Source organism: Carlito syrichta, unplaced genomic scaffold, assembly GCF_000164805.1.
Source record: "Carlito syrichta isolate Samal-C Ts95f unplaced genomic scaffold, Tarsius_syrichta-2.0.1 Scaffold111522, whole genome shotgun sequence".
Lineage (NCBI taxonomy): Eukaryota > Metazoa > Chordata > Mammalia > Primates > Tarsiidae > Carlito > Carlito syrichta.
In genome coordinates, this window is record NW_007055618.1 from 254,028 (window position 1) to 320,492 (window position 66,465).

Consider the following 66,465-nt stretch of genomic DNA (forward strand, 5'->3'; position numbering starts at 1 on the left):
TATAAAAATAAGTCTGAGTAGTTGGCTAGCACTTGAAGAAATGTAAGTTATCTTGTGTTGTAGTTTAAAAGTAAGAAAAATGATGTTTTCATGTAATTAATCGAATTAATATATAACATTACAAGTAACTTGGAGATTTCAACTATTTCCTAATATACATGCAAGAAGGTTCACAAGTGAAGCTGGAATATGGAAACAGTCTTTCACTGAGTAATAATTTTCTATCACTTCTGCATGTAAAGCAAAAGAAAAATGAGTAAGAAACAGACAAGTAAAATTAGTACCCATATAATGTAATATAAAGTTTTCTAATCTATAGGAATTTATTAGGAAAACTAGGCTCACACAATTCTAATACAAGTCTTACATAGGCCATCTGCAGGCTGAACAATAGGAAAAGCCAGTAGCGTGGCTCAGTTCAAGTCCAAAAGCCTTACTACCAGGGAAGCTGACAGTGCAGCCCTCTGTCTGAGGCCAAAGACCCAAGAGCCCCCAGGAAGCTGCTGGTGCGAATCCCAGAGTCTAAAGGTTGAAGAATCTAGAGTCTGGTGTCCAGGGGCAGGAGGAGAGGAAACCAAGAGTCCTGGCAGGGAAGGAAGAGGGAGGGTGGAGGAAACTCAGCAAGCTGCTTATTTCCCTTCTTCTACCTGCCTTGCGGTAGCCGAGCTGGCAGCAAATTATATGGGGCCCACCCACATTGAGGGGGTTCTTCCTGTCACACCCCATAGTCCACTGACTCACATGTCAGTCTCCTGGAAATACCCTCACAGACAAACCCTGAAATGCTTCACCAGCCATGTAGGTAATGCTCACGTAGTCAAGTTGACACCTAATTTTTTTTTTTTTTTTTGAGTTGGCATCTCACTCCGTTGCCAGACTGGAGTGCAGTGGCCCCTATCGGCCACCGCAGCCTCGCCTGCTGGGCTCCGGAGACACCTAATATTAACCATCACAGTGCTGATTGACTTTTGATGTTTAAGATTCGACAATTTTAAGTTTTCATTTTATTACTAAAAACCAACAGCATCCAGCAACTTTTGAAACTACTTTGAGATAGGCAGGAGGAATTTTTTATTTTCAATCTTCATAAACAATTCCTCAGTTTAAAGAAAGAAACTGAGGGTAGTCTCTTCTGAGTTTTCTTTTGAGGTGTTCCCTGCATTACATTTACCTTCTCTAAAAGAAGGGCTTTGAAGGTGAACAACCACACAGTGAGGCCTTATCCTGGTCCTTCTTTCCTGTTTCTTGCAAAGTCACTTATTCTGAGTTTTCTTTTGAGGTGTTCCCTGCATTACATTTACCTTCTCTAAAAGAAGGGCTTTGAAGGTGAACAACCACACAGTGAGGCCTTATCCTGGTCCTTCTTTCCTGTTTCTTGCAAAGTCACTTAAGAAAGAGATGGCGGAAACAATAGAAGAGAAATACTGGTTGATTGCCTTCAAAATTTAAGAACTGCCTCTTCTGGAAACAGACAAAAGATTAGATTCATGGCAAAATGTCTGTTCCTCTGCTTTGTTAGTTTACATAATTCTAACATATAACATTTAAACAAGTTTGAAGACAGCTTAAGTGTGTGTGCATGTATGCATACATACAAATAAAATATTGTTATATAGTTTTACAAAAATCCAATTGTTCCAGTACCAATAGATGAAATAACTATTCATTCCTTCTTTCCTCCATTGAATAACACTATTCCCTTTCTCAAGGATCATTTTACCATATATTTGTGGGTCTATTTTTAGAGTCTCCGAATCTTTGCTCAGGTGTATATCTTTACACCAACACCACACTGTCTTGATTAGTGTAGCTTTATAGAAAGTCTTGAAATCATTAAGGCAAGACTTCCAACCTTGTTTTTCTTATTCAAAATTGTTTTAGCTCTCCTAGGTCCTTTGCTTTTTCATATAGATTTTTGTATCAGCATGTTAATTTATACAGGAAAAAAATCTTGCAGGGATTTTGGTTGGGATTACTTTGAATCTATAGATTGATTTGGAGAGAATTGAGATGTAAATAATGTTGAGACTTCTAATCCACGATCATGGCATATCTCCTCTCCATTTATCTAGGTCTTTGATAACTTTCAGACCCATTTTGTAGTCTTCAATGTATAAATGACACACATAGTATGTTAAGTTTATTTCTAAATATCTCATGTTTTAGAGGCTACCATATATGGTAGTTTAAATTTTTTTAATTTCTAATTTTTGTTGCTATTAAATAGAACTATAAGTAATTTTTATATGTGGGTCTTGTGTCCTGTGACCTTACTAAATTTATTTATTCATTCTAGTAACATTTCTTTTATTTTCCTCAGAATCTTTTTTTTTTTTTTCTAATTCAAGGGGTACATGTGCTTTGAGCTTCTGTTGAATCTGTCACCCAAATAGTGAACATGGCACCAACAGGTAGTTTTTCAATCCTTATCTCCATCTGTCCTCTTCTCTTTTAAAAGTCCCCAGTGTCTGTTGTTCTCATCCTTATGTCCATGTGTACCCAAGGTTTAACTCTCACTTACAAGTGAGAATGTGCAGTATTTGGGATTCTGTTTCTGGATTAATTTGCTTAGGATAATGGCTTCTAGCTGCATCCATGTTGCTGCAAAAGATGATTTCATTATTTTTTATGTTTGCATAATATTACATTGGGTGTGTGTGTGTGTTTTCTGTATCACATTAACTGTTAATGGGCATCTAGGTTAGTTCTATGTCTTTGCTATTGTGAATAGTGCTGCAGTAAACATATTAGTGTAGGTATCTTTTTGGTAGAACCAGTAATAGTTTTGCTGGGTCCAGTGGAAATTCTATTTCTTTCTTTCTTTTTTTTTTTTTAAGCTCTTTGAGAAATCTCCAAATTGTTTTCCATGGGTGCTGAATTAGTTAGTTTGTATTCCCACCAACCTTGTGTAAGTGTACCCTTTTCTCTGCAACCTTGCCAACATGTGTTGCTTTTTGACTTATAATAATACCCATTGGTGTGAGATAGTATCTTACTATGGGGTATTTTTTTTTTTTTTGTACTTCTCTGAAGATTAGTAATGTGGACCATTTTTTTCATGTGTTTGTTGGCTACTTGTATGCCTTCTTTTGAGAAATGTTTTTTCATGCCATTTGTCCACTTTTTGATGGGGCTGTAGTTTCTTTATTCTTGTCAATTTAAGTTCCTTATACATTTTAAAGATTAGGCTTTCGTTGGATGCAAATATTTTTTCCCATTCTGTAGGTTGTCAGTTTACTCTGTTGACAGTTTAATTTTGCTGTGTAGAAGCTTTTTAATAAGTCCCAATTGTGAATTTTGTTTTTGCTGTGCTTGCTTTTGAGGACTTAGTCATAAACTTGTCTCCTAAGCAAATGTCCAGAAGAGTGGTTCCTAGGTTTTCTTCTAGGATTTTTATAGTTTGAAGTCTTACATCTTTAATCCAGCTGGGCGTGGTGTCTCACACTTGTAATTCCAGCACTTTGGAAGGCCAAGGCAGGAGGATTGCTTGAGCCCAGGAGTTCAAGACTGGCCTAGGCAACATAGCAAGACCTTGTCTCTACAAAAAGTCAAAAAATTAGCCAGGGGTGGCGGTACCCATCTGTAGTTCCAGCTACTTGGAAGGCTGAGGAGTGAGGACTGCCTGAGCCCAGGAGGTCAAGGCTGCCATGAGCTGTGATTGTGCCACTGCACTCCAGCCTGAGTGAGAAAGCGAGACTCTGACTCAAACAAATGAACAAAAAAATTAAGTATTTAATCTACCTTGAGTTAATTTTCATATATGGTAAGAATTAGGGGGATCAGTTTCATTCTTCTACATTTGGTTAGTTTTTGCAGCACCATTTATTGACTAGGGTTTCCTTTCTTCATTGTTTATTTTTGTCAACTTTGTTGAAAATCAGTTGGTTGTAATAAGCAGCTATATTTCTGGGTTCTTTATTCTGTTCCATTGGTCTATGTATCTGTTTTTGTACAAGTACCATGCTGCTTTGGTTATTGTAGCCTTGTAGTAAAGCTGAAGTCCAGTAATGTGATGCCTCAGGCTTTGCTCTTTTTGCTTAGGATTGCTTTGGCTATGCAGGGGGGTTTTTTGGGGTTCCAAATGAATTTTAGAATTGTGTTTTCTAGTTCTGTGAAAAATGACACTAGTCATTTGATAGGAATTTTGTTGAATTTATAAATTGTTTTGGGCAGTATGAACATGTTAATGATATTGATTCTTCCAGTTCATGAGCATGGAATGCTTTTCTATTTGTTTGTATAATATTTTATTTCTTTTGGCAGTGTTTTGTATTTCTCATTGTAGAGATCTTTCACCTTTTGGGTTAGATATATTCCCCGGTATTTTATTTCTTTGTGTGTGGCTCATGTAAATTGGATTGTGTTCTTGATTTGGTTCTAAGTTTGAGCATGGTTGGTATATAGAAATGCTATTAAGTTTTGAATGTTGACTTTATATGCTGAACTTTACTAAAGTTCATTATCAGGTCTAGGAGTCTTTTGGTACAATCTTTAAGATTTTCCATATAAAGAGATATGTCAAAAGAGATTATTTGACTTCCTACTTTCCTATTTGGAGGACTTTCATTTCTTTCTCTTGACTGGTTGCTCTGTCTAGGACTTCCAATGTTATGCTAAATAGGAGTGGTGAGAATGAACATCCTTGTCTTATTCCAGTTTTTAGGAAGAATGCTTCTAATTTTTGCTCATTCAGTATAGTGTTGGCTGTGGGATTGCCATAAGTGTTTCATTTTTATTTTGAAGTATGTTCCTTCAATGCCTAGTTAGTTGAGGATTTTTATCATGAAGCGATGTTAGATTTTATCAAGTGTTTTTTCACTTGATGTTGAGATAAGCATATGGTTTTTGTTTTTAATTCTGTTCATGTGGTAGATCACATTTATTGATTTGCACGTGTTGAACCAACCTTGTATTCAAGGAATAAAAACCACTTGATTGTGGTGCATGATCTTTTTGATACGCTGTTGAATATGGTTTGCTAGTATTTTGTGGAGAGTTTTTGCATCTATGCTTATCACGGATATAAACCTGTAGTTTTCTTTTTTTTGTATCAAGAAGATACCAAATCTGGCAAAGACACAACCCAATTTATAGACTGTCAGGGAGTGCCTCTTCCTTGAATTTTTGGGAATAGTTTCAATAGGATTGGTACCAGTTCTTCAAATTCTGGTAGAATTTGACTGTGAATCTGTCTTTTCCAGTATTTTTTTTTTTCTTTTTGGTTGGTAGGCTTTTTATTACTGATTAATTTTGTGACTCATTATTGGCCTGTTCAGGGTTCAACGTCATCCTGTTTTAATCTTGGGAAATTTGGTTTCCAGGAATTTGTCCATTTCCTCTAGCTTTTCTAGCATACACACATAAAGTTGTTCATATTAGTGTCTGAGGATCTTTTGTATTTCTGTGGGATCAGTTGTAATGACTCCTTTGTCGCTTATCATTGTTCTAATTTGGATCCTCCCTCTCTTCCCTTCTCTCTCCCCTCCCTTTTTTCCTCTGTCTCTCTCAACTAATCTATTCAGAAGTCTATCAATCTTGTTTATCCTTTCCAAGAACCAAATTTTTACTTCATTAATCCTTTGAATGATTTATTTTCTGGCCTCAACTTTCTTCTGTTCTGATTTTGGTTATTTCTGTTCTTCTGCTAGCTTTGGATTCAGTTTGTTCCTATTTTTTCTAGTTCCTTAAGCTGTGATGTTTGTTGTTTTTTTGTTTTTGTTTTTATTTGAGATCTTTCTAACATGTTGATGTGGGCACTTAGCTCTATAAACTTTTAACATTGCTTTTGCAGTGTTACAGGGGTTTTGGTATGTTGTATCTCTTTTCATTTGTTTAAAAAAATTTTTTTTAAAGTTCTGTCTTCATTTTGTTGTTTACCCAAAAGTAATTCAAAAGCAAGTTGTTCTGTTTCCATGTATTTGTGTTTTTTTCAAGTTTGATATTAACTGTATTCTATTTTCTGTATAACTTTAAGTACATAAAGGTTTATTTCCACAAGCCTCAGGAAATGGGTAGAAGTCACAGGACAATCTCTCTTCCCACCCCCCAAAAAGTTGCATATTTTGGTGTTTGTCCTAGAGGGGAAAAAAACTGGAATTCATATTAGCAATGCTGTGCAAGGTTCTTACATAAATCAAGATCAAAAACCAGCCTGCAGTTGAGGTTTTCATCCTCTGTTCAGGTGTCTGAACAGAAGCCATAAGCTGTTAAGCATGACAGGGACAAGGAGGCAGTGAAGATGGATGACAGTCTCCTAGTAGGGAAGGAGGAAGGAATGCCAGACTACTTGGAATGGTGTGTTGTTTATCTTTATCTTTTTTTTTTTTCTTTTAAAACTATCTCTGTAGGAAGGTGCTAGGCAGGGATCCCAGAGAAAGAAAGGGTCCAAAACTCCTTTAACTGCCCTGGATGAAGGGCACTGTTACTGCATCTGGTACTGGAGAACCTCCTATCTCATGGTGGAAGCAGACCCAGGATGGGATGCAGAATAAAAGGAATGCTTATGGGAAACAACTTTGCTTGCAATGCTAGATGACAAAGCCTCAGCCTTTGGTCCAGTGCAACCCTCACCTTGCTTATCAACACTGAAAAATCAGTTTGGTTAGAAGAACCATCTGAAATCACACCAGCTTCTGCTACCTTTATGCTCACTGTTAGAAAAAGATTGGTGTGAACACTCTGATCAGTTAATTCCTGGGACTGATTTAGTCTTCCAAAGAACAGTTGGGTAGAATTACTCCCCAAAGCTAAAATGTAGCAGTCCTAGTCGCAGTTCCTTGAGAATGAGCTGGCAGAGTGGTTGAGCTGATGTGGAAAAGCTGCACATTCCTAAAGAAGATCAGCTGACCTGCTGTCCCATCCCAAATCTTGGTAGATGAAATATAGAAAAGAACCGTCTTGATACAGATTTATCCCATAGTATGAAGGGGGAGCAAAGAACCCAGTCACACTTCACTTATCCAGCAACTTCTGTCACTGTAGTGACCAATTTTTATGCATTCTATAGGGTCTTGAACTGCTCTGGGACTGGAAACTCATTAAAGTTACCACCTTGTGTAGGAATGAGGCTGTTCATCTCAGAAGATTTGGCACTATTTCATAAACCAGGGAATTCTTACTCAAGTAAGCATGGCAACCATCTGTTTTGTTGATAGAATTATCTGAGCTTTGACAAGCCAACTATTGATTATCTCCACAACCCACCACATTATCAAATACCAGACCAAATTTCTTATAGTCGTCTAATGTAGTGGAGTTAATTTGCTCATGATCTGCAACACTGTGTTGACATACTTGTATATGGAAGCCACATGTTTCAGCTCTGTATCATCAATTACCAGGTTGAAAACATTCTCCCGATTTTCCACTCTCCACTTCTTGCCCTCCAGTTCAAGTAGAGCCGGCTCCTTCTTTGTAGCTGGTTTGGGGGATGGGCTGGCTTCGGGTTTTGTTGCAGAGAATGGCTTGGGGCCACTATGTACTGGACCACTCTGAGCCTTTAGGGCAGAGTACTTGGGAGTCTTCATGTTATCAGATACATGCTTCAGGGCATATGTGGTGCTCACCCCCTGATTAATCTGTGCAATGCTGAGCAGGGAGCAAAGTCATCAGAGCCTGAATTGGTGGGGACTGGGGAAGGAGGTGAGCATGGGTGAGGAAAGGAGGACCTTATTTAGCAGAGGGTTCATTTAGCAATCCACTCAGTTCTTTTGCCACAGGTCGCATTTTGTCCCAGGCCAGTCTGATGGTATGGCATTCCTTAATGTAAGCCTGCAGCTCTGTCCATATACTTAAGTTTTGACCCAGTATATATCCTTCTTATCCACATCTTTGTACTCCTTGAGGACTTTATTTGTATAAAATATGGCAGCATTTATTTATTTATTTATTTATTTTTCTTCACATAGAGGTCTGGCTTGGGAGCCATAGCCACCCAGCCCAGGGCCTGGATACTTTTGCTCACAGCTGACAGGTGATTGAACAACTTGCTGCCTCAGTTTTTCTCCCAAAAGGTTATCTCTTCTTGGACCTGCTCTGAGATGGGTGCCAATAAATCAGAAAGCTTATAGCCTGCTGGCTGCTGGCACTGAGAGGCTGTAACCAAGAGAGCTCACTCTAACTTCAAACCTGTTTGGACCATCTCTGCATGTCTCTGAACATCTCCCTCAATCTCTTTACTGAGCTTCAAGTACCCTGCCATAGGAGGGTACTTGCACATATGGAGCAGCTCCTGCTTTTGAAGGACTGTCTCCACACTCATGGTACATGTTAGAGGTATTGGATACTGCCTCCAGGCAACTCACTGCCCTCTCTAATCTTTCTACCAGATTTTGATGTCAGCCATAATGTACAACCTTGGGACTGCGAACAGTCGCTCTCCACTTCTGGCAATAACCACTTCTGGCAATTACCTCTTGAGAGTTACTCTTGGTACTGATTTCTATTTTTATTCTGCTGTGGTCCAAGAAGATGCCTGGTATGCTTCTGACTTTTTGGAATTTACTGACTTGCTTTTGACCAAGCATGTGGTCAATCTTAGAATATGTTCCATGTGCAGATGAGAAGAATGTATATTCTGTGGTTGTTGGGTGAGTATTCCATAGATGTTTATTTGGTCCAATTGGTGGCTGGCAGCTTTACTGAAGTACCCTACTATTATTTTGAGGCTAAGTCTCAAGTCTAGTAGTAATTGTTTTATAAATCTGTTACAACTTTGGAGACACACACACACAAAATAGTTCAGTCTTATTAGATTGAACCCTTTGTCATTATGTAATGCTTTTCATTGTCCTTTTCTACTGTTGTTGGTTTAAAATCTGTTTTATCTGATACAAGAATAGTGACTCCTACTTTTTTGTTTTGTTTTGTTTTCCATTTGTATGGTAGATCTTTCTCCCTCCCTGGCATTACTTTTCTTTACTCATGCTAAAAGTGGACCTCCATTCTCTTCTGACTTGGAAGGTTTCTGCTGAGAGGTATGCTGTTATTCTGATGAGTCTCCCTTGATAGTCTGTCCCCGCTCTCTAGCTACCTTTAAGACTTTTTCTTTCGTGTTGAACTTGGGTAGTCTGATGACTATTGCATCTTGCGTGAGTTCTCTGAATTTCTTGAACCTGCATGCTTGACCTCTCTAGCAAGATAGGAAATATTTTATTGGATTATGTCTTCAAAACTTTTTTCCAGATTACTTCCATTTTCTATTTCTCTCTTAGGAATGCCAAACAGACATAGGTTTGGTCTCTTTACAAAAGCTCATACTTCTCAAAGGCTTTGTTCATGTTTAAAAAATTTTGTCTTTATTTTTGTCTGACTGGGTTGATTCAAAGGAGCAGTCTTCAAGCTCTGAAGTTCCTTCTTCTGCTTGGTCTAATCTGTTAAGGCTTGCAACTGTATTATGAAATACTGTGAATTACTAAATTCCAAAAATTATTAAATTCCAAAAATTCAGTGTGGTTCTTCCCCAGGATGGCTATGTCATCTTTCAATTTTTGGATCATTTTCCTGGCTTCATTTTGGATTTCAACTTTCTCTTAGATCTCATTGAATTTCTTTGCCATTCACATTCTAAATTCTATATCTGTCGTTTCAGACAACTCATTCTGGTTATGCTCCATTGCTCTAGAGCTGGCACAATCCTTTGAAGGTGACAAAACACTCTGGCTTTTTGTATTGCTGGGGTTCTTGCATTGGGTGCTTTCCCATCTGAGGGAACTGATGCTTCTTTTATTTGAATTTGCTATTATTGGTGTGGGGTTTTTTGATTATTTTCTTTTTTTCCTTGTGAGTAGGGCTGTAGTGTATACTCTGTATGGTCAATTTACTGTTTCTGGATACTTTCAGAGGGCCTCTCTTCTGCATGAGTTCCTTGGTTGCAGAGAGAATCAGGTGGTGGTTGTCTCAGATGATGCTTGTTGTAGTGGTGTATTTTTGTTTGGTGAAGTAATTAAGGCTGCATACCAGTCAATGGTACTTAAGAGTAAGAGCGCGGCAATGGCAGCAGTGGTTGCTAAGGGCTTGTCAGCAACCTCTGGGAGTTGAACTCTCAGAGGAATGCCAGGCATGGCTGAAGTATTCAGGCAGGAGTGGGGTAATTGCATTGTGGACCTGAAGCTGCCTAGCCTTTCTGGTGAGGAGTAGCAGAGATGGAGGTCACTGACTTCCCACTGCTCCTCCATACCACCATTGCAGAAACTGCACTGGGAGAATGCAAAAATTCCCAATCTCTCTGCTCTCTCCTTGGTCCAAAGGTGGTAGGGGTGGGGCAGCAGTGCCTGCAGAGGGCTTGTGAGCAACCTGAGAGCTCTCAGTGGGTGCCAGGACTTGTCTGCAGTGTACAGGTCGGGGCAGAGTGATTGCACTGGGGACCTGAAGTAAGAAAGCCCCATTTGGGAGGAAGCAGTGAGGTTGAGGGGTTGTGGGGTGGCAGACTGCTTTTGGTCTTACAATCTGTGACTAAGGGATCTGGACTGGGATGCCTGCAAGTGCTCAGCATCTCCATTCCTTCCATGGCCTAGGGGAAGCTGTGGTTGTGGTAGTGGCACCAGCTGCAAAAGTCTTGCTGATGACTGCTGGGAGTTGAGCTCTTAGAGGAACAACTGACCTTCCTCCTTGGTGGGGCGGTGGCAGCTCGTGTCAAGCTGACCAGGGATCAAAGGCCTGTGGGGTTTTTGTACAGTCTCCAGGAGGCTTTCTGTGTTGGTCTGGGTGCCTGGGGTGGGGGTGGAGCTCAGGGGCTCTTCTGTGACTAGAATTATAGGGCTCTGTGGCAAGAGTGTGGATTCTTGGTGGTCTCTCACTCATTCACCCCTTCTCTTTGTTGGGGAGCCTCTCAGGGTTCTATACCGGTCCAGCTCAGCAAGCTGCCTGACTTTGCACTTCTCTGCTTTCCATAGGTCCTGTCACTTATCTGGTAAATCCTAGTGTATCTTCTTAGACAATATACTTCAAGTGTTAATATTTTGGTTCCTCTCCACAAGAGAGGCACACATTAGCTGCTTCTAGTGAGCCATCTTTAACTGGAACTTCTAGTAACATTTCTGAAGACTATAAACATACACTCATGTCACCAGTGAGTAAAGGTAGCTTTCTTTTCAAACCATATGCTTTTCTTTTTTTTTTTCTTGCCTTATTGCACTAGCTAGGATCCCCAGTACAATGGTAAAGAGATTAGGTGAAAAGGAATATCCTTGTCTTGTCCATATCTTAAAAAGGAAAACATTCAGTCTTTTACCATTATGATGTTACCTCTAGAATTTCCATAGAACCCTTTTATCAGATTAAGGAAATTTCCTTCTATTGCTTGTTTGTTGAGCATGTTTATCATGAACAGATGTCAAATCTGTTGTAATGTGATTGATTTTGGTTTCAGGGCAGTGCTAGTCTCATAGCATGAGTTGGAGAGTGTTCTGTCCTCCTTTAGTTTCTAAAACAGTTTGTCTGGCATTGGTACTATTTTTTTCAGTACTGGACAGGATTGATTGTTGAAGCTACCTGGATCTAGAATTTTTTTGTGGGAAGATTTCAAGTTACAAATTCTCTGTTTAATTGATACAGGGATATTTAGGTATTCTGTTCCTTTTCTGAGTCAGTTTGATAACTTGTATCCTTCAAAGATTTTTGCCTCTTTCATCTAGGTCAGGGATTGTCAAACTGTTGCCCACAGGTCAAAACTGCCCCATTTCAGGTCAAAGCTAGTCACAATCATTTGTGTATTGTCTATGTTGCACTGTAAGAACAGAGCTGAGTAGTTGCAACAGAGACCATAGGATCCACAAGCTGAAAATATTCAGTAATAGTAGTTTCCTTTATCCATGGTTTTACTTTCCAAGATTTTAGTTATCTGAAGTCAAAACAGTCTCAAAATATTAAATGGAAAATTCTAGAAATAAACAATGTATAACTTTAAAATTATATACTGTTCTGAGTAGCTTGATGAAATCTCATGCTATTCCACTTTGTCTCTCCTGGAACGTGAATCATTCCTTTGTTCAGTGTATTCATGCTGTATATGCTATTTGTCTGCTAGTTATTTAGTGGCTGTCTCAGTTATCAAATCAAATATATACACACACACACACATATGTACATACATACATATGTGTATATATATGTATGTGTGGGTGTATGTGGTTTCAGACTATCTGTGGTTTCAGACATCCCCATGGATAAGTGGGGACCACTGCATTGGTTTAAAGATTGAATTAGAACACCTCTAAAGTACCTGCTGTTAGATAGGCTTAAAAGGAGGGACTACCCAATTGTATTTGGAGTGAGCTGTTTTCTCCCAGTTTAAGTGGCAGAAATCTGCAGAGAGCTTTTCTCATTGAGTGTGTTCTCCTAAACAATGGATACCACCTTCACAAAGGCTGTTTTCCCTCAGTAAGGAAAAAGTCACACAGAGGCATTCTGTATTCTCTGTCTTGGTGTGTTTTACAGCAATTTGAATATGGATAGAAATGATATATATAAATCTAAGCTTATCTTATTTTGATGAATGGATCCAGTTATTAAGGAAGAGGTGTGTAGATTTAAGTAGTGCACTTCATACTAAGAATTTGGATGTGCCCTCAAAGCTTCTAGCTTCTTCTTTTTTTAAGGGAAACATATTTTAATTAAGTCATTGTCCCTGTTTGCTTCTAGCTTCTTAACAAGGATTTTGATAGGGATATCCACCATAGTAGCACCAGTGGCTGGGTAGAACACCAAAAGAGAAAAACCTAAAGCTTCTCCCTTTGATCTCTCTGACTAACCACCCAGATCACTTCTTATGGAAGACAGGTTGTTATAGTTTGGGGAAGGGTATTGAGATGATAGAGAAGATGCCATGGTGTAAACAAGGGAGTGAAAGTGCACTCCTCTGACCAAAGCAGGAGATCATGCTAACTATTTTTGAGAAAGGGGTAGACAACACAAGGCATGTACAAATTATATCCATTACTTTGATAGTCTAGCTCTACTTTTTCTAGATTATTCCATGATGACAAGGAAGCCACAGTTTGGAGAAATACTGGTGATAGAAATGCCTTATAATTTGGAGAGTCAGTGGTTTGTTTTTAATTTGAAGGGCTAAGGGTTTTAGAATTTTTATTCTGTGGAACACAATAAAACATAATTCTTATCCTTTGATAAGTAAAATATTGTGGTCTCCAAACTTTATCTGGGTAAGTTCTTACTGCAAACAAATTTTAGTAGTAGAACCCTTGTATAATAATAGCCAACAGTTATTTAGAACTTGCCATGGGTCAGACTGTGTGCAAAGTCCTCAACATTGGCTATTTCCTTTAATCTCACAGTGATACCATGATGTATGTACCACTATTACCACAATTTTACAGATGAAGAAACTGAGGCAAGTGGGTTAATTAACTTGCCAAATATAAAAGAAAAGAGCTGGTTTAGTTGGGACCTGCAGTTTGGGCTGGAGGCTGGTCCTGAGACCCTCAGTGTGAAAATCTGTGGCGGAGAAGGAAGCACATAGACCAGGGATGCACATAGACCAGGGATGCACAGCACCTGCTTCAATGACAGTCTGTGAGCCAGCTCTGGAAATTTAGCCTCTTAGTGTCTTTTTAAGGGAAAATGCAGATGAGGACTGTTTTTATTCATTTCTAAAAGTGCCATGGTGGCACCTGGTCTGATCCACGTAAAGTACTTTTTAAATGCGTGAAGACTAGGCACCACCCAGGCATTGTTGGGGATATGATTGGGAATTATATGTAAACTCATTGATACATCATAGCCCTCAGAAGGAAAATTCTAGCATGCTTGCTACATATTGAAGCTCAGGTTGCCATGTTATTCCCTTTCCAGAACAAGCAGTGCTCTGTGACATCATTTCAGCAACTTTTCATATCACAGTGTTATGCCATGTGCCATACATAAGAAATCCTTCGGTCTCACAGTATGCAATTCTCTATCTGCCTTGCCTGGCTACAGAGGAGTCAGAGGTGTGGCAGTCACAGAGTAGACCCACTGACATGAGTCCTTTTGCTAAAGCCTTGCTTGGTAGTTTTTCCCTCTTACCTACCACAGCATTGTGCACATTAAAGAATCACTCCGGGTAAGGGAATTTCAGAACAGACACCCCCCTCTTAGGGAAGACCCAAGTGGTATAACATTTGTTGGAAGGGTTGATTATCAAACAGCAACATCTAACTTACTAAGAGTCTCCCTGTTGCCAGAGAGAGTTCTGAGTGTGGTGGAAGTAGATGAGATGTAATAGCACCTAATAGAATAACCTTGAAGTAGGCGTGGTTGTTATCTTCATGTCATTTGTGAAGCAAATGAAGCATGAGAAAATGAACTTGCCCAAGGTTACATAGTAAGTGATGGCTCCAGCTGGGCCTGGAATCCATTCCACCCCTTGTTTGTACTTTTAGAAACACTGAATTTGAGATTCCTGTGGGATAATAAACAATCATTCATTCACTCTACACATTTGCTGAGTGCCCAAGAATGTCATGCATCACGCTAAGACTATAGTCGATGCCAATTATTAGGAATTCAAATATGAAAGTGACACAGTTCCTGTCCTCAAGGGTTTTACAGTGACTTGAAGGGAAACATAAGTAAATGGATGATTCTAAGTATGGTTAGTACAGCCGGGCTCGGTGGCTCAGCCTGTAATCCCACGCTTTGGGAGGCTGAGTTGAGTGGATTGCCTGAGCCTGCGGATTCGAGACCCGCCTGGGCAACTTGGCAAGATCTCATCTCTACAATAAATCAAAAAATTAGCTGGGTGTGGTAGCACGCGCCTATAGTTCCAGCTCCTTGGAAGGCTGAGGTGGAAGGATCACTGGAGCCCAGCAGGTTGAGGCTGTGGTGGCCGGGAGCATGCCACTGCACTCCAGTCTGGGCGACAGAGTGAGACTCCAACTCAAAAAAAAAAAAGTATGGTTAGTGCTGTGATTATGGATATGATAAATATGACAACATCTATAGTATATGTTAGATGGCTGAAAAGGGACAATGAACCCATACTGGGGTCATCAGAGATGGCGGGAAGAATGTGAACTTAACTTGAGCCTTAGAGGAGAAACAGGATTTAGTAGGGCAAGGACTAGAAGGGTGCTCAGAGCAGGAATAGTAGTAAGGGGAACAGAGGAGAGAGGGCATAGTGAATGTGCAGGGAAAGCTCGGTCAGAATGGCCAAATCACAGGACTCGATTATAGAATGAGGCTGAAGGGCAGCAGATGGACCAAGAGAGGCAGGCAGGGCCAGGGCACAGAGGGCCTCATAAGCCAAGTAATAAGCAGTTGAACTTCCTCATATAGCAATGGAGAGCCATGTTTAAGAGGACACACACTTTGATGAGGAAAGTATTTGGGTTACATTTTAAGAAGGTTGTGGGTTGGGGTCCAGAGTAGGCAAATGGAGACTAGGATAGAAAGTCAAGATATCCCTGTGGTAGAAGTGATGAGAGGGTCATCTACAGTACAGGGAAGGGAAGAGAGAACAATATCTAGAACAGGGGTTTTTGACCTTAGCTGTACTGACATTTTGTGCCAGATATTTCTTTGCTGTGGGGGGGTTGTGCTGCACACTGTAGGATGTTTAGTAGCATCCTCAGCCTCTATCCATCAGATGCCAAGAGCAAGTGCCCTTACAGCTGTGATTAAACAGAAATGTTTTCTGCAGGACAAAATTGCCCCCAGTTGAGATCCACTGGTTTAGACATGCTGGTATTAAACCAGAATCAAATGGACTTGGATGTGTGCAGAAGGCAGGGAAGAGTTAACTTTAGGGTTTCTACATTGACAAACTAGGTGCGAAATAGAGAAGAAGTAGACCTGGGAAGAAACAGAACAGGTTTGATTCTGAACATGTTAAATTTCAGATACTTGTGGGACATCCTAATAAACACCAAGAAGAAGTTGGATGGATGGGTCTGTGCTCAGAGGAGAGTTCTCAGCTGGAAATTCAGATTTGGGAATTATCTGCATATACACAGATGGAATGGGAGTGGATGGGATCACAATGGGAGTGAATGGGATCACTCAGGGAGACTCAAGGAGTGAGATGAGGACCAGGGGAGAACTCTATGGACAACCAAGAGTTAAGGGTGGTAGAGAAATGTTTAAATCACGATTTAATTCTTGGAAATGAAAGGGAAGATAAAAGAAAAGCATGTATCACTATGTCCTTTCTATTCAGTCATGAAGACCTTGATATTCTCTTTGACCCAAGTGGAGGGTAAAATTTCTAAAAAATAGTGTGTGGGGGGAAATCAGGGACATTTGTACAAGATGGTTAATTCTCTCATTACAAAGAGTCTCAAACACAATATTTGTTGAGTTTATTTTCTCTTTATGCTTTAAGTGCAAAACAAGACCAAACCTTAAAGAGTCACCTAATTCTATTATGATAAATGAATACTTAGAAATGCAAGGCTAAATTGGGAAATCCATTATTCATTTGTTAGCAGTGTTGTTTCACTACCTTGTCATCAATGTTCGGACACAGTAATGCAGTTGAAGGCTCAAGGAAAATAAAGGAGCTTTATATAAAGACATAGTCTTTAGCCTTTGATGAGGTTCTACAGTGATAATTCTAGAAAAAGTAAAATGTCATGAAGCAATGGACAAAAAACTTATGGGATAGAAAGCAAACCCAATAAGAAGAAATAGTACCATTCTGGCAGGAAGTAGGAAGAGAATTTCCCATTGGAGACAACATTTTCCAGTCACAAAGCTAATTGCCTACAATGCCAATTATGATGAAAGGCCTTAGACTAGGGCAGTAGCTGTCAGAAAGGAACTCCATATTGAAAAGACCACCAAATGCTTTGGGTAAATAAGTGCCTACCTGAGTGTAAGTTAAGACACCCTTGTGAGAAACCCCACCTCTTCAGGCCAGCATGTGCCACCAGAGGTCCACTCCCCACAAGGCTGCATGGCTTCCAAAGGGTCTTAAGACCACACTGCACACCTATTCAAAGTGCAACTTCCACACACTGTGGGGTTCTGTGTGTGTGTTGAGATACAAACCGAATAATGGTCTTGTAATTACTTTCCCATCTCACTCCTTTGTCAGAGTATTTTCCAGTATTCTATCCAACACAGGACCCTATACTTGCCTGATTTCCACAGGGATTGCTGGACTGCCTTCCTGATTCCAGCCTTTCTGTCAACCTTTTCTCTCCCCCCTTTGCCAACATTAGAAAAGAAGTTAACAAATGGATCTAATTACCACAGTGGTTTGCGGCTTCTCAACTTTTTTTCTCCCTTCCAGCTGTAAAGATGTCCTCAGACCGAGCTTCACATTCAGAACTGCTGTCAAACTCTCCTTTAATGGGCACTTAAATTTAATGTCAAGCTGATGCCTGTGGAAGACCTTGATTAAATTTGCAAACAGTAGACTCTAACCAAACCAGAACTTGAGAGTTGTCTCATTTTGCCTTTCAAGTTTAAATCCCAGAAGCTTTCTTTTCTTCTATGCAAAGAATTACAGAAGTTTGCTTGCAAAGACCCTAAGTATCAATAAGACAGCAAAGTGTAACAAGCAAAACACCCTGCATGCTTTTAGAGAAGCAATCCCTCAGCTTATTAAAATTCTATGTGAGCTAAAGATCTTTCCCATTGTTTTATTCCATTCCCAGCTCATTCAAAATCTATAACTATTCACGTTATGACTCTATAATATTATAAGCAGTCCTAAAAAGTTTACTTAAATTCTTCCTAGTGTTCTTTTAAGCACATGGCAATTAAGAGTTTCGTACTGTATGGGCAGAGTGAAAAACATTATGGAGAAACAACATGAAAGAAAATATGATATACTCTCTACTAACAATGTCATTGCTTCCTCCAGCTACAAATTTCCCAACCTAGTTCCTTTCTTCTGCTGTTTCTTCTTTCTTCTCTGATAACCATACAGTCTCTCTTCCTAGAAGAGATAATAAAAGACTAAAAGTTAAAAGATCTAGAAGACTCATATTCTTTTTTCCTGGCTACTGTTTTGAAAAGAGACTGTTGGTTTTTTATTTTTCTTTCAGGTTCTTCCTACATCATCCAATTCAAACAGGTCTGCTCTCAAAGAAAACAAATCAAAATTGTCAAGACCTGTGAAGCATGAAAAATAAATTGCTTTTTCTAACTCCAAAAAGTAACAGAAAAGCATTAATTTCTATCTTCTTTTATAAACTCCTATCCCCTCTAATCTACAGACTTCACAAAATGTTTATGTGTTCTTCTGTATAATACATGACAGGAGATCAAAACTTATTACAAAAAAATTGAACCTGTAATGCAACTAATATTTAAACCAGTGTTATTTTAGAGTTTGACTAGACACAAATAAAACATTCGAGTAGGATGGCACAAATTCTTGGAGCTACCAGTATAAATAGTCCACTAAGACTCATCGACCATGCTGTTAATGGCTCTGTCCTTTAGCTGGTGGAAGCACAGGCTTCATAAAAGGTGTATAACATGAGGCAGCAGAAAAGACAGCCTTGAAAATGTAGCCAGATACGAAATGTTCTGTCATAAGATTTCTCATTGAACTACAGCAATGAGAGTGCTTCTAGTATTTCCCTTCTTTTAATACAACAGGGACCTACATTTCTAAGCTTGGCTTTCTAAAGCTAAATTAATTCTGTGGTGAAAACAGCTCCATATAGCACTGTTCTTAATAATTTTTTAAAACATAAAGAACTTGTGGTTTGCAGTTCATGGATAATGGGGTAGGCAATCATCAGATTCCTGTTGAGAATCACAGATGATGAAAGGAGTAGCAGATGGTTTCAGAAGGGAGAGATTTATAGGGGTAATTTGTAGTGGAATAATACTGTTTTCTGAACTAGGTAATAATAATTCACCAAGACAAGTAAAAGTTCAGATAGTATCTCATTTAATTATATGTTACTACACTCTGCAAGAACTCTTTGACTCAGAAGCCTAAAATAAAAACTCGATTAGTTGACATTTTTAGGTTGTGATGATTTGATCCTGTTTAAATCCTTTCACACTGATGCAGTTTATCACAGGATTAAAAATGTGGTGCTTTTAACAGTCAAATTTCAATTTAGTTAGTATCTGATTCAAAGGATCAAGGAAAAGTCCCTCTTTCCCAGGAAAAGAGGACAGGAATAGACTAATATTTTTCACATATTCCAAGGTCATAGGTGAGGAAGAGCTGTGTTTCACACTGGGTTACCTGAGAGCCCCAAATCCTCTGAGTGAGGGGACATTTTTAGGTTGTGATGATTTGAAGAGGAAATCAGTCAGTTAGATGCAGGCATGCTCAGTGACACTGCTCTGCTAGGCCCACGGCACCAGGAACCATCCACCCCTGAGCTCCTTGCCAGACGTAGGTGGAGGGCGTGGCCTTGACCTCAGACATTTGTAACCATCACAACATTCACTAAGTGCTATTGCTGGTGCTGACAGGAGGGAATTGTTACAAATATCAGCATATTCATTGCTGGAGTTCATGAATTTACCAAACCTATTTGGTACTTCACAGAATCCACAGAAGTAATAAGGTATGGAAGTCGGAGGGAGGAATAAATAAGTACTTTAGACATACAACCTTCTTGTTTTAGTAATTGTCTCTTCCTCATGAACTTGCCCCAGAGTAAATGAAAAGTGACAGCAGATAAGTGCTATTATTTTACATAACAAAGTCCTATTCCTTGGTAAATATAACTGGCTACACTCATTCTGTTTCTTTTTTTTTTTTTTTGAGTTGGAGTCTCACTCTGTCGCCCAGACTGGAGTACAGTGGCCGCTCCCAGCCACCGCAGCCTCAACCTGCTGGGCTCCGGCGATCGTTCCGCCTCAGCCTTCCAAGTAGCTGGAACTACAGGCGTGTACTACCACACCCGGCTAATTTTTTTTGATTTATTGTAGAGATGAGGTCTCGCCAAGTTGCCCAGGTGGGTCTCGAACCCACGGGCTCAGGTCATTCACTCACCTCAGCCTCCCAAGGCGCGGGATTACAGGCTGAGCCACCGAGCCCGGCTCATTCTGTTTCTTTTAATTTCAAAGTCACAATTCATCTCAGTAGAGTTTGCTGCCACTTAAAGGGGCCAAGGTTCTCTTTGCTGATGTAGAATAACCACAAATAGGCCAACTCAAAACAAAAAAGGAAGAAATAGTTTAACTGGTTAACAGTTTAGCAGGTCATCATGGTGATTAGCAGTGTGTTGGATATTCCAAAGTAACACTTTGGAATCTGTTGTGACATAGTAAGACTCTTCCAATTATACACAGGTACAGTTATGTACATTTTTATATTTATTAACAAAAATGGTTCAGAAAAGGATTGGATCAAAATCAAAAGATGATAAGGAGTTAAAAGTTGTTTTCAACTGTATTGTTTCTGGGGGACATTAACCAGTCCAGAAAACTGTTAGGACTTGAATCATGAGTGATAAATTTAATAGAAACTTTTCCTCTATTCTTTTGTCAAAGCAAAGTACATTGAAGGTCTATGTTTTTACCTGCAAGCCTGCTTTCCTAATAAGCCCATGAATGGAATGAGATGGAATGAAGCGAGAAGGTAAACAAAAAGGCTAAAAATGAGAAAGGCAACATCTTAAAAATAGGAACTGAAGGCCAGTGAAAAAAGGGTTACTAAACTCTCAGGAATCAATCACTGAAGTAATCTTCTAGTCCCTCCATATCCATTTCCAGAGAGGAGTTTAAGGAGGCCAGGGCAGATGATGCATTCTTGGTTTTCTGAATACTTGGTTTGGGTTGAGGAGTTTCTGGTTGGACAGATTCCTTCTTGACGTCTTTACCACCATTTAGAATACGTTGACTCTCACAAAAGAACTGATTAGGATGATTCAAAGAAAAGCCACAGTCATCCACCTATACAAGGAAGCAAATTTATATTAGTATACAGCAAAGCTATAAATACAGGAGTTTCAAAAACTGTCCCAGCTTTCTTTCAAAACTTAATACCTGAAACACAGATTGAGCTGTTCTCATTAATGACATTTAATCCACTACTTAACACTGTTTCATTCAGAGGGAGCTTTGAGTACAGTACTACCCAAACATTACTGGTCCTGATTTTATATCTTCAGCTCAATGCTCTGCACTTGGCTCCAGTTCCCAGCCCAGCTCTACCTCCATATCTAACACCTGTTCAACAGCTAGGCCTGCTTGAAGGCAGCTCAAACTCCAGTTGAAACTTACCCAATCCCCTTACCTCTGCACTTTGCTCTCGGTGACTGGCATCAGCATCCCTCCTTGAGGCATACTAGACAATTTTTCTCACCTCCCACCTCCCACCCTTACTAGGCCCTCAACTCTGGCAATACCCAAACCATTACCAAATTGGATTGATGAGTACCTCAAAATAAGAAACTGAAAAAAGGTAGTAGGAAATGTGTCTGGAAAACAAACTTGGGTGTGTGTGTGCACATGCATGCCACATTGTGTAGTAGGGACCTGAGTGACTCATTATAGCATCCCCAGTTCCAAGCAAAAGGCCTAGCACATTGTAGACCAATAAATAATTTTTTCTTTTAGAAAAAGTGATCTTAAAACCACTTTTGATTATTTTGCTACTTGTCCCTGATACCACTTGTATTTTAGAGCTTATTTGTAAGTCTGGCATATGTAATCTCACTTAGTATAATATAAACTCTGAAAAAGCAACCTAATTCCATGTAATTTCTTCATTCTGATTTTTGGGCTTTCCCTGGTCTGACTTTTTATAGAAAACCTTTTTTTTTTCTCTTGTAATTTTCACTATTGACTGCCTACAAACATGTCTATGTTCATAGTTTATGCTATTTCTTTTCTCACATACTATCACTAAACTCTCATTTTGAATATCAATTCAAATTACACATTACAGTAATCTCCCCTTATCTACAGGGTTATTTTCCACAGTTTCAAATCCCTGCCTTCCTGCCTTCTGCAGCTGAAGTTGACAACAAAAATACCATTCTGCGTAAGTCAGTTACTTTGTTTTTCTTTTGGTGGTATTGTCACCTGATTTTTTTTGGAAACTGAGAAGTCATTAAACTTTTTTCATTCATCTGTCTTGCATTTATCAACCTTTTCCATCTCACTCTTTGTACTGAAGTGATTTGCACATACATTGTAGGTATCTAATAAATATTTGGTGAGTTGAGCCCAGAAATAGCCAGCGTATACCAATCACACATTTCACATACTAATCGAAGACTTCCTATGTGCCGGACTGTGTTATAAGTTAGTAAGTTTCCAGCACACAAAAATGCATTTGACTAAGACTAACTCAAGATATTTCCAACCCAGTAAGTCACATACTTAAAAACCTCTATCAAGAATGCAGAAGTGACATGGGTCACAGATAAAGGCCTGTTACACTCCACAGTGGAGAGAAATTCCAGCTGGGGAGATCAAGCCAGGCTTTGTTAGGGAAGTGCTTTTTGAGTTGGGTCTGGAGACATGGAGAGAGTGGAAAGCTGGGATAATGAGGGAAAGGGCATTACGAGCAGCAGGGACCCGGGAGCAGGGCACAGAGGAAACATCCCAGGAAGGCCCGCAGTGCATGGAGACTGGCGTCTATGGCATATGAAAAGGAATAAGGAGTGAAGTTGGAAAGCCAGGCAGGGACCATACCTCAGAGAGCCTTTAAAACTAGGGTGAGTGGTCTAGACCGAATTCTCTGGGCACCCGAGAGTCACTAAAAACCCTTAAAAGGGAGGTGGTGTAATTTAGAGCTATGCATAATCTTACGGGAGATTAAGATGAGTTAGCAAGGGGAAAAGGGATTGCTGCTACAATCTAGGATGAACCCTCCTGGTGGGGGGAACAATCAACAGAAACAGTCTTTTCTGGCAATGCTTCCTTAAGCACCCCAGGATTCTCTGATTTTGTTTATTCAGTAATTAATACATGTTATGCCAATAATTTTACAGTAACTTCAGTGTGTAATAGATTGATAGTATATAAACTGATTTTAAGAGTTATAGAGCACTAAGAACAAATTTTTATCTCTTTTTTAAACTTGACTGCTTAATTTCAATTTTTAAAAATGCTTTATGATACACTTATAATTTGTATTAACAATGAAGTAATTTGTGAACTTCTTTATTATATTCAATTTTCATCAAATTCATTGAAAACTGGGAGATCCAATATAAACTTTGCATTTTGCAACATGTTTCACAAAAAGTGAGTTTATTGCCTAGAACTTTTCAATCATAAGGCTTTGCAGTCTATAAACAGAAAATTCGAGATTTGAAGAAACTTTAAGATCCGTGAAACTGAACCTCCTCCATGTGCAGATTAGGAAACTGAGGCCTAGAAAGAATACATGATTTACTCAAAGTCACAGAACTAACTGGATTTGTCTGAATTAAAATCAGGTCTTGGCCAGGCGCGGTGGCTCAAGCCTGTAATCCCAGCACTTTGGGAGGCTAAGGTGAGGGGAATGCCTGAGCCCACAGGTTCAAGAATAGCCCAGGCAACCTGGTGAGACCTCATCTTTACAATAAATAAAAAAATTAGCCGAGCATGGTAGAGCACACCTGTAGTTCTGGCTACTTGGAAGGCTGAGGTGGAAGGATCACCTGAGTCCAGCAGGTCGATGGAGGGTAGCAGTGAGCATGCTACTGCACTCCAGACTGGGCAACAGAGTGAGACTCCGACTCAAAAAATAAAATAAAATAAAATAAAATTCAGGTCTTTTAACTTAGGTCATTTAGTTGCTCTGAAATCTGTTTTAAGAGGATTTATGCAAAGTCAAACTGATAATGATATCTTCAATATTATTTCTAGAGCTGAATTTGGCTATAAAGATGATAAATACATAGTGGTATCATTTCATGAAAAAAGAATCCAAAATCTTGGGTTATAATAACATAGGGGATTTTTCTTTTCTCTCTCTTTTTTTTTTTTTTTTTTTTTTTTGAGTCAGAGTCTCACTTTGTTGCCCAGGCTGGAAGTACAGCATGCCCTTGGCTATTGTGGTCTCAACCTGCTGGGCTCAGGTGATCCTTCCACCTCAGTCTGTCAAGTAGCTGGAACCAGAGGCATGCACCACCATGCCTGGGTAATTTTTTTAGATTTATTGTAGAGACGAGGCCTCACAAAATTGCCCAGGTTGGTCTCAAACCCTGGGGGTCTGGCAATCCTCTTGCCTCTGCCTCCCAAAGTGCTGGGATTACAAGTGTGAGCCACCATGACCCACCAATAACAGGGATTTTTCTATACCTTGCTTCAAGTTGTTAAAGTTTTCAATATATTTATCATCACAGAAGATGACTTTGAATTAAACTGAACTATTAGACTTCAATGTGGACAAAATGTAATATGTTATCTTTATACATATCAGTTTCCTCATCTCTTGAGATGGAGATAATAGTGTTAGGTCATAGGGTTGCTACGAAGAAAACCAAAGAAATACGAATGTAAAAGCAAGAGTTGTCAGTTCTATGAAATCTAAATTAAATGTTTTAGAAAGTCTCAAAGGCAAATCACTTTAAAGAAAAGTTGAATTTTCAGGACAGGGAGAAAGATCACATTGCTTTGTATGTGTCATTAAGTTTTTTCCCCACTTTAAAGAAACCCAATCTGGAAATTGTTGATGATGTATTATGGGTATGGCTTATGAAAGACAGATGAAATAAAATTCCTGTCACTAAACTATACTCAAACAAAAGACTTTGTCCTTACATCAAAAGATTAACAAACAAATGGGATTTAAATATCTGAACTTTAAAAAATATTTAAGGTTTGTGCATACTTTTATGAATCCCACTTTAATCAATATTTTTAACTAACCAACTAAAACAGTGCCAAGAGCCTAAAATGAGGGTTTGTGCCACAGCTCTGTGTGGTGATGTTTCTCAACTTTCCCTTTTCAATTTGCAATGATCCTTCTCAACTCATTTTGTTAATCTCATTGTGCTCTAGTATGCTGCTTGATAGCAAAATGGAATTATGAAGAGTTTCCTTCTTTTTACTAAATTATATTATCTTCTGGGATGGGTTCTTTGTGCTTTGAGTATTTTTTTCACTTTTATTTCTGAAGGAAGTGTTTATGATTGCCATTCAGTTTCCTTTCATCTTTACTCAGGGAGATAAACTTAGGGCTTTTTGTGTGTGTGTGTGCCAGGGAAGAGCTTAATCTAAACAGAATGGCAAAAGGTCTTACTTTAAAATCAAATTAGGGAAAAGAGAACGAGAGGTATCCATATCTAAGTCCCCCATTTCACATATTTCTGCCCAAGAACTAGCAGTCATTTCCTTTACTCCTCACTTGGAAATTTAAGTATTTTCATGATTTCATCTACTGTAAATCTTGTTTCTTTCCTTGTCCCCTTTCTTTTTGGTTGCTATTGGTGATGTTTTTCTTTGTGGTGGATGTCTCTGTACAATGTTTTGTACATTTTTTTAGGAAGCAGGAGAGGAAAATTCAGTGATGCATTTTCATTCTGCCATATTAGCTTGGAAGATCTAAAGTACTGCAAAGAATCTGAAACAAGATCAGTAGCATTGGGGTCTAGAGGAAAAGGCTTGGAAAGAAGGTCTTTAGAGGTTACGTTATACATTTTAGATTTCATCTTAAGAGAAAAGGGAAGCCACAGAGGTTTTTAAAAAGTAGGCTACTAAAATGATCAGATTCCTCTGTTTTAAGTCACTCCAGCAGCTGTATGGAGGAGAAAGAATTGGAATGGGCCTAAGAAGGGAGTTAGGAAGCTCTTACAGTGATCCAAGTGAGAGAGGATGGTGGCTCCTAGTCCAGCATTCTGATCGATATCCATAATGATGACCCTAAGTTATTATAAAAAGGCTTAATTGTATTTCATATATCCTGTTAAGGATTGCAGAAAAATATGTGATAGGTTTTAATACGATTTCTGTAGAGATTTATATGGTGGGGAAAAATTATGCTTGGCTATTTGGAAAATAAGTAGCTATAATTACTCAATGTCCAAAGAAGTCTATTTCTGAAAACATGATTTTCAATTAAATTCAAAGATTAATCTACACAAGACCTAATGTTTTCATTTATACATGGAGCACGCAGAAAGTATATACTATAGTATAAAATTATTTTAAACACCAATTCCTAAAAATACTGAGGAAAACAGGTTTTAAAGAGGCCAGCTTTTTGACATCCACTGAAGGAGTAGCGCTCAAACATTTGCTTGGAATCAGCACATTTTGCATACAATGACCTTCACACAAACGTGGGTCTCATATTTCTGCCACTGCAAATGTAGATTTTAAGGAATGAAAGCAATATTGTTTTACCTATGGGATATTTGGGTTTTAATCAAGAGGTTTTGCAATGACAGCTTATAATGAGGCAGCTGGTATTACCAAAAAAGCCATATGGAACTATCATAGTGCTGCTGCAAATGGTATCAATTAACTGGTTCATTTTCAAAACTTTCATTTAAGTGAGTTTGATCACAGAGGCCTCAGGAAAATAAACATAGAGTTTTATTTGGGAGAAGGGGGGCAGGATGGCAGAAACCTGGCAATAAAAATAGATTCCGTTTTTAAATTAGATTAGAAAAAAATAATAAATGGAGGATATTCACGTCTGAAAATCCATAACGAGAAATCTTATGAATACAAACAGCCTTTTTATTTTGTTGATTTAGATGTGGTTTAAGTTAGACTACTTTGGCATGTGAGAGGATTAGGTACATATCTCTCTAATAACTTCATTAAGTCAAAGGCAGGTTTTAGAAATTGACAATAGTAGCAATACTCTTGTGGGAATAATCAATAGAAGAGATACCACAAAAAAATTTCACAAACTCTCAAAGTTTAAGTCTAATTTTCATATCTTTTTTTCTTTTTGAGTCAGGGTCTGCCCTCTGCCATCCGGGCTGGAGTACAGTGGGGTGATCACGGCTCACCATAGCCTTGACTTTCTGGGTTCAGGCAATCCTTCTGCCTCAGCCTCTTGAGTAGCTTGAAAGTAAGGTGTACATGCCATCATGCCCAGCCAATTTTTAAATTTTTTGTAGAGATGAAGTCTCACTATGTTGCCTAGGCTGGTCTTGAACACCTGGGATCAAGCAATCCTCTCACTTCTGCACCTGGCCTATACCTTATTTTTTTTTTTAAAAGGAAAGAGGTAGGATAATGGACCTGCACTTGTGAAAGTTCTGAGGTCTTCTGATTAAGAGGGTCTACAAATGATTAAGAATGTATATGAAATTAAAACTCTCACGCAATTAAGGAATGGACTCTTCGATAGGGTGAGTCATACAGAATTGCCACTGAAAATACCAAAGGTGGATTATCTGGTGAGATTTCTGGTGGGATAAAACAAATGAAATTTGTTGTTGCTTACTATTTTCTTGATGTTTAGTCCTTTAGATTTTGTAAAAAATAAATTGCTCTAAAATAAGAGTTATATTTGCAAAAGTTAGATGTAAATAGAAGAAAGCAGACTGTACCCACAGCAGACCCGAGCTGTAGCTCCAGACCTTCCATCAAAGTGTGGTATGCAGGGGAAGTCACTTAGTTGCTAGTCCTCACTTTTCTGTATAGTTGGATCAAATGGCCTCTAATGTCCCTCCATGTTTACTATTCGATGAATCTAAACAGGAAAATACTAATCACCTCCTTAGTAACTTAAAATCCAGTAACAAATACCAAAAACCAGCATGGTTAGGTTCAACAAGCATTAAATGAGTTAGCCTGGGTTCAAATCCAGGTTCTTTCCCCTAGACGTCATGGGACCTTACACAAGTTCTCAGTTTCTCTAAGTTTATTCATAAACAGGATATATATATATATATATATGGTACCTTGATATAGTGTGGATCAAAAGAGTTAGTGCATTCAAAGAATTTAGTGCTGTGCTTGGTGTGCATTAAAAGGTTCTATAGATATTGGTTAGTATTAATATTATTACTTTAATTATTTTTGATATTATACAATATATTTTTCCTATGAAATATTTTACCAAGTAAGAAATTCTGCAAGTATATGACATAACAGAAAAATTACTTTGTGACAACTAAACAGAAAACATAAAAATAATTCTAAAACTTAGCATGGGAGCTAATGACAAATTCAATAAATGCATTTATAACATTTTTGGGGGGTGCATCACGGTTCCTTGACAAATATCATGGACTCCAGAAAAATGCACATATGGACCTCTAAGTCCATTCTTGGGTGTCTATCCCGAGTTGGAATCCATGTTTGGGATCAGCGGTTCCAAATCAGGGGTCAGTGGGCTGAATTTGTCCTGTAGGGGGTATTCTGTTAGCCTGCACAGGGCCTTAAAAGGTGTCACTGTGAATGCCTCTAGCAGGGCATAAACTCTTCAGTGCACCAGAGTTCTACTGTACTCTCTGGTATTAATCTCAGCCAGTTCTTCTTTTTTGGGTTATTTGCCTGATCTCTGTAGGCCTCTGAGTTTGTATCCTTGGCTTTATACATTTGAGAATCTACTCTGTGAGCGACTGGGTCATTCCATACTCACTCCAAAAACCTAATCACTCCAATAACCCAGCAGGACTTTCTGTACTAAGGAGGCTGGCAGGATAAAAACCAAACACACTTTCCTGATTCCCTTACAGGTAGGGGTTCACATGTACCGTAGGTCCTGCCATGCAGAAAAACATGAGACTTGGGAAATTGACTCGAGTCATATCAGGGGGCAGCCACAGTTACAGGTAGAAGGATTATATTTTCTGCATGAAAATGGCAAAAGTTTTTGGTTGTTCTGGGCAGCTGTGGCAAAGGTTCTCAATCTAGTCCAGGGATTGGCAAACTAAAGCCTGTGGCTCGAATCTGGCCCACTGCCAGTTTTTATGAATAAATTATACTGGATCACAGCCATAACTGCTCACTTATTTATGGCTGCTTTTACACAACAGCAGAATTGAGTAGTTGTGACAAAGACCATATGGGCTACAAAGTCTACAATTTTTACAATCTGGCTCTTCATAGAAAAAGTTTACCAATCCTTGCTCTTGTCCCTAGATATGGAGTGGCGGGTAGCAGCTGCAGTAAAGTCAGATTTCCGCGCGACATAACTTCTCCTAGCTATGATATTCCTGGTTCTGCAGTGTCCAAGCTTAGTTGTCTAACCTTCTATGAATTTTGTAAGTTACCTAATACCATGCAATCCTTTTGTGCCCAAAACAGCTAGAGTGGTTTCTGTTGCTACAACTAGAAACCCAGAGTAACAGAAGACAAAGGATGAGGCTAAAGTAAAAAAAAAAACCAACAAGTTACTTACATTATGTATCATCTCGAAGTATTTTTGACAGGCTACCTGGTAATGTGTCCCCTTTACTAAATCCAAAATCTAAAATGTACAAGGAGACAGAGAAAGAAAAATTAGAAAGTTTCTTCTGAACCACCGGAGCTCTCAGTTGTTGGCCTTTTCATAATCTTTATTCCAGACAGGAAATGCAATGAATCATGTAGCATGTTGGACTTCTGCAGCCGGGACACTGTGACAATTCTGACATTATACAGTAGTGGTTTAGGTCAGCAGTAAACCACAGATGACAAGAGATTGTAAGTGATCTTTCTGATCTGCCAACTGTGCATTTTAATAACTTTACCTCGACAACAAGATGAAAATAGATCCTGGTATTATGACTTTGACAGTTATTGTCAGAACATCATGTTGTATCATCTCTTCCAAAACTGTAGATATAAATCTAGTAATCAAATGGTTGGCACATGAAGCAATCAAGTATACTATTTAGATTTTTATTTTCCACATTCCTAGTTTATACAGATACAGTATGAAATACTGCTGTATGCCCATCAGGAAAATTTAATGTAAACCTTTTGGACGAGTATCTGTGAAGAGGGAATGCTTTTACCTTCAATCAGATTTGTCCTCTTTGAAATGAAGTTATTTCTAGTAAAGCTCAGCAAAACATGAGAGTGAATAGTCTATTCTGAACACCTATTACGACCATCATCCTATCTTTTGTAAATACAATTTGCTTTCCAATTCTACTTTATGTAATCTCTTCAGAGCGGTGCAAACTCCCATCCTTATCAGCAGAGTGCAATGCCAGTCGAAATTTGTAAAGTTTCATCACCTCCCCCAGCCCCCAAGTAAATAAAACATATATTTGACCTATTTATCAAACGCAGTAAAATGCTGGAATTAAGAGATAACGTCAAATGAATGAAAACAAAATTCTGGGGAAATGTTAATTTCTATCATCCTCCTTTTTTTTTTTTTTTAAAAAAAGGTTGACCTTCCTGTCACAAAAGAAGTGAACATGAAGTCTCAAATTCCTGCTATCCTCATATGAAGATGTGAATACAGCTTCACATCTTTTGACAGATGCACAACAAAATTACAGTTGCAGAACAGACATCATACAATATCAACAAGAATGTGCTTAAAAGATTGTTTTTCTCTGATTGTCTTATAGATTACATTTCTGAATTTCATGTCATCTTTTATTAAATCTTATATGAAAGATCTGTGCAAATGCCAAGCAATCACAGAACCCAGAATCCTGTCTGTCAATATGACTTACCTACTTTTCTTGAATTCTTAGAGCAAAAATGAAAAATAATATTTATTGTCAAAGATGTCCAAGTAATACTAATACTCTGAGCTCACATTCTCTGATGCTTTTACAAATCATCTGTGTTGAGATGAACTTGCAAAGAATGACTGCCAAACATCAATAGTAATAATATATTAATATCTGAAAATCAGAATTTTGGAGAAGAGTTCAAACATAACTCTAAGCTTTAAATAATGCTATAAATTATTTGAAGAGAAAATAGATTCACAGAAATAAAAAAGTCCAACCATGTAAAAAATAAATATGTAACATTATATACATATAATCTAATATTATATTTGAGAAACATGCTATGATGAAATACTTATAAAAACATATTAGTAAAAAGTGCAGTGGGCAATACACACATATGTTAAAAAATTATTAAGGAAAACACATAGCCACAGAATATGAGAAAAGATTTCCTGGAAATTTTAGGTTTCATAAAAAAATTAAATTTAGATTAATCATAAAAAAGTCTGCCGCCACCCAACATCACTCCCACGGAGGGCTCATTTTTTAAACAAAAATAATTTACTTTAAACAAAAATAATTTACTTTTTCTTTTTGCTTTATCTTTTTAAGAAGCATTTTTATTTGAAAATTCCTTCAAATCTATAAATAAGTCATTCAACCATCTATCCTTAAACAACTTTACCAATCATGTTGCAGCAAATTGGAGGTGAAAGTTTCTGTATATATGTAAAGGTGTGATGAGGAAAAATATAACAGGGGTTTGTTTCCCCACCATTGGCTAGAAATGTTACTCAAAGAAAGACACTAGGTTAGGCCTAAGAAGATGAGGTAGCGAAGGACAAAGAATAGCATAATGGAGGGGGCAAAAAAAAAAAGAGCTAATAAGAAATCCAAGAAAAAGACTGTTTAGAAATAAGTAGGTATTATTGGCAGATATATCTTCATTTCAGAGACGAAGAAATATATTCTCTTTATATAGTGGTTGTCTGTCTCATGAGGGTCATTCACTGTGGAAAGAACTTTAAAAATCACATGCAACTTAATGGTCTTGCTTTCTGTAGAAGGAATATAAAACCTCCCATGCCTTTAAAATTAAGATAGAAAACATGAAACATTACTCAAAACAACAACTAATGAAAATATACAGTTTAGCTGGGCTCGGTGGCTCAGCCTGTAATCCCGTGCTTTGGGAGGCTGAGATGAGTGGATTGCCTGAGGCCGCGAGTTTGAGACCCACCCGGGCAGCTTGGAGAGACCTCATCTCTACAATAAATCAGAACATTATCTGGGCATGGTAGAGTGCGCCTGTAGTTCCAGCTACTTGGAAGGCTGAGGGGGAAGGATCACCGGAGCCCAGCAGGTTGAGGCTGTGGTGGCTGGGAGCGTGCCACTGCACTCCAGTCTAGGCGACAGAGTGAGACTCCAACTCAAAAAATACATGTATATATACAGTTTAACTTCAGATTGTGATCTATATTACAGAGATAAATAAAGGAAAAGAAAAAAATACAGAAGTTTTTTGTGAACCAATGAATGAAGTCTGGCTTTTTCTCTGAGTAAAATGGAGAGCTACTTCAATGTTTTATGCAAGGAGTAAAGTGAACTGATTAACCTTTTTAACAGGCTCATTTCTGTCTGCTGTGTTGGGAACCCACTGGAAAGAGCAGGAGTAGGAATAGGAAGCTCATCACAAGAATCCAGGGAACAAATGACGGATCCCTGGACCAGGGTAGTAACATCAGTGGGGGCGAGAGGTGATCAGATTTGTATATAGAGGCATTTCCCATTTAATGGCCATAGACTGTTTCTGAAAATCTGATGTTGTGCATTGAAAACAGTCAGGAGGAACCTGTTCCTAACATCTTAAAACAGGACATGACACACTACTCAACCCTTCCTTCCCCTGAGTGATTTCCTAAATAAAACTTCTAAAACTCAGGAAAATGCCAATATATGAGAAAAAAAAAATCTACCATAGAAAATAAATATAGGCCGGGCTCAGTGGCTCAGTCTGTAATCCCAGCACTTTGGGAGGCTGAGGCCAATAGACTGCCTGAGCCTGCGGGTTTGAGACCCACCTTGGCAACTTGGCGAGACCTCATCTCTACAATAAATCAAAAATTAGCCGGGCATGGTAGTGCATGCCTGTAGTTTCAGTTCCTTGGAAGGCTGAGGTGGAAGAATCACTGGAGCCCAGCAGGTCGAGGCTGCGGTGGCCAGGAGTGTGCCACTGTACTCCAGTCTGGGTGACAGTGTGAGACTCTAACTCAAAAAATAAAAAACTAAAATTAAAATTAAAAATTAAAAAATAAAATAAAATAAATATAAAAATCTGGCCCCTAAACAATGTAATTAACAGATGTTTTTTGTGTAGCAATATTGAGTATGGCACTTCAAGTCTCCCTGGGTATAGTAACCTCTTAGATGCACACCCACTTTGCTGACTTCAAAATTTCCCAAATGATTCTGACATTCTAGCATCTGTATGTGGAATGCAACTTGAGACCTCTTCTGCACTTTGTTTTGTTAATTTTTTTACAGGATGAACATCACCAGTAAGCACTGTATTAGGATACTCTGTAGGTGTCTCTATTTTGAGGGTGCTGATGGATTGGGTAGGAAATACGAAGCTAAAAATCAGGGAAGAGGAAGAATGGAGAGATGAGCAAGACACTAAAACTCAGTTTGTGATATAGAACCAAAATTAAAAACCTAACAAACAAACACCAGTATCCAAGGACAGATGACTGAGGTAGACTCTGTGGAACAGAATTTGGGGTCAAAATCAAAACACTCCACAAGGTGAAGAAGTCAGGATGAAGACATGTCAAGCCACAGTGCTTTTGACAGTGTTTGTTTCCCTGGCACAGCGTCAGAAAGTCCAGGCCTCTGTCCTCACAAGCTGGCCCTTCTTAGAGAGACGACTCCTGAGGCTGGCAGGCCGGGGCTGGCCCAGAGGGCCAGGGAAATACATAACACAGAGGTGGGACTCATCAGAGACAAAAGGAAACAAACAGGGAAAAGAAAGAAATCCAGGGGATACGTGAAATCGCGTCTACAACTTGCTGTTTATGTGGCTTGTAAACATCAAAGTCTAACTAAAACTAAAGCATAGCTCACATAAGATATTTCACTGAGCAATGACACGAACTCTCGCGTTTTGTGTTCCATTCTGGAAGAGCCAGGGCATGTCATGACTTCCTTTTGCATATAGGATTCATACCAAATAATAGTTCTCCAAAGGTCAGAAGAAACCAAATCAAGGCCAGCTCTGATACCTGGGCTAGGTGTCTCCTAATTCTGCTTTAGAAAAATATCAGCAAAGAAAAAATTTCTATGAAGATCTACGTATACTGTTCAAATGGCAGTATGACTTTTAGTTTTTAATGCCAATATTTCCAGACTAAAGTACAAATGTCAAGTGCAACAATCCATTTATTATTCTAAACTAGTTCATCAGTAATCAAAAGACTAAGAAAAAATGAGGAACAGTGATACCAAATTACTGTATTTTGGTAATTCATATTCTTTAAGCTTCTAACTATCCTCTATCAGTTGACTAAAGTCCACCAAGATGAATATTAGATTTTTTTTTTTTTAAATAAAACAATGCAATTGTCTTCTTCACAAAAAAGTTCATATTTGTATTTGCTAAGTGTGGTAAAAGTATTACTTACACTTCATCTACTATTTCATCCTCAAGGTGAACAACTGTTTTGTTTGTTTCTGTAAGAGACTTCGGAATAAAGTGGCTAACCAAGATACCCTTGCAGCTGAAGAGTAAAGAGCAAATAAAGTGGTATTTTTCTAATTTGCTCAGTGATAGTACAAAACTTGTTGATTAGCATATATGATACAAAACATTAGTGGGAAATGATATATATATTTATGCACACATATAAAATAAAATTATATATTAAAAATAGAACCCCTCCTCTCTCCCTCCCTCTTATTATATATATACTCAACATTTTATAACTTTGAGCCACACTTTGTCTCCAGCTGCAAATTCCTCTCTGCCTTTTGCTTCGATGCCTGCCAACGAGGTTCCGAAGATGACCTGGCAGCAGGATGCAGCCATCTGCCCATCTGTGGCATTGGAGAGTTGAGTGCCGTAGCCAGGTATGCTGCACTTGCCAATTAGACACGTGGCTAATCTGTCTCCAATTCAAGGTCAGATTCTGTCTTATTTAAAAGTGATCACAAGCTTGCTTCTTCCTCAAAAGCAGTCTTTCAAAACTAAACCACACTGATATTTTTCTGCTCCATTTCTAACCTTCCCTTATTTCAAGTAATGAAAGAGAAAGGTGGTGGAGATGCCGGGTCTGGCACACTGAACATATTACTTTGTTTCCGTTTCTCATACACTCAGCACAGCTCAGTCTGCCGCTGCCTTACACCTCTGCTGTGACCTTCACTTACTGGCAGATCGGGGCAAGTTTCCCTCTCTTGAAGATGCACTTTCACTCGTTTAAAACATTACATGTCAAGAATTTTTCTAGCTCACTCTTTGTTGCCTACAGACAAAGTCATTCGACTGAGTTGATTCTACCTCCAAATGTCTTTAAAACCCACATTTTCCCCGCCATTGTTCAGGCCTCATAATGCTTCTTTTTATTGCAAAACTTCTTGATTTATCCTTTCCTCACTCAAGACCGCTTCCACACTGCCACCAGAGTAACTTTTCTAAAAGCCAAACCTAATCTTGGCATTGCGGGCTTCCAGGTGTGGACAGAGCACAACCTTCTACCATGGTTCAAGGCCTTCTCATCATGCCTCTCTCAGGGCTCCCCTTTGTCCCACCCAGCCACTGGGTCCTCACACTCTAGTCCAGCTTCTCCCACAATGTGCTCTTAGGAATTTTAGCTCACAAAAACTTAGTGGTGATCAGGGCTTTTCTTGTCTAATACACTGTTTAACTTTAATCCAAAATTATGTTTCTGTATGGCAGGACTTATCAGGGTGGTGCTTCTCAAACTAATTTGTCCCAGAAACCATTTCTCAGAGACCTCTAAGGACCAGGATTCTTCAAAACACACCAGACAACCTTATCTAAATTAAGAGATGGTCTCTAGTAAGTCTCATTCTACTCCTCTGGTCCTACCACACTGACTTATCAGCTCTATGAAGCAGGGGTCTCAGTATTACCACCACTATGTTCCCCATGCTTTGAACAGTAAGTGGAATGCAGTCACCACCCAATCAGTGTTTGCTGATGCTGAATGAATGCTGTTCCTCTTTCCCAATACGCTTCACTTCCCTCCACAGGGGAAGCTCCTACTCGACTTTGAAACCCAATGCAAATGTCACTTCCTCTGTGAAATATTCCCTTCTGCTCCCTCCTCCACAGATCTTTCCCCTCTGATTCTACAACTAGCACTTAAAATATATGTTTATTAAAGCACTTCTACTTTATTGTAGTTAAATAAGGTTGCAGGAAAAGGAATGCTGTGAAGCAGTTGAAACTGCTATCCCAAATTCCGATTTTCTCAGTGCACATTAATACCAACATTTTAGATTAAAGAAGTTGAGCTTTTAGGGAACATCAAGAAATAAGTGAACTTGGAATGGAAGGAGAGGGAGAGAGAAGAGGAAAGATGAGGAGAAAGAAAGGACAGAGGAGAATGTGTGAAGCTTGTTTGGAGACATGGAAAAAAGTATTCCTAAACTCATTCAGTTACTCATTATTCCTGTGTGTATTCTAGTTTTTGGCCTTAAATAAAAGCAAGTCAGTTCAAAATCACTATGCCCTATGAACTTTATGCAAATAATAAAATATATTTATATTGGCTTAATAATTATTTTTAAAAATTAGACATATAAGAGGAGATGTGCCATATCTTCTAAATATGCTATTGAAAACATAGGTTAAATTTAAAATCTGTCACTTTTACAGGCTTTTCCAAGGGTTCAAGAAATAAGAAGTTAAAAAAAATAGTACAAAGTCAGGTACAGAAACTTTAACAAAAAATAGACTGCAAATTAATGGTAAACATCATCAAGAAGGCTGCAATGGCTTAAATGCAGACTAAAAATTTAAACTTTATGAAATAAAGTTGCTTAGTTTTCTGGATACTTGAAGTTGCTTTTTCAGAAAAAGGGGAAAGTGCCTCTGGGAGTATATTCTATAAAATAGATCAAGAAATAGAAGTCAAGAGAATAGTTTTATGACTATGGGAAAACAGGTTGAATTTTATATGTGTCCTATCATAAGTGACAGTATCAAATGTCACGGAATAAAATTATTCTATAGATACCACTAATTTCTTAGGTAATTAATAAATAATAAAATAACTGAAGGACTCATACTATAAACAGAGTACAAAATTTTCTTGAGAAAAATATGTTTTCTATTATAATGCAATTTTAATGAATATAAGTTTTACTTAATAGGCTTAGCTAACAATGGCCTGTGTTACTTGACTTTAAAGTGATTTTTGTTTGAACCACCTTGAAGAACATTAATCTTTAAGCAACCATTTATCTTTAGGTTATAAGAAAGGAAGGATATTCACAGAAATCAAGTTAGATGCTCAGTGATTTTTGTAATAAAGCCAAAGACACAACCATGGCCTGCTGACACCAATTCTATTGCTCAACTTTCTGTAATGCAGTTCTGAGGTTTACCAAGAACAATATACACATTTTCAACTACAACACTAAGAAAAGCAAGTTAAGTGCAGCAATCAAAGTGCTGTTCTCATAAATCAGAAGAGATGCTCCTGGAGATGAAATAGACACAAAAGCTGCTCTTAAAAGCAGTTACTGTTCATAAAGTAATGGGCAGACTGAATACTATCATCCATTGATAAGTCTTCCTTACATAAGAAGATCACAGGAGTTTTTAGGTAGTTCAGATTTATATGAACATTGAGTAAGGAGTCACCAAGATTTATCTTTGCCATAAAAATCTTCTTGACATAGAGTTACTTTTAAGTCTTTTAAACTGTCCCCTTTGAAAGATTTCTTCATTAAAAGGCATTTACCAGTTTTAGATTTAACATGGTCAGTTACTTTTTGAGAATTTTTGGACTGAAAAACAGGATAGCCAATCTCTCAAGACTTAGTAAGAGCATATAATTTTTCATATTTCATGATTTTAATATCACTATTAAGTTTTTTAGAAGCACCAATTAGATTTGCTTTAAAAATAATCATTAATGATTATTCTTAGTTGAAATTCTAAAACATATTTCCTTCTATAAAAAATAAAATGAGAAATAAAATGTGTTTCAAAAATATTACTACAGAAATACATTTGTAAATAATAAATTATTTCAAAAAACTTGAAAAATGAGTAGCTTTACTTATACTGTTATAGGTCAACATGTAAAAGTAAATATTGGTTGTAACAGGCCAAGAGCAATTGTACACCAGAAGAAAACATTAAAATACAATGTGGAAATAGAAGCTAGTCTCTCTAATACTCAAGCTTCTAAAGTGCTCCGTAGTTACATGTAACTACTTAGAGTAGTGCTCTCCAACAGAAATATGATGAGACATACTGGCAATTTTATTTTTTCTATAGCCACAATTACAAAGGTAAAAATAAACAGGATTACTTTGAGTAGCACATTTTATTTAAACCAATGAACCTAAAATACTGTCATTTCAACAGGTAGTCAACATTAAAATATTATTAACATATTTTGCAATGCTTTTTTTCCATCCTAATTCTTTGAAGCTTGGTGGACATTTCACATTTACAGCAAGCAATATACTGGAGCTGACTCAAACTGGTTTGTGATATCTGGTTGGACACATTTACACCCAACTCTTTTTCCCAACAGGGTTCAGTAGCATCACATTGTGAGTTTAACAATGGTCATAGCAGGAATATTAATACTACAGAAACCAGAAAATGACATGCATCATGGTCTTCCTAGCCCAAGAGCTAGTTTATCAATGCATTACTGCTTTCAATACATCTCTCTTAGGACGAGCCACATTTCAAGTGCTATACGTCACATGTAACTAGAGATGATTACACTGGACAGTGCACATTTCCAGGGTCAGCAAAAATATTCAAAAGGTTCAGTTTTCTAGAAGACATTTTAAAGCATGCAAAGAAACAAGAAAATATGGCTCATTCACAGAAAAACTTAATACAAACTGTTCCTGAGAAAGCATAAACATATACTTACTAGACAAAGACTTTAAATCATTGTCTTAAATATGTCCAAAAAGCTAAAGGAAACCACAGATAAAACTAAAAGAAACCAAGAGAATGATGTCTTAACAAATGGAAAATAGTAATGAAGAGAATTAAACTATAAAAAGTAAGTAGGTAGAAATTCCAGAGCTAAAAATTAGGACAACTAAAATGAAAATTTTATTAGAAAGTTTCAATAGCAGTTTCAGAAGGCAGAAAAAAAGAACCCAACATATGCACAATGGAATACTTAGAAAGAATAAATATAAAAGGGGCAGAAAGATTATTTGAAGACATAATGAGTGAGAACATCTTAAATTTGAAAAAACAATAAATCTACATCTCAACAAACTCCATGAAGGATAAACACAAAGAGATCTACATGGAAACACATAAATAAACCATCAAAAGCCAAAAGCAGAATCTTAAAAGTAGCAAGAGAGAAACAACTTGTTGTGTATAAGAGATACTCAGTAAGATTAACATTTTCTCAGCAAACCATGAAGACCAGATGGTTTTATTCTTACTTTGCTGTAAGAATAAAACCATCAACCTCAAAACAGACTTTAAGTCAAAAACTGTTACAAGACCAAAAAAGGATATTATATTCCAATGAAGGAGTCAATCTAATAAAAAGATGTAATAATTATAAACATAAACAACTAGCAACAAACAGTTAACGCTGTAACACTCTTATAAGGAAATATAGGTGTTAATCTTCACAGCTTTGAATTTGGCAATGAATTATTAGCTATGACACTGAAAACACAAGTAATAAAAGAAGACATGTTGAATTTCATCAAAATTAAAAACTTTGTCCATCAAAAGATAATATCAAGGAGTTGTTGATAAGAAAATCTACAGAATGGGAGACCATATTTGCAAATCATACATCTTATAAGAGTCCTGCATCCAAAATATATTCAAAAGATGTTGAACATCATCAGTCATTAGAGAAATGCACATCAAAACCACAATGAGACACCACTTCACACTCCTGAGGATGGTGTTATGAGTTGAATTGTGTCCTTCAAATACAGACATGTTAAAGTCTTAACCCTCATTACTTCAGAATGTGATCAAATTTGGAAATAGGTATTTACAGAGGTAAATAAAATGAGGTCATTAAGGGAGTTACGAATCTAGTGTAGCTGGTGTCCTGAAAAAAGAAGAAACAGAGGCAGAATGCACAGAAGGAAGATGGTGAGAAGACATACAAACAAGAATTATTTTTTGGAAGGTGGGCTCCTTGTAGTAAAGGCTTCCCCCGCTAGGTAAGTGTTCTAGAAACCCATTGGCATAAGTGGACCAACTAGTGCTGTGAGAGGCTGAGCTTGGCTTCAGTGAATTCTTTTTTGGAGATTCTTTCAACATATTTGCCCATTTTATGATGTATGATTTATGAGTGCACCTGCCCACACCGCAAAGCGTTCAAGCAGTTTTTGACCCAAGACATCATGACCTCCATGTCCCACTTTCCCTATTCACCCTATCTTGCCCTGAGAAACCTTTTTTTATTTCCCCAATGAAAAGAGTCCTCAAAGGGAAATGTTGAAGATGTAGAAGAGAAATGTTGGGATGTAGAAGAGGTGAAACGTTTGAGGCAGAAGCACTCAAACGCCTCAAAAAATAATGAGTTCAAAAACAGTTTTGAGCAGTGGAAAAAGCATCTTTGATAGGTGCATTGCATCAAGTGGAGAGTATTTTGAAGGTGACTGAATTTTAAACACATGAATAAATACATAATTCTTTATAAATAATTTCTGGGTTTTTTGGTGGCTCCCCCCCTTATAGAGAGATGTCTTATGAAAATGAAAGTAGAGATTGGAGTGATGCAGCTATAAGCCAAAGATTGCCAACAAATCACTGGAAGCTGGGAGAGAGGAATGCAATAGATTCTTCTTGCAGCCCTTAGAAGGAATCAACCTGCCAACACCTTCCTTTCTGACTGCTAGCCTCCAGAGCTGTGAGACAGTTTTTTGAAGCCAATTAGTTTGTGGAAACAATCCAGAGTCCATCAGCGGATGGAAGGATAAACAAAATGTGGTACAGATATACAATAAAAAATTATTCAGTTGCTAATAGAAATGAAATACTGATACTTGCTATAAAATACAGATTAACCTCTAAAATGTGCTATATAATAAGCTTATATATAAATAAGCCAGACATAAAAGGTCATATAGTATATGATTCTAGTTATATGAAATATTCAGAATTGGTAAATCCATAGAGATAGAAACAGATTATTGGTTTTAGGAGCTGGGGAGTGATTGTTTAGTAGGTATTAGGTTTTCTTTTGGGGTGATGAAAATGTTTGGAACTTGACAGAGATGGTAGTTCTACAACATTATGAATGTACTAAATGTGCTAAATTATACACTTTAAAATAGTTAACTTTATGTGAATTTCACCTCAATAAAAAAAGCAACCAGATCTTTTGAAATCCTATTACCACCTATAATTTACATTTTATGAATTATTCTCATCTTCATTTCATATTTACCAGTGTTTAATGCATTATACATATTCCTATATTTAGGTACATAAAAACTACTATATATCGCTTCACAATGATAGCTTCCCATGAAAGAAGAAACTAAAACTAATTTCAACTGAATTTAAAATAGAAAAATACTCCAGAGAATCAGAACGATGCAATGGGAGAAACTCCAGTTTTCATGCCAGGCACAGGTGTGACTCCTGGTCTTGGTCTCATCACAATAGCTATATGGGTTGGACAGTTTCTTGCCTCCTCCAAACTTCAGTATTCTCATCAAATAGGTATAATACTGTGGTGAGAATCAAATAAGATAGTTTAACTATAGAAAGCCTCCATTACAGTGCTTGGCACAGCGTAGGCAAAATAAAAAAAAGAATAAAATACTGTGGCTTCAAATTGCAAGTTGTTCTATTTCTAGTGACTGATTAAGCACACCACTCATTACTACATAACTTTATCCATTCATCCATTGATGGACATTAGCAAGTAAAACCATTGAGAGATTACCATAAAATATGTTACCTTCACCGTAGTATATATTACCACCTTTTACCTTTAGATTAATCTATTGGTAGTAATTATTGTTGTTCATTGATTAAGCTCTGTGAGAATTAAACATCTCATATGTGATTCAGTATAGTAAAAAAAGACAATCTTCCTATTAAAATAGCACACAGCACACTGTCATGAGTATCCTGAAAAAAAGCTGCAATGAAAATTTCATGTGAATTTTTTCACAATGGAAAATTTTTCAAGAAAAAAGCATTTAGGACCAGTGAGAGATTTTATTCTCAATATTTGACACATATTCTTAAAAATTTTATATCTCAAAATATACAAAGGAGGAACCAAAAAAACCCCCGGAATTATTTTTTGAAAGGTGAGCCACTTGGAAAACCTGTACTACAAGCAGCTCATCAGTGTACCAGGTAGCGTTTTTGACCAAAAATGGCACAATCGCTGTGCTCTGCCCTCCCTACTCATCCAATCTCATGCTGAGCTACTTTCTTTTGTTTCTCTGGGTGAAAAAAGCCCTCAAAAGACTTCCCCCGACCCCGCCACCCCCAAAGTGGAAGAGACAAAACAATAAATGGCAGAAGCACTACAAGGCACCAAAATTGATGAGTTCAAAAACTGTTTTTAGCAATGAAAAAACATCTCAATAGGTGTATCACATCAAACAGAGACAACTTGGAAGGTGAATGATGTTTAAACATGTAAGAATAAATGCACACACTTTTACAAATCAATTCTGAATTTTTTGGGTCCCTCCTTGTAAATATTTCTATCATAAAATTGAAGGTTTTTTTCCAGAGAAAATGCTAAAAATAACAGCTAAAATCTAAAGTAAAAGTGCCTTTTGAATAATTAGAAAATTCAGATATATAAATTAGGCAGAAACTATTGAGATATAGTTAACTATACAAATGAAGCATTGAAAGGATCTTTAACTCATTAGGAAAAATTGTTTTTAAAGTTAATGAAAGTAAACTGCAATTAAAATGCACACCAATATTTTAAGGAGAAAAGACTATGGTGGCAATAAAGAATTGACCAATATAGCTTGGAGATCAGTATATATTTGTTCACTGGTCACCAGCTATGTACTATTGAGAAAATTTTTCAGTAGTTTCAAGTTTCTGAACATTTTGCAAGCAGAGGCTACAATGGTTTTTGCTCCAGACCAGTTTTTCGAGGATGTTCATATAACAAAACAGCCTTGGAAGATTTAGTGCCTTCTATGGAATTAAAGTGTAGGTACGCTTACTGTCTACTATAAAAGATTCAGGGTCTCTTTCTTCCAACACAAACCACTGCATATGTAGGTAGTATCTAGTCCTCATGTTGCTCTGTGGCTCTGTGGGAACCAGGGTTCAAGGAACTAGTGTGAGAAATGCTGACATGCCACTATTACTAGAAATGTCACACATCCTGGCAACATTCATGAAACCATGGCAGCTAAGTTAGCTTATAAGCAGGTAAGATCTCAGATCCTTTATAGTTCCTAACATGGACCAGATACTATTCAAAAAAATAATCCCAGCTATTTTTGGTTTTCCCTCATATAAGTGGGTCTATTTCTGAACTCTTTATTCTGTCCAACTGATCTTTATTTTTATCATTTCTCTAATATCAAACTGTCTTAACTAGAAAAGCTTTACATTAAGTCTTGAAATCAGGTAGCATGTTGTTTTTTGATTGTTTTCATCCATCTTTCAGCATAAGGATCCTGTATATAGCTTGGAACTTTTTTGTGCTATTGTATATGGTACTTTTTGAAATGCCTAAATTCTAATTGTTCACTGTAAGAAATATAACTGGTATTTGGATACTGACTTAGTATCTCAGTATTCTTAGCACTTTGGTAGGCTCTTTACATAGATAATCACTTGCAGAATAGAGACAGGTTTCCTTTCTTCCTTTCTAATCCTTATTTCTTTTTCTCACTTCATTGCACTGGGGATGATCAGAAAACCTTCATTATATTATTTCACATAATTTAAATTTACAATGAATGTTTAAACACCTAGACTATAGTCTATCTAGGTTAATATTTCATGTACACATAGAAAAATATATTCTGTTCTTGAATAAAATGTTCTATAGATGTCAACTGGATCAAGTTGGTTGACAGTGTTGATCAAAAACTTCTATATTCTTACTGATTTTCTATCTACCTTGTGTGTAATTACTAAAGTGGAGTGCTAAAGTCTTCAAACATAGCTGTGGATTTGTCTAGTTCCCCTTTCAGTCTCTCTGTTATTACTTCATGTATTCTGAAGCTATGTTGTTGAGGTAAAATATTTAGAATTTTTATGTCTTACTGGTAAATTAACCACCACGTTTTTCTCTTTTGGGGGAAAAGAGGGGAATACGTGCAGGACTGTCCATTTTCTTTGGCCACATTTTGTTGTTCAATTACCGTCTTCCTAAGCTATATACGAAGCTTATTAATTTTCAGTGATTTGGTAACACTATTAACACTAATGAAAAATGGAAGTGAAATGTGACCCTGCAAGTATACTTCTAAAAAAGTTGGCAATGCCAGCTAAGTCATGATGATCTCTCTTCTGATCATCAAAATTATTATTTAAAACATCTATTTCCTATAGTTGAGGGTAAAAGTAGCTACACTGAAGTTTACCTTACATGAATTTTAATGATGTTTTTCTTCACTTTCATTCAATATTTTAACATGTACTTGGAGTTTTCAAGATCGAGTTTGCATGTAGACCAGCCTGCAAAATTCAAACTTATCAAACTGTTTTATGTGAATTTTTCATTCATTAACTCTCTGCCATTTAGAAGACAGTCCTCCAGCTGCTCCACTCTACTGAGATCCACTCAATAAAGATATCAAATTAAAGCAAGATATTATTCACAACTTTCCCACATGCACTATACATCTGTGTTTATCTCAGATGAAAGATTACAATGCAGGTGCAAAGGGTGACGTAGAAATTACTAACCAGCTTCAACTAAGTAAAAGGTATACTTAAGGATCAGAAGTAAACAGAGGAATACAGCAGAGTCAAAAGCAGAGAGTATGCACACACAGTCACTACTTTTAACTATAAACATTAATCTTCTTGAGATAATATTAATATATGCTAAAGCCTGTTCTTTTTTTTTTTTTTTTTTTTTGAGTTGGAGTCTCACTCTGTCACAGACTGGAGTGCAGTGGCCACTCTTGGCCACTGCAGCCTCGACATGCTGGGTTCCGGCGATCCTTCCGCCTCAGCCTTACAAGTAGCTGGAACTACAGGCGTGTGCTACCACACCCGGTTAATTTTTTTTTTAAATTTATTGTAGAGAGGAGGTCTCGCCAAGTTACCCAGGAGGGTCTCGAACCCACGGGCTCAGGCAATCCACTCACCTCAGCCTCCCTAAGCGCGGGATTACAGGTTGAGCCACCGAGTCCGGCACCTGTTCTTTTTTTAAAGGTGATCCTTTAGCTAAAAAAAGCCTATAATTCTCTTCATCTAGACTCTCTATCAAATGTGTTGGTTTCTAACCTTTCCCACATTTAGAACACCATTCCTAGTCCCTTTACTCTCAGCTGATGACCAGACCTCTTACTCAACAGGGAAGAGTAAGACCAACTGATACACTCCATCAACTTCCCCTTTGAACTATCTTAAGCTTTTTCTCCATATTCCATTGGCTGAGGGGCACACTTTTCTCTGTTGCCATCTGTTTCTCCAAATATATACCCTTCTTCCTTCAATAAGTTACTTTTTCACTTGCGTCTTTGAGTTCCTATTTGCCTCTCTCTGCACACCACCAAGCATATTCCAGGATCCACCTCATACCTAAACACACCCATTCTCTCTTCTAGTACTAAAGCACCTACCAAGTGTTAACCCGCTGGATTACTATGACACAGAAAGTTAAATAGAAATCCAATCCTCCTTTCAGGAAACTCACAAATTAGTGGGATAGATGAAAAAATATACAATTACAATTTAGTGTAATAGTTGTCAAAAGCAAAGACACGTATAATAAAGTCTTGGTATTAAAAAAAAAGAGCTTAACTCTACTCGGTCACAGATTTCTAACGTTCTTTTCTTCTCTTCCTACAGATGAGCTCAATCTCATGATGTTTAAGCTAATGACATCTTATCCCCTTTACCAGCACATTTTTTTGCTTTGTTACTTACTACATTTTATTCATTCACCTTTTAAGCAAGTATAATTTTGTTTGGGTTGCTACCACTATAGACATCTTTCACCAAAGTCAAAGTTGAGTCATTTGCTCAATACATCCAGTCACCTTTTCCAAGTCCTCATTTTAAATAATCTTTCTGCCACAAGGGATTCTGTGAACCTTACCCTCTTCCTCTCAAAATTTTCTCCTGGACTTTTGTGATACTTCAGTTCCCTAATGTATTTGTTCCCTCTCTTTCCATTTCTGTTTAGTTAGTGTTCACTGATCATACCTCCTTTCAGCACCCAACAAAGAGAAGCACTAGTCAAGTTTCAATTTTAAGACATGGCTTTTGACTCTCTACCTCTTGTCTCCCTCAACAAACTCATGATAATCAGTTTTAAAGTAGAGTGAGGTTGAGAAAAAAACTCTCAGAATTCCTGGTTCTACCACTGACTGATTTACTAGCTGTGCACTATGGCATGTCCCACCCTAGGACTCCATAAAACAGCTCGGCTTTCTAATGTTCTTTCCAGTTCTGCAGCACTACAATTCTAACTGGAATAAACATCAGATTTCTAGTATTATGGACAGAAATTATCAATGTTCTGCCTGCTGCTCCCTTGCAGCGCACTTATTAAATATGTTTTCCTACGCTTAAAAAAAGAGAGAGATTAATTTCTAGTCCTAGCTTCTCTAATGGCCCCAATCCACGTTAATGCCATTTAAGATATGGTGTGTTAATATAGATATATTAATAGCCTGTATTTTTAAAAAGGTGATTACGATTGTTCAAAAATAAAGCCTCTAATTCTTTTTTTTCTAGATTCCCTACCAAATTTGTAGCAGCAGTTTCTAAGTGCTAAAACAAAAATGCCCAAACTAACTACTTCCTTCAGGTTGCCTATTGATGTTCATGCACTGGTACCACTAGTATCCTAAGCTCGAAATCCTAATAATCCTATACACTTTCTGTCTTTCTTTCTTTCTTTCTTTTGTTGAGTTGGAGGCTCAATCTGTCACCCAGACTCGAGTGCAGTGGCTGCTCCTGCCCACTGCAGCCTCGACCTGCTGGGCTCCGGCGATTCTTCCGCCTCAGCAATCCACTCACCTCAGCCTCCCAAAGCATGGGATCACAGACTGAGCCACCAAGCCCAGCTCACTTTCTGTCTTTCATTGTGTATTCTCTCTTCCCAATTTCCAACCTTCCCTAAAGGCCAAATTCAAAAAGCATCCTTCCAGAAAATAGTCCTTGGACTCTTCAGCTGGTTATAGTCTTTCCCTCATCAGAAGACCCAAGACACTCTACATGTACACCTCTCATGACACTTGGCTTGTATTTTCCTTCAGACCCTGGTTCTGTGGGAGCTGAATTTATATCTGATTCTTCCTTGAACACCTTTGAACACTGCCTTGCTCAAGGTACTAAAAACTATGTAAGATTTTAACTGAATTAACTAAACTCTATCTGAACTTTGGACACAGAAGAAACAGCATTTCCTAGAGCAAGTGTATTGTATTCTTTAAGTAAAAATAACTATTTTAAGGATGCATGATTGTTGGGAGCCAGCCTTGGAGGCCCACCTGATTGACAGGGTCCAGGTGGGCCAAAGACCCCGGGCCGCAGGGCGAGCCCAGGAAGCTGAGGCCCTTCTGTCTCTCACCTTTGCTGTTTGATACCGCCGAAGAATTCTGTGCAGTCGTGGAAGAAGAAAATGGCATGTTTATGTGAAGTACTCACAGCTAACCTGGAAATATCATGGTTTATTTTTCATTTTTCCCACTATGTCACTTGGTCTTTTCTAACATATGCAAGGGTTAAACTCTGAAGCACATCAAGAATGCTTTTTTTCACTTGGTTATAAGTTACTAGATATTGTTTAAGTAATAAATGATATAAGTATATTCACTCCTTATCTGATTTAGAATTATGCAGTTTAGTGTTTAGACATAAGGATTTTTAGAAACACAAATTTATAGTAAGTTCATTATAAATTCATTATAAGTTCTAACACTTATCTAGGAGTTTGTAGGTGATTTATAACACTGTTTTCACTAACTTAGGACAAAGATTATGTTAAGGTTTTTACTTAATACTATAGTTAAAATTCTAAGTTAACATTTATAGAGTAGGTTTTCACTAAACTCATAATATAATAATCAGACACTTTTATGACAAGATCAGCTAAAACAGAAAGCAACCTTGAGGGGCCTGGGAAACATTACTAAAAGTTTCTTTTGAGTTCTCTTTAGAAACAAGCACTGCAAGATAAGAGAAAAGTAACAAGGACATCTGGACAAGGGAGGCGATCACAGGACTGTGAAGAACATAAGAGCCTAAGATGAGAATATTCCTGACACATAAAGAAATATACACTTAAAGAAACTTTCTTGAAACATTTGTAATTTGGGACATTGGACTGAAAGTGTCATTGTTGGCTTATGAATAAGACGTTGTCTGGAAGCCTATGGGAATCTTGGTTTGTTTGCTACTAAGACCTATGGGAATCTTGGTTTGTTCGCTACTAGGACCACTGGCTGGTAACTTTTAAGGGATATGAATGTGAAGGAGTTTTCTTTGTCTTGCCCCTTCGGGAGTGGTGTAAAGGCTCTGTATTGACTGGCATTGGATTGTCATTTGTTCAAGAAGCAGGTGTCCAGTATATGATCTTCGTCCGTCGCCTATCCGTCTCTCCTTCAACACTTCCCACGACCCTTGCGGGGCGGGCCCCCGCACATGATGATTTAGATGTTTCATGCTCTAAAAATGTATAATATTCTTCTTAAGCTAAGGAAACAGAAGTTCTTCCCCAACTCCTTCAAATTCCAGTCAACTCAAAAGCACATTCTAGATAACAGTCTTCACAACAGCACAATATTTTTTTTAAAGGTAGACTTATTAAAAGGTGTGCTCAAATATTTGGTTTTATAAATTTGAGAATTTCTTTTTTGTTTAAATTGTTCACAAGACAAAATATTTTGACAAACCATTAGAACCAATGAACTACCATCAGACATGTAAACATAGCAACAACTGATGCCTACCAGAACATTCAACCAGTATGTACTACATTATCAACTGCTCAGAAAACAATTTCCCAAAATGAAATATACTGTCATTAATTTTCAGCTTCATTAATAAGCTTCACTACATTGCTCCAAAAGTTTGTTTTTTTAAAAACATGGTCCTCAACTGAGGCAGTAAAATAAATGGGGGGGGGGGGGTGTTTCTAGCTTCCTTTATTACTAAGAAAAATAAAAATGCAGCCTAGTAGGCAAAAAGAACCAGAATTTTGAGTCTAAACCAGAAAAGTCAAGGCTTTAGCTTAATTCATTTTGAAGATAGAATGTCTGGTGTGAGACCTGACAAGTGGTACACAGCATCACTGCAAAGGACATGAAATAAAATGGAGAGAATCTGTCTAATGCCTCATTACTGAGGATGCAGAACAGAACCTGACCTACCTGGCTTATCCCTCCGGGAGAGATCTTGTATGACTGCAACTTCTGCTTCAGCAGCTCTGGATCACTGTGACGGAATGGGCACCCTGACAACAAAAAAACAAGCCAGCACACAAACAAGGTTATTTACTCAGAACTTAGTATAATACCATACTCGAGGGACCGTCTAAGCTCCCCCTAATTGTCTAACAGCTTATTAATAAAAAAGTTAATTGCCCATGGGTGCAACTGCATTCCTCTCTTTATCTAAATGACGACTTAGCTGCATGGTTATCAGGGTACTACAGGCTCAGGAGCTACGTAAAGCACTGTAGCATTCTCAGGCTAAGATGTTCATTCACTAGAAAAAGAAAAACAGTAGCTGTTTTGTGCTTGCTAACAAGTACAAAGAATCACAAAATAGCTATAATAGTTTATTTAAAAACCTAAAAATTACATAACAGACATATGAGAGAATGGAGATAGATAATATAAACAAAAAGAAAAGTATGCAAACCCAGAGATATACAAAAATTTCATATCATTTTCAAATTAAGTTGTATGCCTACTTCATGGAGGGTAGAGTCTGCACAAATTTAAAAGAATCAGATGAAAAGGAGATCAATAATAGAAAAACAACCTATAGTAGATACATGTCAATATCTTCTTGATATCATTTCATGAGAAAAATAAAGATGGACTACTAGAAATATTTGTATAAATAAAAATACAGAAGAACTGAAATGTAAAACTTGCTTTAGGCCAAAATTTAGAAAATTTTAGATATTTAGTGTTTGTTGATTAATAAAATAATGTCAACCTAGGGACTAAGTAATTTAATAAGAAATTGCAATGGTAAGTCAAGACTTATTTTAAAATTTATACGGGGAAGTATGATTTCTTTTTTGTAGTCATACAGATGATGAATCTGTAAATCTGCACGTTAATGACAAACTATTGTGCATTTTTAATAAAATCCATGGAAAATTGGTTGATAATAAAATAATGAGAACAAGCCAGGATGCCAAGCAAATGTATTTAACAAAAATATTAACTATAAATAAAGAATCCAATTTAACACTGTGGACTCCTACAAACTGTGAAATTTTAAAAATTTACAGCATATGCTTTATTCAGATTAAACCTGTAATAATTTTTAGAAAAGAAAACATCTTGCGAAACCATATAATACATGGTTAAGAGTCTGGAGCTTTATTGCTTGTGTTTGAATCTCAGACCCTTCTTTACTAGTAGGATGACTTTAGACAAATTTTTTATCTTCTTGTTTACTTAGCTTCACTTCCTGTTGAGTGAGGGAAATATAGGACCCACCTCACAAATTTCCTATAAGATGCAATATGAAGTTCTTATATGCATCCAGCACATAGTAAGCACTCAACATGTGTTAGTTATCATTATTAATTTCGAAAAATCTGATAATAAATTTGCAAAGGATCTCAATGAGAAAGAAATGAGTGCATAAAGTCTAGAATTATTAAAGGACACAAAAAAGGGGCACAACTACGCTGAATTATTCAATTTACATTTGAAGTAATGACTAGACCTGTATAAAAGGTCAGAAAGGACAATGTCTAGAAGCAACTGAAGATTGTCAAAGTGCTAACGACCACAAAAAGGTCATGTGAAGGTGTGCTCACTATAAGAAAACAAGAAGAAACAGAATTGGAGAAGTTGATGTTATTTTTAATCAAATGATAGAAAGAAAATAGAACCTGTCAACGCCTACTTTGTTCCTATTGCCACATCAAAGAGACTGATTTTCAAATGAGGAAGAGTTGAACTAACAAGACAATAGAGGATCAGTTGAATGCATACACAACTAACATTAATTACAGCTGAGTGTGTGACAAAACTTCCCAGCATGCATTTGTGAAAGACATGAGTAAATACAGGTCAGAATATAGTCATGCCTACATAGATTTATTAGTGGTTAAACCACCATTCCAGGCAGTGTTTGTTGGTTAACAAAATAATGTCAACCTAGGGACTAAATAGTTTGGCAAATGGCACAAAACAAAAAAAGTACAGACTTTTAGTTTCTGGTTGGGCATATAGAGAAATTCCCACTACATCCTAAACAAGAAAAGAGACTGAACAAACTGAAAAATCATTAAGTCTTCTGTTGGATCTTCTCAGATCTTCTTGGATCCAATAAAGAAGTGAGGTCACAGGGCAAACCATGTCCCCCAAAACTAGAGGTTAAAGATAGGTGAACACGGAGAATTACAACTCACCAGAGCAGAAACTCACAAGCAGAATCTCTGTGGGAACCAGCGCAGGGGTGGAAAAACCTAAACTGTAATTGACAAATTGCTGGAGTTTCAATGTGAACATGCCTGAAAGTTAAAAACTCCAGGAAAACCCAGTCTTAGGGAGGCCCTCATACTCTTGTGAATTTTACCTCCAGGAGCTCTACCTGGTCCTCACAGTGAGTATCAGGGAAAAATATCCTCACACTTTCAGCAAGAGGGAGGCAAAAGGAACCCTTTTAAAATATACTAGAGCACTGTCTTCTTGACAAGCTCTCCTCTCTGGAGAAACTACCAGAGCCCTGCTGAGTTTTATCAGCGCCTAACCTACTAGGGGGAAACGAAATACCCAATTCTAGTCACCTCTAGACATCCTGTCCCACCTAAGGGAGGCGGTGTGAAATACTAGTGAAATTCCCAGTTTGAAGACACTGAACAAGCATGAGAACCAGATTCGGTATGGTAGGGATGTTGGAATGAAGATACTAGGAATTTAAAACAACTATGACTAACATGCTAAGGGCTCTAATGAAAAAAGTAGACAATGTGCAAAAACAGATATTAATATAAGCAGAGCAATGAAAATGCTAAGAAAGAATCAAAAAAGAAATGCTAGCAATCAAAAACACTATAACAAAAACAATTTTTTTGATGGGTCCATTAATAGACTAAACATGGCAGAGGAAAATTCTAGAATCTTGATGATACAACAATAGAAGCTTCTGAAACTGAAAAGCAAAGAGGAAAAAAACCGAAAAAACAAAACAGACTATCCAAGAATTGTGGGACGACTATAAAAGGTATAACATGCATAATTGGGATTCCAAAAGGAGAAAAAAGAGAGAGGGAGAGAACAAAAGCACTGATGGGATATTTGCAAAACACACATTTGATAAAGTACTGTTAGCCAAAATGCACAAATAACTCTTAAAATTTGACAATAGGAAACACAAAACTTGATTTAAAGCTGGGCAAAAAGCTGGGCTCGGTGGCTCAGCCTGTAATCCCGTGCCTTTGGGAGGCTGAGATGAGTGGATTGCCTAAACCCGCGGGTTCGAGACCTGCCTGGGCAGCGAGACCTCATCTCTACAATAAATCAAAAAATCAGCCAGGCGTGGTAGCACATGCCTGTAATTCCTGCTACTGGGAAGGCTGAGGTGGAAGGATCGCCGGAGCCCAGCAGGTCGAGGCTGCGGTGGCCAGGAGCGGCCACTTCACTCCAGTCTGGGCGACAGAGTGAGACTCCAACTCAAAAAAAAAACAAAAAAAAACTGGGCAAAAGACCCTGAACAGATACCTCACCAAAGAAGACACAAGGGTGGTAAGTAAGTTTATGAAAAGACTTCAACACCATAAGTCAGTAGGAAATTATAAATGAAAACAAATTCCACCATACATCTATTAGCACAGCCTGAATTCAAAACAATGACAACAACAAAGGCTGACAAGGAATTGGAGCAACAAGAACTTTCATTCATTGCTGATGGGAATGAAAATTGATACAGCCACTTTGGAATTTATAATCCAACAGTCCCAACTCCTTGTTAGTATTAACCCAAATGAAATGAAAACTTACATCTACACAAAAACCTACAAACAAATATTTACTGCCAAAACTTAGAAGCCACCAAGATGTACTTCAGCAGGTCAATGAATAATCTGTGGTACATCTAGACAATGGAATATTATTCAGTGCTAAAAAAGAAATTGGCCATGAAAAGACATGGAGGAAACTGAAATGCACATTGCCAAGTGACTCCAGAAGGCAGTCTGAAAAGGCTACAAGTACTGTATGATTCCAACTATATATGATATTCTGTAAAAGGCAAAACTATGGAAACAGTTAAAAGATCAGTGAAGGGGAAGGGAGAGATGACTAGGTGGAGCACAGAGGATTTTTAGAGCAGTGAAACTTGTCTGTAGTATACTACAATATCAGATACATGTCATTATAAATTTGCTCAAACCCACAGAATATATAACACCAAGAATGAACCTTCAGTAAACTATGGGCTTTGGGTGATAATGGTGTGTCAATATAGGTTCACTGACTGTAACAAATTGTACCAGTGTGGTGTGGCATGTCAATAACTGGAGAGGTTGTGCATGTTTGGGCGAAGAGGGCATATGGGAACTCTGCACTCAAAAGCTGCACAACTCGATTTTGTGGTGAATCTAAAACAACTCTGAAAAATAAAGTTTATTCCAGCAAATATGTCCAGCAAATAATGAGTTCAATGAGTGTTCACTAAATATAGTTCTTCTTGATGGACAAAGTTTAAATTAAAAAAAATAAAACAAACAGAAGGCATTGGACTAAAAAGATACAATTTAATAGTAATAAGAAAGGTAAAGTCCTGCATTTAAGCTAATAAAAACCAACTAAATAAGTGATGAATGCCAGGACCTGGAAATTCACAGAAGAATCCCAAGGAATTTTTCTTGGCCACAGGCTCAAGTAAGTTAACTTTTGCTAAGAAAAGTATCAGCCTTCCTCAATAGAAGTATCTGGGTCTATGGTTTTCAAACTTGAAAGACATAAAAAAAATCACCCAGGGAGCTTGCAAATGAAGTTTGATTTTACATGTCTGAGGGTGAAGCCTGAGAATCTGCATTTCTAAAGGAACCTCAAGGGACTCTGACACAGGTGATAAGAACCACTCCATTTATATATTACCGGTACTGGCTACCTCTTCATCTATTAAATAATAGATGTCTAGGCATTTCTGAATGCTCTGGATATATGGAATGTCCTCTAAAAATGTTGTTTGTGATTATCTGATTTTTAACAGCCTAAAAGTATGTGGTCTTTTTAAAACTGTGTTTCATTTAAGATTTTAAAACCAAAAAAAGTTTTGACATTCTGTAGTAAGCTTTGGTAATCTGGAAAACTTACTGATATGGACTATTAAATCATCTTCTGACATACCAGACAAATGAGGTGCTTTTCACAGTATGCTTAGAGAAAAAAAACTGTTGCACTCAGAAGGCTACAGAAAATAGTTTGACATAGACTTTTTTTAAACTAACAACTCAGAAAAATTGATAGGTGTGTCTGGTTCCATGAATTGTTAAATTGCTCACCTAATCTTTGTTGGTTAATCAGATGATGGTAATAAGGAAAACACACACACACACACACACACACACACACACACACACATACTTTTCCTCAGTAGTTAGCCTTTGGAAAATTACTATGCCAAAATTAAGTTTTTTAATTTCAAAAAACTTTGAAGAACTTGTCTCAGTCTTCCAAAACACTTGTTGAACATGAGAAAGACAGAGAACAGCAGGCGAAGGGGAAATTGAGAACTGAAAAGCCTACCATTCCAGCACAGACTGAAGAGTAGCTGAATGAATTTCTCTTGCCTGACCTGGTTCAGTAATAAGACAAATCGCTGAAAGAGTAGCGGAGCTCTAGCTTGACACTGATGACTGACACAAGCTACAAACTAGGTCCTGTCAGTCATGCACAAAGCCATTACCCTGTTTCAGTGTTTCCTAGGAGCTCTTGGGCTTCTGTACTTCACCAGCACATGCAGTGGAAGCACTTACCGTGATAATCCCCTTGGCTCGGTGGATTGGTCAGAATAATCTTCAGGCAACTGAAAGGCGTATAGTCTGTCCTCTTGCCTTCCTTTCCAAAGCTATGACGGATGTTGTAAGAGTAACCTTTATCAAACTGATTGGGAGAAAAAGAAAGAAGAGACAAACTCAGTCACTAATTGTACTATGAGGTCAACAATGCCAGCTAGAATCAGTGAGTGCAAAGTGATATTTTCTAAAACAAATTCAGTATTCATGGGCAAATGTAATCACATCATCTATATCATTTAAGTCCTTTATGATACAAATAATTTCTTTTTTTTTAAAAAAGGTACAAGACTTATAGAAAACAAATTGATCAGGTAGAAGACAGCTAATGTTACTCACATGTTTAAAGACAAGGATAATTCTTTTCTGAGAGAATAGTGGATTTGCCCTTTCTTAGTTTGATTCTAGAGATTATACTAATAAAAATCAGTTTAGTCTCTTCTCTGTCCTCCTCCCAGTTCCCCTTAACTCTCACATTCCACCCAGTCAACTTTGGAAATGCCTCTTAAAATAATTCATTCCTTCCTCTGTATTTCCACTATCCAAAACAAGTGATCAGCAAGTGCTTAATGAATAAATGAACTACAGCAGTTGCCTCCCACCTGGAATCATTGCCTCCATGTTTATAAAACAAGTTAATGGGATGAAAGGAATTTTGAAACATGTCAGATACAAGAACAAAAGGAACTAACATTTATTGAAAGGTGATTAGGTGTTAGGTATTTTGCTATGTGCTTTCAAAAATGTAATCTCATTTAATCATTTAAATCATCACAACTCCCCTGTGACGGTACACGTGAGAAAACTTAAGTTCAAAGACATGAAGCAATGTGACATAATACCACTATCAAATAAATGGCAGAGTTGAAAATCATGTACAAGCAAATTTGATTCCAAAGCCCATGCTCTTTCCACAATACTGTACTTTCTTAATAATAAGATATTTAAAAGTTCATGTTTATAAAACAAGTTAATAGGATGGAAGGGACTTTGAAACATGTCAGACAGGAGAACAAAAGAAATTAACATTTATTGAAAGGCAATTAGGTGCTAGGCATTTTGCTATGTGCTTTTAAAAATGTAATCTCATTTAATCATTTAAATCATCACAACTCCCTTGTGATGTTACACATGAGAAAACTGAAGTTCAAAGAAATGAAGCAATGTGACATAATACCACTATTAAATACATGGCAAAGTTGAAAATCATGTACAAACAAGTCTGATTCCAAAGCCCATGTTCTTTCCATAATACTATACTTACTTATTAGATATTAAAAAATCATTGGTTCTTCCAATCAAATCTACTTAGGACAGAACTTCTTCATTCAAATCCTGTTCCAAATGACAGTGCCTCTTGAAGTCCAAAATCCGAAATTATCTCTTTTTCTTTTACCTCCAGACTGCAACAGCATTATACCTATGGCTATGCCTTGCTAGATGATTTATCTTCACTACATATTTGAATTTTATGGCACTTAACTGTACTTCTCTTATGATATATTATCTCTCTATTTTCTATTAATCACCTATTCACACAGGTGATTAGCTCCCTGAACCATAAGCTTCTCGAGGTAAGATCTGTCTTTCGGATCTCTGCACCCAGCTCAGTACCAGCATGCATTAAAAAAACAAACTACCTGAACATGAAGTACTCTTTGGTCTACTATAGCATTTTCTGTTAAATGTTTTCCAGTGTCCTGTGATGGAAATGTTAAATGTTTTCCAGATATCTGTGATTTATTTATTTATTTATTTTTTAAGAGACAGGGTTTAGGCTGGGCGTGGGGCTCAAGCCTATAATCCCAGCACTTTGGGAAACCGAGGCGAGAGGATTGTCTGAGCCTGTGGATTCGAGACCAGCCTGGGCAACATGGTGAGACCTCGTCTCTACAATAAATTAAAAAAAAATATTTAGCTGGCTGTGGTATGCATGCCTGTAGTTCCGGTTACTTGGAAGGCTGAAGCGGAAGGATGGATCACCTGAGCCCAGCAGGTCAAGGCTGTGGTGGCCGGGAGCGTGCCACTGCACTCCAGCCTGGGTAAAAGAGTGAGACTACAATTCAAAAAAAAAAAAGACAGGGTCTCGCTCTGTTGTCCAGGCTGGAGTGCAGTGACACAATCACTTACAGCCCGGAACTTGTTGGCTCAAGCAATTCTCCTGCTGGAAATAAGGGTGTGAGCCACTGTGCCTGGCTCTTGGTTGTGATTTCGTAATTTCACTACTATATCACACCCTTTTGGCATAGCAACCCAACCCTGTTGGTCAACCTAAAGCAGACAATGAATGTATCTTTGACAAGGTATTTGGCAGGAAGAAATACACAATACTGGTGAAATCTTAGACAAAATCCCAACTTTCCAGGGAAGGAGGTGAGGGTTAGAGTGGGTATCCTATGTTAAGTGATCATTTGGGCAAAAGCTATAGACCTAAAACAAAGTTTATAAAATAAATTTTAGGCTACATCAAATGACAGATTTAGTCAAAAGTTCACCTACTACTCTGAAAAATATGGTTAAAATAAAAATTTTGCCATATTTATACTGGAACACAATCTTAGACTACCTCCTGCTTTTACTACTCAGTAAGTTCACAAGGCTTTCAAAAATAGAATTACCAAAAACGGTGAGTAGCTATGAGTACATCAAATGTTCCTGTGTGACACCTGAAAGCAATACTTGCTAAATAGCAAGAAGCCAAGTAACAAGTCATTTTCAAAGGGCAAAGTCTTCAAGGTTCTAAATCTAATTAGAGTGAAATGGCTATAAAGAGGTTATAGTTTTTACATCCAAGATTTTTAAAGTTTAACTTATAAAATGTATACTCTGAAAGCTTAGAGAATGATTACTCAGTAAATTTTCATACATGAAATTACTAAGCATAATACTAAAAAGTACTGTGTAGATAGAAATAAAAAGAAAACAGATTATTTTGGGTTTATACATAATTATGCATATTGTTTATGAATCGAAACTTAAAAGAAATGCAAAAGATGGACAGATTGGAAACAGTGAAATCCCTCCTAGTTTAAGTGACCCCAGGTGCATCAGCATGGCAGCATTGCCCTGTGTGCCCTTTCTCTAAGCTCATCCTAAGAGCATCACACAGATAGCAGGTTGTTAAAGATCCCAGGTTTTGGAGGAGACAGACCTGGGAGAGAATCCACAGTCTGCCACTTACAAAGGGTACAACCTCAATCCTCAATTTTCCTAATCTATAGGAACAGTAATATTAATGCATTAAATTTCTGTGAGGATTAAATTTAAATATTAATCAGAGTGTCTGTCACATCTTTTGTTCTCAATAAATATTAGCTGCTATTGGTGAGAAAAAGAGAAGAATATTTTGGTGTCCAAGTTTAAACATTGACTATGTTAGTAGGAAAGGCTTCTATCATCTATAGATATTAACAGAATCTTTACCTAAAGATTCAGGGAGGACACAAGACTCACTGAACTACCTAAATTAGGTTTCTGGTCATTTGCTTAAAATGTCCTCCCTTCTTCCAACTCCCATCCACAGCTCTGACAAATTATTCACCCAAAACTGGCTCAAATGTCACTTCCTCTGTGGAACTTTCCCAAGCACCTAGGCAGAAGACATTGCTTCCTCAAAAGAACACACAGCAACAGTATATACAGGGGTATATATTTCTTGTTGCAATGGAATTTATTTTTGTCTTCATCACTTCTAAAATATGACTACTCCAAGGGAAGGGACATGGTTGCGGAGTCATCCTATCATGCCCACTCAGTATCTGAAGAAACACCTACTCACAGGAGATGCTTAATAACCTTCAGTTGAAAGACCAAATAAGTAGCTGGCTGAAAGGAAGAATGATTACGTACACTTCAGGAGATTTTAACTTATCAGGATTAAATAACCTCAAAAATTTGCCAAGTCACTGCAAATTTACATTGCCATGCTATTTTAGTCTCCTTGATGGCTTTTCTTCTTTATCATAACAACAACAAAGACCGAACAAGAGTTCAAATGATGCCCTCTATAGAGTATAATGGACACATCAAAAGATGAATTAAAAAATAATACATTGGCCGGGCTCGGTGGCTCAGCCTGTAATCCCGCACCTTTGGGAGGCTGAGATGAATGGATTGCCTGCACCCGTGGGTTCGAGACCTGCCTGGGCAACTTGGTGAGGCTTCATCTCTACAATAAATCAAAATGAGCCAGGTGTGGTAGCGCATGCCTGTAGTTCCAGCTACTTGGAAGGCTGAGGCGGAAGGATCGCTGGAGCCCAGCAGGTCGAGGCTGCGGTGGCCAGAAGCGGCCACTGCATTCCAGTCTGGGTGACAGAGTGAGACTCCAACTCAAAAAAAAAAAAATTAAAAACATAAAAATAATACATTTTACATTTCTCTAAAACATCTGCTTAGTATAGTGGGACTGGGTTGTCTAATACTTTATGAGAAGTGGGAAAGAATCAGAGTAAGAGATTTAAAAAAAATTTTGCCATTTTTGGTGTGAGGTTTTAAAATTTGAGGTTATAATTTACATATGGCAAAATGCACAGGTCTCAATTCTATCATTTGATTGGTTTGGGCAAATGATGATACTTATACAACCCACACCTCTACAAATTCCCTCTTGCCCTTCTCAGTCAACATTTTTTCCCTCCCTCCACACTCAGAAGCAAGTACTGATCGGATTTCTGCCACCGATAGTTTTAGCTTTCTCTAACTTTACATAAATGGAATCATACAGTATAAAGTGTTTTGTGTCTGTCTTCTTTCATGACCTTTAATGCTTCTGAGATTTTTTCCAAGCCATTACCTTTATTACCAGTTTGTCTCTTCTCACTGCTGAGCAATGTTCCACCATATGGATATACCACATTGTTTATCTAGACTTTTGGTGATGGACACCTGGGTGTGATATTGTGATGTAATAAGAAATATATAATTGGTTTCTGTCCCTAGTTCCTGGCACAGAACTCCCCAAACCCTCATAGTTTCCTGAGCAATAGGGGTGTGCTAGGTCTTTGGTCCCAGTTTCTGACACGGTAATAATTCCCTAGAATTTTCTGGGTGACAGGAGGGTTTTTTTTTATTGTAATGAGTTGACTTTTGGTGGGCTCCTCTGGGAAGGGGAGAGGGGCTGAACTATAGGGTTCAGAGAACTCCTGGGTTGCTGACATGGAGGTGCCAGGAGGGTTGTGCTCTCAGAGAGGGCTGGAAGCTCTGCACCCCTTCCCACGTCCCTTACCCTATACACCTCTTCATCTAGCTGTTCATTTGTATCCTTTAAAATATACTTTATGATCAACTGATAAACATAAGTGTTTCCCCAAGTTCTAGAGTTGCTCCAAACAGATTATCAAACCTGAGATGGGGGTTGTGGGAACTTCCAATTTGTAGCCAAGTTGGACAGAAAACGTAGGTAACCTGGGAACCTACTGCTTGCAATTGGTGTCTGAAGTAGGGCACAGTCTTGTGAGACTGAGTCCCTAATCCACGACGGGTCTGCATGAACTCTGGTTAGTGTTAGAACTAACTCGTATTGTAGGACACTCAGCTGGAGTCGGAGACTTGATCAATGTGAGAAAAAAACCCACACATCTGATCACAGAAGCATTCTGTGATGAGACCATGTATTACACTCATTGGGCTTTTCCAGATGTGGGCTTTCTAAATAAGGCTTCCATGAACATTCTTGCATATGACTTTTGTAGATATACATATTCATTTGTCTGGGATAAATACTTAGAAGAGGAATTGCTGCCAACAGTTTTCCAGAGTACAATGATGGAGAGTTCCACATTCTCCTCAACATTTGGTATTATCAATTATGTTCATTTTAGCCATTCTAATGAGTGGGCAATGCTATCTCATTTTGCACTTCCCTGATGACTTATGACGATGAGCACTTTTTCATGTGCTTTCTGACCCACAATATTCCTTATTTTGTAAAGTGTCTGTTCAGAGCTTTTGTTCATTTAAAAAATTCCTACAACTATTCAATTGTAGGAATTCTTTATATATTCTTGGTACAGGCCCTTTGCAAATATAAGTGAAACAAATATATTCTCACAGTCTATGGCTTGTCTGTTTATTTTCTTGATGTTATCTTCTGATAAGCAGATGTTTTTAGTTTTGAGGAAGCTCAATTTATCAACTTTTTTTTTTTTTTTTTGAGTTGGAGTCTCACTCTGTCGCCCAGACTGGAGTGCAGTGGCTGCTCCCGGCCACCGCAGCCTCGACCTGCTGGGCTCCAGCGATCCTTCCGCCTCAGCCTTCCAAGTAGCTGGAATTACAGGCGTGCGCTACCACGCCTGGCTAATTTTTGATTTATTGTAGAGATGAGGTCTCGCCAAGCTGCCCGGATGGGTGTCGAACCCGCGGGCTCAGGCAATCCACTCACCTCAGCCTCTCAAGGCACGGGATTACAGGTTGAGCTATTGAGCCCGGCTTATCAACTTTTTTTATAGAGTGCTTTCTGTGTCCACTCAAAGATAAACTGCAAAGATATTCTGATATTGCCTTTTATAAGTTGTAATGTTTTAGCTTTAAGTCTATGTCCTGATTCATCTCAAGTTAATTTTGTCTGTGGCATAAGGTAGGAATCAAGGTTCTTTTTTATTCCCCCTGTGGATAAAACACCTTTTCCCAACACCATATGCTGAAGACATTTTCCCCATTAAATTGCTTTGGCATTCTCATCAAAGTTTATCACAAACATGTAGGTCTATTTTTAGATTCTGTATTTGGTTGATCTATATGCCTAGCATTTTATCAATAACACATTGTCTTGATAACAATAGTTTTAGAGTGAGTTTCGAAGGCAAATAATGTAAGTCTTCCTGCTTGCTCTTTTTCAAAATCATTTTGGCTAGTCTATGTCTTTGCATTTCCAAATAAATTTTAAAATCAGGCTGCCAATTTCCATTAGAAAGAACAGCTGTAATTTTCTTTTTTTTGAGTCGGAGTCTCACTCTGTCGCCCAGACTGGAGTGCAGTGGCCACTGCCGGCCACTGCAGCCTCGACCTGCTGGGCTCCAGCGATCCTTCCACCTCAGCCTTCCAAGTAGCTGGAACTACAGGCGTGTGCTACCACGCCCGGCTAATTTTTTATTCTTATTGTAGGGATGAGGTCTCACCAAGTTGCCCAGGCGGGTCTTGAACCTGCAGGCTCAGGCAATCCACTCACCTCAGCCTCCCAAAGCATGGGATTACAGGCTGAGCCACCAAGCCCGGCTGGAATTTTCAACAATCAGTAATTTATGGCTACAAAACTACCTATCTGTCCATAGGTAATCAATAACTAGGAAAACAAATTACATTTCAACTAAAGAAAACTTTCAAGAAAAAAAACCTTTCAAGTCATCATTAAATTTCACTAGTGAAAACAAGAACATTAAAGTTTCCAGTAAACCTTTTAAAAGCAACTTCTGTTTGTTTCTGAAGTCATAAACATGAACTATAATCAATCCTTTTGTGTAAACTTCTAGGTATGAATTGAACTTAATTAGATGCAAGATTTCTGTATGTTCATCAGAAAACAGCAAAACCTTTTTGGTCAGCTATTCTGTTAAAGTAATGGAAAGCTACCCTCTCTACAAGAGAAAGCTAAAATTGTCTTTTAGCTCCCTCTTCTTTCCAATTTACTTACTGCTTTTGTGTTAGTATGTCTACAATTTGGATCTCACTATGCTTTCAAGCTATCCATGTATTTATCACATTAATTGTTTTCTTGAGTTTTAGATTAGCAAATTCATGAAATATTATACAGAAAGTGTACTTACTGGGAAATATTTGTTAAAAAATACTATCTAGGTCTTTATATCCACAACTCAAAGGAAACTCCCTGAGCATTCACATGGGAAGTGGCCAGGAGAACTCCATGGAGAATAGACTTTTCTGTCCTGGCTCCTTCCTTCCACTCCATTCAGTGTGGGGACAAGCCAGAACACCAAGACAGGTCTGAGGGTCTGTGACTGGCAGTTTGCAACCTTCCAGATTAGTCCTGACATCAAAGCTGTGGCACTGGGATGCATTTTTGTCACAGACAGCAGCAAATTTCAAAATCATTTTGCTATCCTATGTCCTTGCATTTCCACATAAATTTTAGAATCAGCTTACCAATTCCCATTAAAAAGAATAACATAGCCAGGCGTGGTGGCTCATGCCTATAATTCCAGCACTTTTGCAGGTGGAGTCAGGAAGACTGACTGAGCCCAGGTGTTCAAAACCAGCTTGCAAGACCTGTCTCTACAAAAAAAAAAAAAAAATTATCTGGGCATGGTGGTACACGCCTGTAGTCCCAGCTATTTGGAAGACTGAGATGGAAGAATCGCCTGAGCCCAGCAGGTTGAGGCTGCAGTAGCCATGATCATGCCATGGCACTCCTGCTGGGTGACAGAAAGGGGGGGGGGGTAGTATTCATTTTTGCCAAAGACAGGATCAAATAATTTTCAGGGGCATTTTATTTTACCAGATCAACTCAAGAAAAATTATAAAGCAGGCACATCTTTATCCTCCTCCAACCCTGTCTCTAATAGTGTCTCTCACAACTCCACCTTCTGTTCCAGCCACACCCAGGGTCTAGTGACCTTGTAGTCTTATACTTTTGAAAGTATTTATGTCCAAATCTACTCAGACACCATGGTATAAACATGTTTGCTTAGAGGAATGGTGCATGGTCTTCCTTCGAATAAAGTATTTCCTACTAAGAAAAACCCCAAGACCAAATAGTACTCCTATTTTCAAAAACAAAATGTGGCATTCATTGTGGTCAAGCTCCACTTGGACAATAAAGTAAGTGCTCTTCAGAGAGAGATTTATACGCAAAAAGGAAAATCAACTTGACCTTACTGAGGCAAAAGAGCCATATACATGTAGGCAGAGATAAGGGTAGGGATGTGGCATTTAAAAAATAAGACACTTTCAACCCTTATTTTTCAGTGAGTTGCTTCTTACTCTTGAGAATTTGGAAGTCTAATTTTTCATATTAAAAGTAACAGAAAGGGCAACCCTCCTTGGGTCCCCTTCCGCTCTGGGAGCTTTTCTGTCTTCTCAATAAATCCTGCTTTAAAAAAAAAAAAGAAAAGGAAAGAAACAGGTCAGGCCTGGTGGCTTATGCCTATAATCCCAGCACAGAGGCTGAGGTAGGAGTACTGCTTGAGGCTAGGAGTTCAAGACCAGACTGGGCAAGACAGCGAAACCTCATCTCTACAAAGAGTGAAAAATTAATAGAGCATGAAGATCTTCTGAGTCCAGGAGGTAGAGGCTGCATTGAGCCATGATTATGCCACTGCACTTCAGCCTGGGCGACAGAGTGAGATCCTAACTCAAAAAAAAAAAAAAAAAAAAGAAGAAGAAACAGAAGAAGGGTCTACTAAACTAAAAAGTGACCTCATTACTCACCAATGCCCAGAATGTCATCAGAAAGGGCACCTAGAGGATGGGTGAAGTACTAACAGGAAGTACTAACAGAGGGAATGCCCCACCCTCAGGATCTGATAGAATTCCTCATACTCCACTCTTAGCATCACCCTAACCTGCCTGCAGCAAGGATCCTGTTAAGTCTGTTTAGTAATTTTTGTCTCTTATTAATTTTTTGTCTGTGACTCCACCCTGCTCCTTGACCACTTGTCCAGGTTCTACCTAGATTGAGCCCAGTTCTATACTAGGGTCTCTTCTCCTACTACTACTTCCTGAATAAAATCTGATCTTACTGCTTTAACTGCTGCCTAACTCTGGGTTTTCTTTTTCTTTCTTTCTTTCTTTCTTTTTTTTTTTTTAACAGTTTTTGGTCCAAGATTTGGATACAGACCTGACACACCATTAGAGCATCAGATATAAAAACTGATCTCTCCTCACACACCAGGACTCAGTTCCCACTCTGCTTCCTAGTATGGGTATCTCATGGTGAATCTGACTCCAAAATCCAATGCTCCAGATAAGTGTCCACTGAAGTATGGTGAGGACAGACTTTGATTCTTAAGATTCTGATGACACTGGATGAAGCAGGGTTAGAGGTCCCAGACTTCTTTGTTTGAAAGGTACCCTCTGGGCTGGAAGACTTCAAGAGGGATTGATTCCCTGACTCCTGAGGCTAGCCCTGAGCTGGAAAATCCTTTCTGGCTCTTTATCTTGAGTGGGGATTCATTCATTCCCTGACTCCTGGGATGGAGAATTTTTTCCTGGTCTTTATGAGGCCTCTCTGTTCTCTCTGTTTAATCCTGCTTCTCCCTTGAGAACTTCTCGTCAACTGGAAACCCTACTTCCTATCCCCGCCTTGCCACTACAGTCCTAATACTGTCTTGTTTTCTTTCTCACTGGCAGAACCTTACTAAATACTTTTTTTCAGCTTCAGTGATCCTTCTGGGGCTATTCGGATATTTCCAGATTAGTCTACCTGAGAGGAGCCCTAAAGCAAAAAGGAACCAAAATTTTGGACACACAGTGGTCCACTTATTTCACTTGGTATGAAGAAGTAAAAAAAACAACTAAATAATTCAAATCTCACTCAAACTACTGAGGCTCTTAAATAATGTCTATGGAATTTTTTTCCTGACTCAGTAAAGCTCCCAGAGCTCTCTACAGCCCCTCCAAATTCCCTTCTCAACTTTCCTTTACTTGTTCTCTCACAGAAGTCCTCCACCACCTATACCCTCTGCCCCTCAACTCCTTGTAACCATAAAATTCTCTGGCTTATTGTCTCCTATAGAGGAGGCCCAGGGGTCAGCCAGTACCCGTTTACAAGTAAGGCCAACAGAAGAGATAACATTTAAACCTTGGTTAGATCTGAACTACATGTCATCGCCAAAGACCTTCCTGACCCCAGAAAGAAAGGGGCCAGGTTTGTTGATTTAGAATCGTTCCAGGAACATGTGCTCTGGGATTCCCTAATTTATGTCAGCATCCCTGCCTATTGGCTGGGCCTGGAGATGCCTCCCTTTGCTTTGAAAAAAGCTGGATGGATCACCATTTCTGAAGACCTTCATGAGTCTCAGACTACCTCCGATTTCTTGAGGGAGGTTAAGGGAGCGAGTACTAGGAGACATCCCTTAGACCTATCTCATCAAAATTGGTTAGTCATGTATCTGGAATTGTAAACAACAAAGTGATGGAACTCTGGCTGTCACCATCAATTAGAAGCCACATGGGAAGGCAATTCAGGGCTGGAATGGACTTCCCAAACAGCCTCTGTTCTGGCCACGCAAACTTTGTAAACAGTCTCAGACTGGAACTCTGATACGTTACAGAAAAATAATCGTAACTGGCAAAATGTATACATGTCTAGGCTCCAGACATTAGCCCAGCATTATCAAGGTAGTATTTCAAGAATATTGAAAAATATGCATTGTGAGCTTATGGCACTGCAATTCAAATAGTTGAAAAAAACCTGAAAAATGTAACTTCTAGCAAGCACTACAATGGAGGGT

General features: G+C 38.0%; 1 protein-coding gene and 1 pseudogene across 1 annotated transcript; both read right to left on the bottom strand.

Annotated features, from left to right (window-relative positions):
* Nucleotides 1-6,955: 6,955 nt before the first annotated feature.
* Nucleotides 6,956-8,327, bottom strand: LOC103272471 (annotated as a pseudogene).
* An 11,890-nt stretch (nt 8,328-20,217) lies between these two features.
* LOC103272490 (DNA primase large subunit) lies at nt 20,218-55,148 on the bottom strand (the record flags this gene model as incomplete). Its single annotated transcript, XM_008069980.2, has 4 exons — nt 20,218-20,814; nt 29,168-29,236; nt 49,218-49,300; nt 55,022-55,148. Coding segments are annotated over 4 exons (504 nt in total), but the record flags the coding sequence as incomplete, so codon positions are not given.
* Between the last annotated feature and the right edge of the window lie 11,317 nt (nt 55,149-66,465).